The 55,312-nt window shown below is 36.5% G+C and overlaps 3 protein-coding genes across 5 annotated transcripts; 1 reads left to right on the plus strand and 2 right to left on the minus strand.

The window, feature by feature from the left end:
• Positions 1-11,433: 11,433 nt before the first annotated feature.
• Positions 11,434-17,596, plus strand: LOC125677328 (uncharacterized). The gene is made up of 4 exons (XM_048915337.2): positions 11,434-11,667; positions 15,363-15,550; positions 16,308-16,418; positions 16,576-17,596. Exons 1-4 carry the CDS (start codon positions 11,501-11,503, stop codon positions 17,136-17,138), a joined length of 1,029 nt encoding a protein of 342 aa, XP_048771294.2. The 5' UTR covers positions 11,434-11,500; the 3' UTR covers positions 17,139-17,596.
• A 6,611-nt stretch (positions 17,597-24,207) lies between these two features.
• On the minus strand, positions 24,208-26,524 carry LOC125677262 (kelch-like protein 24). The gene is made up of 2 exons (XM_048915268.2): positions 26,263-26,524; positions 24,208-25,867 (listed from the first exon to the last, which is right to left on the minus strand). The coding sequence occupies exon 2, from the start codon at positions 25,855-25,857 to the stop codon at positions 24,385-24,387; it is 1,473 nt and encodes a 490-aa protein (XP_048771225.1). The 5' UTR covers positions 25,858-25,867; positions 26,263-26,524; the 3' UTR covers positions 24,208-24,384.
• A 15,550-nt stretch (positions 26,525-42,074) lies between these two features.
• LOC125675321 (uncharacterized) lies at positions 42,075-50,292 on the minus strand. 3 transcript variants are annotated; one of them, XR_008800956.1, is made up of 8 exons: positions 49,922-50,263; positions 48,985-49,077; positions 47,946-48,111; positions 46,655-46,794; positions 46,187-46,303; positions 43,580-43,720; positions 43,004-43,411; positions 42,075-42,454 (listed from the first exon to the last, which is right to left on the minus strand). XR_008800956.1 is itself a non-coding variant. In XM_056158066.1 (7 exons), the coding sequence occupies exons 1-7, from the start codon at positions 49,992-49,994 to the stop codon at positions 43,392-43,394; spliced, it is 750 nt and encodes a 249-aa protein (XP_056014041.1). In that variant the 5' UTR covers positions 49,995-50,292; the 3' UTR covers positions 42,075-43,391. The 3 variants fall into 3 exon arrangements, 1 of the variants encoding a protein (XP_056014041.1); XR_008800955.1 differs by having other exon boundaries at positions 42,770-43,411; XM_056158066.1 differs by having other exon boundaries at positions 42,075-43,411; positions 49,922-50,292.
• Positions 50,293-55,312: the final 5,020 nt, after the last annotated feature.

The following is a 55,312-nucleotide window of genomic DNA, read 5'->3' on the forward strand; positions in this document are numbered from 1 at the left end:
AAGGATAAGTACAACAATATTTTGTTTTTACTTCAATTAGTCATAAAAATGCAGTTTTAGTAGAAAGTAATCAGAGAAAAAAAACCTGCTGGACTCGAAACAGCATTCTACAGATCAGCAGTTGACACAGATGTATAGTACACAAAGCTTGCAGACAAAAAAAAATCACAATTAAACATGTTAAATTTGCAAGAGAAGATTTATTTGATCAATGGTTGCGATATGATAGAATCATTGAGCATTTCAAAAACGTTCGGCAACTCATCCTGGAAGAAGATTTTAAAGCGTATGTTCAACAAGATTTGAGGATAGTTGAAAACTCTTGAGGACTCCGGAATTATATTAGTACATTCCCTCATAATAAGAATTTTTGGCATAATCTGAAACTAGAAGTATATCAAAAAGTTCAGACTCAGATAAAAAGAGTGCTTCAGTTGTCCCTTTACTCAGGTCCCCAGTTTCCACCTCACAGTGGTTCTACGTCCGGTCCAAGGTCCGGACGTTCTGAAGGTTCCTCTGGTGTAGGATCGCTTCCTACTTGTATATTGTAAAAAAAATATTACCTGCTTAGTGAATGTTTTAAGCTTAAGAGAAAAAATGACGACAGCCACACCCTTGTAGAGCATTTAGAAATGATAGGAAAGCCTTCGTGTCGTTTTGACACTCCTTATGTTCAGGGATCATCAAAGTCCTGCTCTATTAATTATATTGATGATTTCAAGCCATTTTATCTCGTAGAGTTGTCTCACTCAATGGCTCTATTGAAGTTAAACTTGTTCAGATTTTCAGAGATACTGGTGTTGCCCAGACCATGTTGTTGTGAATGTGTTGTCATTATGCAAACTTCTGCTGGCCATTCTGACCCATAACAATATCAGGGGAAGTTTTACACAAATTTTCTTCTTCAGAATCAAAATGGTACAGTTTGTCAAATCAATTATATATATAGGATGCAAACATCCTCATAAATTCAGGTTTGTTTAAACCAGGACCTCCAGGATCAGACCAGGAATGGGCCTCAATAGAGGTTTAAATATAGACATGGTAATAATATAAGAAATTTCTTTGAATAGGATTTTTGCCACTATTTTTATTGCTTGTAAATATGTATATAAATGTGGTGTTTTAAATCGTGCTGGTATTATTTTTCGATACAAAGCGTGCTTTAGTGATTAATTTGTATCGAAATTGCAAAAAGTCAGATATGCATATTCTCGTTGGAAATTTTCGCGCCATTAGTATGTGACGTCATACGTGTCAATCGTGGTGAAGCGAGAATTGTGAACAGCAGGCTATTAATGCAAATTCAACAATTACAAGTCCCATAATATTGTGTTCTACAACATATAACTGTAATAATCGGCACAAAAAAGAAGAGTTTCTTTACTTTTACCAATGAGGCAAGTCGGAGAAATTTTGGAAACTTAGAATTACTTCAAACCAACGGAACCTTCAATGACGAACCTACATATTGTATTTTAGCCCAATATAATTCATTATATCGACATTTCTGTTTACAAAATAGGCGCATTGTCCTTCAAATTGGACACAATAATAGAGACTGACTTCGAGAACTCTTATAGTCGACCAGGTATGGCATTGAGGCAATCAAAGTCGCCGCGGGTCTTACAATATATATGCACCTTTGAATTCATATGCAACGATATATTGGTTTATTTTCTTACAAGTTTCGTCTGCAGACGAGTAAACAAAAATGGCGGCCGGAGGAAGATTCCATATCGGGACGGACGATGAACTGGCCGCCATTCTTGGAGAAAAAGATGCAACCAACACAAAGAAGTTAACAAAAACGGCTGTTAATTGTTTTAATGATTAAACCTTGATTTCGCTAATCACTCGGAGAACTCGACGATGCCTTGGGAGAATTTTATATTTCTGCAAGAAACAAGAAAAGCGGATGGATCGAGGTTTAAAGAGTGCTCTGCAAAATATGCGGTATGGACTGAAAAGATACTTTAAGGAAAGAGAGATATTGACATTTTGTCTGATGTAGCTTTTGTGAAAAGTAATCAAGTGTTCGAAGGAGTTTCTGTTGATCTGAAACGCAAGGGTCTGGGCAAAATTGATCACCCTATATTTGCCATTCATCTACGAAAACCCTATAGTGGTGAAACACCAGTTTTCAACACACAGTCTATACCCAGATATGGGTTGCTAAGGAGAATTTGGTTCGAGCTACCCCTTTATTTGTGTTGGAGGGACAATGAGAATTTGCGGTCAAGTCAATGAGCAAAGAGAACTTTCGCCCTGGCAATAGATGACGCCGGGAGGCGGTATATTTACCAATGTAATGACACAAATCACGGAGTTGCATCAACTCAAGCAGTTACAGAGAGCAGAATCCAGGTATTGTAAATTAAATTACTCCGCGAATACAATCCAATATTGAAACTTTTGCGAATGTCTTATAGTTTTTTCACATTTATGGGGGAACTTTCTTTTTTCCGTTGCATATAAAAGTGGCAATTTCTTTGCAATGCATACAGTAAAATATCATAACGTGGTAAATGGATTAAAGCAAAACTATTGATATTTTCAGGGAATCCAAACTGTTCTGTGAATTTCCATGTATTGTACACCTCAAAACTTCAACCAGAGATATTATTTGACAATGCCCATGTGATTCCTACAATCTTGATGATGATTAACTGATTGTTTGACGTCACGTCGATAATTTTTCACCCATATTGAGATGTCACTAGTTGTAGGTAAACAATCACAAATTCGGACCTATGCAAGAAGCCAGTTTCTGAGATCCAACCTTCGCATTTCTATCGTTATGATGCAGATAATCCGAGATCATCTCCAGCTTTATGGAATTATAGTACATGTAATGAGTCTACAAAATACGCCTCTTTCGTATGGCCTAAACGTATCATTGCTGTTTCGACGTCTTTAGAAAATATCTCCTTGGAAATTTTATCGCTCTGCTTGTCAAATCTTCCACGTGTATAGTTATAAACTGGTTTTACTTTCTCTTGTTACGTCTAGCCAATTACGGCAGATTCGTTATAAATTATACATTGACTGTATTATCTAAAGATATAACCAGATCTTTTGTCATGGTCTTTGTAATACTAGCTTTTTCTTTCACTAAAGCTTTAAAATTTTGAAATGAACACTTAACCCACTTACTGGATAATTTTGATTTTTCTGTAAGACGGTGAATATTCTGTGAGTATCATCATTGTCTGAGTGTTAGCGGGTTCATTATTCCTGTCGCTTGTCTTGTCCATCCTGACTGACTGTAACGGTATCTTCTACTTCCTCATGGATGTCATCATCTGGGACTGGTGGCTCAATAATAAACAACGACTCGATAGAAACAATGGCATCACTATTACAGTGTATCTCTTCATGTATTGTCAATTGGTTAAGTTTTGAGTGATGCTAAAAATTCATCGTCCAACAATGATACTACTGTCAATGGTAAACAACAAAACACCATCAATATCATTATCAATATCTTTTTTTTTCTTCGAAGAATGTGCTTTGGTAAATCATAGTGCACTAGAGTTCTCAGAGTTTATTTGGAAGAGGATACTTTATCTCCACATCAAAGGAGATCCGTTTCTCTGCACTTTGCCTCGTATTGGGGCTGACTAAAAGAGTTGTAGATTTGTCCTTTTTTCTAATATATATATATATAGTAATCTTCATACAATTCTAAGTTTAGATGGAACGCTGGTAAAACAAAATTGAAACGAAAATAGACACTGCATTTATTTCGTTAAATGTCCCTTGTTTTAGCATATCCTGAAGTGTAGTCTATTCTTGTCCAAAAAGTTTCGTTGCTTCTTCAATGCCCCCAGACCCACTCTACGGTTGATGGTGTTTCCTGTTACCAAACATGTTTTTCCCAACTGATGTCACTTATCATTACGTTGTTTCCAAGACAGGCGGAAAAAAAATCGTAAACATTTCCTTTACAGTTACATACCTATTGGATTTACGATAGCAGAGGAATAGAAACAGTAATTATTATATTCCAGCAAATGATCCAAACAATTTTCTGCCCTGAAATTACTAGTTTTAAGACTGCTTATAACCATTGCAAACTGACTTGATCTCCTATCAGACGAACATTTTTCAAGAAGACTTCGTAAGAAAATTTCTTTTATGAGTTTTTGTTGTCTTAAATCTCGTATCATCTCGTTGAAATTTATCTTATCGTGACAGATGTTCTACATCTACGAAAAATGTCGATTTTTTTTTTTTTTTTACCTTTTTCATCACAATCTGTTGTTTTTATCCCCTAGATTGCCCAATTGTTCTAGTATGGATCCACTTTCCTCGAAAAATGTCCGGTCTTTCAACAAACTATCTTGTTTTCCCCTGTATGTTGGCTTCTCTTCATAGCCTCAGAAGTTGACCTCTCCAGTAGAACTAGGAATAATTTTCTTTCCATCTACGCATATTTTGAATGTTAGATTTTGTCCTGCATCAGCTTCAGATATCTTGTAATAATAATAATAATAAATTCTTTTATTTAGACAGGATAGCACAATTAGTACAAATGACTAGTTTACATTGTGGTCCTGTATAAAACATATTCACAGACAGATAAATGAGAGAATAGAAACATAGATAACATAATATAAAATATATACAGTCAACTCTCGATAAACCGCCACCTTTTGTTCTTATGAAATTATGGCATTATAACGAATTTGGCGATGAATTGAATTACCGCCATCTTGAAGAAATAGAGTTACCGTTCTTTTATATGTAAGAGTTATCTTTTGTCCTTACTTGCATAAACCACATAAACAATGATTTGCAATATCCTGATGGGTACATTTTGGATGATGTTCTTGGTACGTAATGATTTGCTTTTTTTCATCGAAATTTAACAGGACCCTCTTTCGTGGCGAAACCATAGCTAAATTGAAATGTGTTTATATGATGTATAAACAACTTGACTACAGTTCATCTCCAGTAATTTTCTTGTTTATTCAATACAGCAATTACTGGGATCCTTCTGTCCAGGTGTACGCCGGAGATCGATAAATTAAATGACCAATTTACTGCTTCACTGACCACGTGCACCTATGGCGGTTTATCGAGATAATTAACACGGTGAAATATACTTTTGTAATGAAAACACTGTGGCAAATGGCGATAGCGAATTTGGCGTTTTAACGAGAGTTTTAAGTAACAGGAAAAATGTTCCTAGGAAAATGCGGCGTTATAACGAAAATGGCGATGAATTGAGTGGCGATAATTCGAGAGTTACCTGTATATAAAATACTCACACGATATCACTGGGGGGAAAATAAACATATATATACATATACACAGTCATACATACATACATATACATACATATACATCACATCTATATATCACTTTGTCTATCATTTTGTTCAGTATACACAGTTTATTTCCACTGAAAAATTTAATATTGCCACAAAGAACTCTTCGATCTGGAGAGATGAAATTAACTTTGGAATTTCCGGATTCATATTTCCCGTACAATGATTCAACACATTTTTTGGCCCTCCTTCACCCATGTATCAATGAAATCGACTACCGAACAATCGTTGTCCTGTACGGCAAAATAATTTAATTTCATCACTATCTCATAGACGAGGTTTAATTCTCAAGACTTTAGCCAATGAACAAACATTATTAGCACAAACATTGTCCAGCGCATAGAAACTATAGGTAATTTTGCGTTTTATAAATGAATAAAATGATAAATAATAATAATAAAAACCCAGCAAAAATGCATTTGTTATCCATGGGAATTTTCTCTCTCAGAAAATAGTCTGTTAAATGAAAGGTGAAGATGACGAACACTGATCAATCTCGTATCTTCTTTAAGAAATAAAATGAACTCCGACGTCTTTCCACATTCTTTTAATGTATTAACTATACTTGGTAAGTGATATTCAATTGGTAGGTGTTTCGTGATCACTGTTACCTCAAATTCCATTTCATACCAGTTGCAGTAGCTCAGTGATAGAGCGTTTGCTTCGTAACCTTGGCCTCTTGACACAGCAGGTGCGGCACGATAAAGATCCCCCTTGTTCAAAGACCGTAAGCGTCATCATGAGTGAAGTATTCTCGAGAGGGACGTTCAACAATACAAAATCAATCAATCGTAACCGGGAGGTCATGCATGGCGTAAGACGTAAAATTAGGAAGTAATTGCTCCTTCGTCAAACGCTCGGCATTTAGAAGTGAGAATCACGGTTCTTTCGGATATGATCTTGAAACCGGAGGTCCCGTGTTGCGACAGGGATTGGCATGATAAAGAACCCTCACTGCTACGGCCCTGAGCGCTAAACATAGGTCATCTACAGCTGGTGACGTTTCAATATGAATGAAAAATTCTTGACGGGACGTTAAACAATTATTCAATTGAGGCCCACTTCTACCATGGCCGCGTCAAACCTAATACGTAAACATAGACATAGGTAGTAATTGTTCCTTCGCCAAACGTTAGATAGGTTGTATATTGTTTAATTTTTCACTTACATATGTATATGGAGACGTGACCATTGCCGGACTGCAAAAATTGGGGCAATACTCGGCACTTTTAAAGGCCTTTGAGCAGGGAGGGATCTTTTATCGTGCCACACCTGCTGTGACACGAGACCTCGGATTTTGCGGTACCATCTGAAGGACTGCCCCATTTATTCGCCTCTTCCGACAAGCAAATGATACTAAGGACCAATTCTTACCCGGATTTCTAAAGTAACCAAATGTTCGGTAATTAGAAGTGTGAATCACGGGTCTTTCAGATATGACCTTAAAAATAAGAGGTCGCTTATCACAGCAGGCGTTGACACGTTGAAGAACCCACACTGCTATAACCATGAGCGCTAATCGTATGTTTAAATTTGTGATACTTCACATATAGGTCTACATATTAAAATTATCGTTTTTGTTATAAGCTCTTGTAGTTTTAGTTTCCTTATTTATCTACAGACCTTGGACAAAAGTATTCGCACGGTAATGGTCGACGCGAACGTCAGTCTGTTTTTCTTTCCGGTCTTTTGTTGTTTTGTCACTTTTTTCAGTGTCCGCCGTTGAATGTAGGTAAGTAAATAGTCATAACTTACGGTATAATTTTTTCCGTCTGCTAGTCAATTGTATACAAAGATATTTGGAGATTTTTAACAAAGGGTTGCAAATCGTCCGAACTGAGCACTGGTTGTAAAGAAAACATCATCACATTGGTCCAAAGGGTATAAGTTATGGGGAAATTGGCAGAATGTTAAATATTCCAAAGTCAACAGTTTTCAGTGTCTGGAAATTTTGTCAGAAGGCAAGGGGACGTACATGTAGAAAATCAACTCCGAAGTGGTCGGAGGAAGCCATCGATGTTAGAAGTGGTCGAAGGAAGCCCATTGATGTTAGAAGTGGTCGGAGAAGTCCATTGATGTTAGAAGTAGTCGGAGGAAGCCCATTGATGTTAGAAGTGGTCGGAGAAGTCCATTGATGTTAGAAGTAGTCGGAGGAAGTCCATCGACGTAAGAAGTGGTCGGAGGAAGTCCATTGATGTTAGAAGTGGTCGGAAGAAGTCCATTGACGTAAGAAGTGTCGGAGGAAGTCCATTGATGTTAGAAGTGGTCGGAGGAAGTCCATTGATGTTAGAAGTGGTCGGAGGAGGTCCATTGATGTTAGAAGTGGTCAGAGGAAGTCCATTGATGTTAGAAGTGGTCGGAGGAAGTCCATTGATGTTAGAAGTGGTCGGAGGAAGTCCATTGATGTTAGAAGTGCGAGGAAGCTCACGCGACAGGTACGAGTTGATTGAAAGTTGATTTTATGTGATGTCACAGCAACATTTAATGAAAATAATGATGTGTATGTATCTAAGAAAACAGTTCGGCGTTGATTGAGGCAAAATGGTTACAAGAGATGCGTATGTAAGAAAAAAATCCGGATCCGAAGTGAGAACAGAGTTAAGCGGGTAAGATGGTGCATGGAGAAAAGGACATGGTCGGTAAACAGTGAATGGAAAAAGGTTATTTTTTCTGATGAAAGCCAAATCGTGATCATTGGAACTGATTGCCGAGTACATCTTTGGCGGAAAAGTGACGAAGCGTGGCTGCCTGAGTGTATTTCTCCTGGAATAAATAAGAAATTGAGTGTCGTGATTTGGGGCTGCATAACGTTTATTGGCGTCGGTACAATTTGCAGAGTGGACGGCAATATCAATTCTCAAAAATACATCGATATTCTAGAAAACAATTTATGGCCGGTTGTTGCTAGACATTTTCTGGGTAGTGATTATTTGTTTATGGATGACAATGCCCCTGTCCATCGGTCTCAAGCCACAAAAAAATATAAGAATACCAACCAATTCAATTCAATTCTTTTATTGTCCTTGAGTTATACAACTCATCGGAATACATCTAGTACATGTAAATGTATATACATAATATATCTAATTGTATAAGATAAACAACAGGTGAGTGAACAGGAGAAGATAGGAGGAGAAGAAATTACAAATAACAAGAGATGTTTGTAAAACACATATGCCCCCCATGGTGCAAAATTGAAAAGGGTTATACACACACACATCATTTAATTGAGAGTAGTATCATCAATTCAAAATATTGAACAGACAATATCTTCCTATGTCAAGAGTGGATTGACCATGTGACCTAAAAATCAATAGGGGTCGTCAACTCCTGAAGATGTACCAATGTACCAAGTTTGATGTCTGTCAAGCAAAGGATTCTCAAGATATTGAACGGACAGTATATTCCTATGTCCAATTTGACCCTTGACTTTTGACCGTGTGACCTTAAAATAATTAGTAGTCATCTTCTCCTGAAGATGTAACAGTGTACCAAGTTTGATGTCTGTCAAGCAAAGGGTTCTCAAGATATTGAGCGGACAGTATATTCCTATGTACAGTTTAACCCTTGACCTTTGACCACGCGACCTCAAAATCAATAGGTGTCATCTTCTCCTGAAGGTGTACCAAGTTGAATGTCTGTCAAGCAAAGGGTTCTCAAGATATGGAGCAGACAGTATATTCCAATGTCCAGTTTGACCCTTGACCATGTGATCTGAAAATCAATAGGGGTCGTCTTCTCCTGAAGACGTACCAGTGTACCACGTTTGATGTCTGTCAAGCAAAGGGTTCTCAAGATATTGAACGGACAGTATATTCCATTGTCCAGTTTGACACTTGAACTTTAAACATGTGACCTCAAAATAAATAGGGGTAATTTTCTCCTGAAGATGTACCAGTGTACCAAGTTTGATGTCTGTCAAGCGAAGGGTTCTCCAAATATTGAACGTACAGTATATTCCTGTCTAGTGTGACCCTTGACCTTTGACCATGTGACCTCAAAATCAATAGTGGTCGTCTTCTCCTGAAGACGTACCAGTGTACCACGTTTGATGTCTGTCAAGCAAAGGGTTCTCAAGATATTGAACGGACAGTATATTCCTATGTCCAGTTTGACCTTTGACCATGTGACCTCAAAATCAATGAGGGTCATCTTCTTCTGAAGATGTACTGGCGTACCAAGTTTGATGTCTGTCAAGTAAAGGGTTCTCTAGACATTGAATGGTCAGTATATTTCTATGCCCAGTTTGACCACATGACCTCAAAATCAATAGGGGTCATCTACTCTTTAGGATGTACCAGTGTGCCAAGTTTGATGTCTTTCAAGCAAAGGGTTCTCAAGATATTGAGCGGACATTATATTCCTATGTCCCGAGTAGATTGACCCTTGACCTTTTGACCTGAAAAACAATAGGGATCCTCTTCTACTCATAACTAACCCACATATGAAATATCATTATCATCAAGTGAATGGTTCTCAAGATACAACACATGGTCTACAGACCGACCGACCGACAGACAGACCGACAGGTGCAAAACAATATGCCCCCTCTTTTTCAAAGGGGGGCATACAAATAATATATGTAATCGCATTATGAGATGCACAACCAAATACATGTACCTGTACTGGATTGGCCGGCCCAATCCCCAGACTACCCCATCGAAAACGTATGGCTTGCCATTAAGAGAAAATTACAATCTCGTACACAAACAATAAATACTGTGCATCAGCTCTATCACAATATTTTTGACATTTGGACCTCATTTACCGTGGAATACATACAAAACTTTGTACATGTCGCTGCCGGAGAGAGTTAAACTGGTACAGTGGACCAGAGGTTACATTACAAAATATTAATGTAAGAACATTTTTATTTTTACAAAATACGAGAAAAATATTTTCTTCAATGGTTTGACATCTTTTTTCTCGATCCACGTGTATTTGTTTCCATTTCTATGCTTCAAAATGTACATTTTGATTACGTCAGCTGGTGTCTGTTGAAATAACGTCGACCATTATCGTGCGAATACTTTCTATGTAAATATTCTATTGTCCTGATATATTTATTATACCTCAGTATGAGAATTCTATGCAACGCGTAATCTGATTGGTCTAGACGGTCACATTCCAGGGATAACAAAACTTCATATCTCCCTCTCAAACATCATATCTCCCTATCATATTTACCGCTTGGGCAGCCTCGTGCATTTTCCATAAATTTAACGTCAAAGTAGACGAAGTGTATTACATGTATGACGTCACAATAAGTCCGAGTCATTCTACTTTCATAGTTCGTAAGGCACAAAATATGTGGGTCTCTGATATACAGTTTTAAAATCGGCTGATTTTGGTTGATATAAAAACATGCAAGTAAATCAGCATTCAAGGAGAATGGAAATACAAAAACTGGTTATCACATCACTGTATTTCGCTGTTTGTACCTTCTAATTCGTTGAGGCGCGGTGTTACCGTTAGGGCAATCTCAGCTACATACATGTACAATGTATAGTTGAGCGGACTCCAATTTGAAATGCAATTTTGTGGTCTTGCTTTGTTTCGGTATAATAAACGATTTATTGCATGATAGTGAGGGAGATATGAAGATTTATTCACCCAAGAAAAATCAACGCCCGAGGGGAATATGATTTTTCTTGGGTGAATAAATCTTCATATCTCCCTCACTATCATGCAATAAATGTATATTAATATACCCGTAACTATTTTACGAAGGCCTTTCATATTTTGTGTATAGATTTTTTATGGCAAGACAATGCTGTTTGATGTTTTGACCTTGGAGTTTATCCTACTTTTGGAAGAATTATATTTATGAGACAGTGATGCAAGAATATAACGATATAAGGCCTCAACCGTGCGCATTTTTCGTGCGCCATAAATTGAAAGTTTATATAAGGAGTCTGTCCCAATATTTTTTTCAGAGAACTGCAGCTAATATAAATCAGTTGAATGTGATGTGGTCAAGGGACAATAGAGGTGGAGGAGGACATGGGAGGAAGGGAAGAGGAAGAAAATAGAGGAAAGAGATTGAAAAAGACGGAAGGAGAGGTGGGCCCACATATTCACTAAAGCGTCCCCAAATGTGTCTCCTTAGACAAACATTCATTGAATGACCTATTTATTGTTACCGCCGAATCGACAAGGCAAAAATGGCATTTTCTTCCGATCTCCCCGATATTAAACAACTGGTGAAAGACGGATTAAGTGCGTTTGTGTTTGGATTTGGATATAAAACAGGGATCATTGATCACTTCATTAAAATACAACAACCATGTACTGCCGAAGAGCTTAGTAAGCAAGCCGGGATGAAATTAAGGTGAGGCGTTAGGGCATTTAAGTTTAAGGTTATTTCGCATTTTACAGTGTATTCTTATGCAGAAAGACCGAAGGCAAATTTTAAAAAAAGAGAAGATACATGTAATTCATATGATGAATATTATTTTCGTAGTTCTTTGCTTTTGTGATTTTTTTGTGGAACATGCCAAATTTCACCAATATCTTAGTCCCTATCCTTTTAGGATGTGTTTGACCCTATCCTTTTAGGATGTCACCGAATCTTTGATCCACTTCAGATTCCGTGGGGATCCGGGTTAGAATAGGTCCTCAGTACCCCTTGCTTGTCGTAAGAGGCGACTAATTGGGGCGGTCCTTCGGATGAGACCGCAAAAACCGAGGCCCCGTGTCACAACAGGTGTGGCACGATAAAGATCCTTCCGTGCTCAAAGGCCGTAAGCACAGGCCGATTTTACTGAGGGAAATCCGAGGGCTGATCGACCACAGATGAAGAATAGCAAGCTATCTTCAAGAAGCCCTTCCCCCGACTATACTTTGGGGGTCCGTGGGCGATCGACTCTAGGAAGAGGAGATGGACCCATCCACCACCTTCTGGAGGACCTAATCATCCCTGGATCTCAAGAAGACCCGCTCCCGTTTCCAGGGGATCCGAGGGTCGACCACCATCGTCGCAACAAACCTAGTGTAACAGGGCCCCTACTGGGCGTCTGCACTAAAAATCTACACCATCATCATACATGTAGGCCTAAATTTTGCAGCCCTTCATCGGCAATGGTGACGTCTCCATATGAGTGAAAGATTATCGGGAGGGACGTAACACAATATTTAATCAATCAATTGATCCACTTCGGTAATATGTCACTACACAAGGTAACTTGTTTTAGTACCGGAGCGGATCAAAGATCTGATTTTAATCAGATGTGGGATATGTGAGGCTTAGAATTCCACTTGCGTTTTGGGCTAAGTTAATATTAAAACATGTCCGATTGATATTGTATAATATCAATAGCACTTTAGGGGGATCAAATGGGGATGGAGTCTAACATGGGGAATAATTAAAATTCAACAGACACAATAACATGACAAATATGATAGATAAAATCCTAGGGTCCTCGAAAATGACAGGGCCTTCAAACTAGTATCAAAGTCAGGGAATTCCAGTAATCTTGACCACTGACCAAGAACATAAAACTGGTATTATTATTTCCGAGCCAGGTCCAGTTAGAGACATGGAATCTTCAGAAATGATGAAAGGATCTACCAAATAGTATCAAGGTCAAGTGATTCCAGTGACCTTGACTAAAACTGGTAAAACTTTAGAACTGGAATTGATAAACACATGGAATCTTCAGAAATGATAAGAGGATACAAATTAGTATTGGATTCAAATGACTTCTGTGACCTTGAGCTTCAGAAATATTCAGAAATGACAAAAGGATGTTGTATTATTTAGTGACATTGATCTCTTACATTGAAAATAAAAAAAAACCCATCTCTTTAGAACTAAATATGATAGGGACTTTGGATCTTCAGATTGACTGTATATTGTTTAACGTCCCTCTCGAGAATGTTTCACTTATATGGAGACGTCATCAGACTGCAAAATTTGGGCCTATGCTCGGCGCTTACGGCCTTATAGCATGGAGGGATCTTCATCGTGCCGCATTTGTTGTGACACGGGGCCTCGGTCTTTGCGGTTTCATCCGAAGAACCGCCCCATTTATTCGCCTCACAAAAAATAATCGCTGTATACTGAATTAACACGCGTACACGTGGGCATACTCCCAAACATTCAGTGATATTTATAAAGCCAAATGCCTGTAAATTTCCGTAATGTTAATGTGGGAGAAAAAAACTTAATAGGCTGGAGTGGAAGCAAATTGAGAGAAATGGGGGATCATGAGTGTCACTCACCCTCCTTTTCCCCCGCACAAGCGTCAGCAAAGGTATTCTCATGTCCATTATTATGTAATCAAGACAATTTCGTATTTGATAATGTATTCTCCTAGTCAAATAGTGAACGCCCCATTTCGAAATATTCATGATCAACATGACGTAGCACGCGGAATGTCGAAGGTCCTGCAGGCTGTTGGCGGAACACAGACAATCAGACGGAAACAGGGTAGAGAGGACCACTTTGTGCAATAGAAGGGGAGTTAAATTTCATGTTTTAACATGAAATCACCATTCAGTATGGTAAATGAAATCCTCAGCATCCATATTGTTTCTAATATTGCGCTTGCGCACATCCACCATAAACGTCATTCCTTCATAAATGTGCATTAGTGGTTGGATATTACTTCACAAATTTATTTGTTGAATAATTTGGTAAATGTTTAGCTGTCTTTTGAATTGCAAACGGGATGTATTGTTGTTTATAACGTTTGGTTTGAAAGCGAAATGTGACGTCACAATGCACTTGTCACGTCGACTGGCGTTATATTCCCCGCGTTAAATGTAAAGGCGGATCATATAGTTATCCTTTTATATCCCCCCCCTTCAACAACTGGGCGCTTAACGCACGGAAGGGGAATTTCATAATTAACATTTTTTCAAGTGAATGGTCATTTCTGTTTCTAATTTACCGAAGAACTGAATTATGATTATCACTTCAAATGGACACGCCAATGACCATTTCATGTTTCGCTCGGTCCAACGGTTACACCGTATATACATTAGTACATATTACTATAACCAAGTGCTTATAACTTGTCCATTGATTTTTCACCAATTATTTAGCCACAACTCAGTCGTTCAATCCCGTGGAGATCTAGGTTAGAATAGGTCCTCAGTACTCCTTGCTTGTCGTAAGAGGCGCTTATAATCCATCGGATGAGACCGCAAAAACCGAGGCCCCGTGTCACAGCAGGTGTGGCACAAGAAAGATCCCTCCCTGCTTAAAGGTCGTAAGTGCCGAGCATAGGCCTAAATTATACCGCCCTTCACCGGCAATGGTGACGTCTCCAAATGAGTGAAAAATTCTCAAGAGGGACGTTAAACAGTATCAAAACAAACCACATTCATTGATGTTGCACGATTTCTGTTAAGGGAAGCAAGTCAAACAGTCGCGGAAGCTCAGTGGTAGAGCGTTCGCTTCGTAACCGGGAGGTCGTGAGTTCGAGCCCCGCTCGTGCCATGGTCGCTTCAAACCTAAGACGTTAACTTAGGTAGTGAATGGTCCTTTGTCAAACGCTCGGCATTTAGAAGTGAGAATCACGGGTCTTTCGGATATAGCCTTTAAAACGAAGGCCCCTTGTCGAGGCAAGCGTTGGCACGTTATAAAACTCACTGCTACGGCCCTGACCGCCAAGCATAGGTCACATCACCTACGTAGCTGGTGACGTCTCATTCTCGACGGGACGTAAAAAAAGCAACCAATCAACAAACAATCAAAGACAATAAATTCAAAAACCACAAAGATCAGGGTTCATAATTCCGAATAAGTTCTCTACAGCCGGGTATTGGCGGCAGTGGTTATCCACCCACATTACTCAATCATACTTTATCAAGATACAGGGCTCACGGCGAATATGACAGGTCGACAGGGGATGCTTACTCTTCCTAGGCACCTGATTCCACCTCTCAGACTCTGGCATATCCAGGGGTCCGTGTTTGCCAAACTCTTTATTTTGTGTTACTTTTAGGAGGTATGAAATTGATCACTGTTCGTTATCTTCACCTTTCACATACGTAATACACGTTTTGTATACATAACAGGTACATCCAAGAATGGCTAAGCTGCTTGGCCGCAGCAGGAATTGTCAAAGTCCATGATGGCGACAGGTTTTCTCTTCCTTACGAGGAGTCTATTTTGAGATCACAGGGATATATGGCAACCGCCTTTCCAATTTTGAGTGAATCAATACCACTTCTGGAGAACGCAATACGTGTTGATGGTCCCAGAGGTTTGTCAAAAAGATGTTTTAATGTTTCGATAATCATGACTTTATTTTTCTGTTTATGAAAGGAAACCCACCATCGCAAACAAATTTTGATGAAAATAATCAAAATTCATTTGGCATCTATCATATTCTAGTATAATTTGATTTTATTTTAAAACGGAAATCCATACATGTAGGTTTATTTAATTTTAATAAACATGTTTATGTTTAAACTGAGATGACAAATGACATCGAAGTTGATTTGAAGAATTAAATGATAAGGAACTAAAGAAATTCATGCATATACTCTTACACTTTAAAGTAAGTTGGGACAGTTTTCGCATTATAAACCGTCATCCATTTTATACCATATGAAAATTAGTAAACCACTGCGATTAACAATGCGCAGAATGTCCTAATTTCATATCATATAAAATGAGTAAATAAAATTGAAAATATGATTATATTTTTTATGAGAAATGAACATATTTAAGGGCAAGCTCACTAGATGGAAACGAGTACCTTTATGTCGGTGTTTATTTGAAAATATGAACATCCAAATCACATTAGAGAGATCACTGTCTATTCTCATATGTTAGATAGACTTGTCCAGTGTGAGATTGATAGAAGTGTTCCTTAATATGAAATTCCACCTCAGGGACAAGAACCTCTGTCTAAGACTCGGTATAGGCTCGTCCTAGACAACGAATCTTGTCCGCGTATAGACTTCATTATACCACACTCGTTATATTGAATAATCATATTCTTATCTTCTGGCCAGGTTACGGTTATTCAGAGCCGTTCCTCCAGTTCGTTGATGGATTTCACTCACCTGCTGCTATTGAGAACTGGATAACGAACTCCTTGAATCCCGTCTTGGAGTTGAAACCAGGTAGGCAGACTGTACCAACATTATGTTAATACATTGTATCTACCACCAGGTGGCAGACTGTACCAACATTATTTTTATACATTGTATCTACCGTCGTATTTTTGTCTTCTTTCCAATCAGTTATTATTAAACTGTTCTCTAAAATATTCTCTTACAGGTAACGAGTTCACACTACTAGATTTAGGTTGTGGATATGGAAAACATGCTAGACAGATGGCACAACAGTATCCTAACAGTACAATTTATGGGGTGGACATGGATCAGATATCCATTGACCGAGCTAACGCACAACTTCACAATGAAGGGCTACAGAATGTCCAGTTTGTATGCACGTTAGGGGGACAACTTCCGCAGGACTGGACTGAAAAGTTCGATTTTGTCATATTAAAAGAGGTCCTCCACGATGCGCCAGGAGTGGATGAGATTCTTGCAGAAGTGAAGCGTGTTCTTAAATCGGACGGATATGGGGCTGCTTATGACCCGGCTGTATCATCGTACCCCAAAAACCAGGCCAATGATAAAGTGGCACAGCAATTTCTGCCCTTTAGTTTCTTTTCATGTCTTCCCATGAGTCTTTCTGGTCCTTGTGGTGAGGGTTATGGGGTTGGATGGGGTTATGAGCGCCGTAGAGAAAAAATTGAACAGTACGGATTCCATCTAGTACAGGTTGGTGACATGGACATCAGTACCGTACAAGAAAGGATTGTATTTCAAAAGTGACCTTTGTATATATATGCAGACAAGACTAACAGAAGGGACTTCATTATCAGAAAGAATACCCACTTCCGCCAGGGTCCGGCGTTGAACTAGCAGCGTTTGACCAGCGCTCGACCATCTACCGGATAGGCGCCTAAGTTGTGTATGGATATTTAAGATTAAGAAAATGAACGACTTTTGGTTGACAAACACCTGAAACTAATGCTAATTGCAACGATGATTGTTTTGGATATTCCTCAAATGTCTTCCCATTTAAAAAGTGGTGTCATTTGTTTTTAAAAAGTTCGTTCATTAGACTATACACATGCAGTGAAACTTTCACCTCATTTCTTTCATTTGTTGGATAGCTGCATACAACTAGAGCATTGTCTAATCAAAAGCAATCCAACGTGCATGATTCCCTGGTTAGTAACTTTCATCATGCCCATCCGTGAAGTGTCTCAGTAAATATATACAGTATATTATTTTTCAAGTAATTCATTGAGAAAGAAGAACTTTTTAAAAGTTTTAACTATTATCCAATCAAAAGTAAGCACACGTACATGCGCGACAGTTGTTATTTTAACAACGCCACAAAGTGAAGCGTTTCAATATATACCTACATCACAACTATCAGACAATTTTATCAAGAAACATGTCTTGAAAAAACAAAGGGCTTTGCTTGTTGACAATTTTGAATACTTCAGAAATTCAATTTGAATATTATCAAATCAAATTTGAACTCTCAAGCTTGCGCGTTACGTGTAAGTGAGTTTGACGACACTAATCAACATATTTCAAAAAAATATCTGAAACAAATGTCAAAACATTCCATTAAAATCTAAATGTTATATATGTACCTGATTAATTACAATTTACGCGCATGCAAATTTGATAGAGCAAATTTTGTTTACACGATTTATCAGGCATTGATATCATAAACCTCAGTGGGAAAAAAATCATTTTTATTTGCGTCTTTGATCAGAAAGTTATGGCCATTTTAGTACACCAAAAATTGAATGAAAAGGATGCACGTGCATACACGGCACATGAATATGACTCAACACAATTTGTTGATGTCCTTCAACAGACATTGGCATTATATCCGTAATTCAAAAGGATAAATTTCATACTGTTCGTTATCTTCACCTTTCATACTGTTTCTACCATTTATACGAATAGTGTGGTTATATTAAAACCATCCGATCAGAATTAGCATACTTGTAAGCACATGCTGACAAATTATTTTGGCCACAGCGGACAGTAATGAGAACCAAGGTACATTTAAAATGTATACAGTATATTTCAAACGATTTCGATGGTTATAGTCCTTCAAAGAATGACACATTCAGAAGACGATGCATGATCATCCGCGTCTGAATTATTTGGTATACCAATCTCTAGATAATTTTATTTTCTACACATACTATGAATATTACACGTAGTTCATTCCCTTCATTCATGAAAGGTGAAGATAACGAACAGTGACCAATCTCATAACGCCTATACGCAATACAAAATAGAGAGTTGGGCAAACACGGACCCCAGTACACACCAGATCAGGTGTCTAGGAGGAGTAAGCATACCCTGTCGACCGGTCACACCCGCTGTTAGCCCTATATCTTGATCAGGTAAACGGAGTTATCCGTAGTCAAAATCAGTGTGCCAAGAACGGAATAACAATCGGTATGAAACACGTCAGACAGCATTTGACCCAATGATAGGTTGTATTGACAAACTAGATCGTTATAACGACCATAGAATTTGCGAAATGCCGACTTTAATCGAGACTATTGAAACCCCTGTAACATCAACTTGTTTGTCAGTAGCTTTCCTCGATTCAAAAACTTGCTTATCGAATCGGTAGAGAGATATAAACACCATATGCAGGTGACAATGGAATATTGCTTCATAAATATGAGAAGTTGACGATGAAGAAACTCGTAACAGTACTAGTCATTAAGAGAACTTGCCGTAAGTTTAAATGGAACATTTAAACTTACGGCATAAATCTCAATTTCATTGAAAAACAAAATAAAATTATTGCCTTGTATGGAATGTAGAAAATTAAATTATGTATATCACTTAATTTACTATGAATTTGTCGAGTCAGCTTTATCTTTGCAAGCCATGATTCGCTTACTCTCAGGCTTCCTCCCAGGCTTACTTTTAGACTTACTGTCAGACTTACTCTCAGGCTTACTGTCAGACTTACTCTCAGGCTTGCTGTCAGACTTACTATCAGGCTTACTGTCAGACTTACTCTCAGGTTTACTGTCAGACTTACTATCAGACTTACTCTCAGGCTTACTGTCAGACTTACTCTCAGGCTTACTGTCAGACTTACTCTCAGGCTTGCTGTCAGACTTACTATCAGGCTTACTCTCAGACTTACTGTCAGACTAACTCTCAGGCTTACTGTCAGACTTACTATCAGGTTTACTCTCGGACTTACTGTCAGGCTTACTCTCAGACTTACTCTCGGGCTTACTGTCAGACTTACTCTCAGGCTTATGTCAGACTTACTTTCAGGCTTACTGTCAGACTTACTCTCAGGCTTACTGTCAGACTTACTCTCAGGCTTACTGTCAGACTTACTCTCAGGCTTACTGTCAGGTTTACTCTCGGACTTACTGTCAGGCTTACTCTTGGGCTTACTGTCAGACTTACTCTCAGACTTACTGTCAGGCTTACTGTCAGATACTACTCTCAGATTTACTGTCAGACTTACTCTCAGACTTACTGTCAGACACTACTCTCAGACTTACTGTCAGACACTACTCTCAGACTTACTGTCAGACACTACTCTCAGACTTACTGTCAGACACTACTCTCAGACTTACTGTCAGACTTACTCTCAGACATACTCTCGGGTTTACTCTCAGGCTTACTGTCAGATTTACTGTCAGGCTTACTGTCAGATACTACTCTCAGACTTACTGTCAGACACTACTCTCAGACTTACTGTCAGACACTACTCTCAGACTTACTGTCAGACACTACTCTCAGGCTCACTGTCGGGCGACACTTGGCTTGCGAAGATAGTGAGGCATTTACTCATTCCAAACTTGGTGTACCAATGCACGTGCACGCATGATCAGATCACGCAATCGACATCTAACTGGCTCTTCTGATTATGTCTCAAATGTTGTTAAGGTGTTTTTTTTTTTTAAAAAAAAACCCAAAGAGACAGGATATAAAGAGTTTATCTAAAACATTAATGATAGGTTTATGATCAATATCATTCACTGTTGTAAAATGATTCGTGAAGACGACTCATAAAGTTCATTTAGTAGAAGAAATGTAGTGTGTACAAGCAATGTTTTCATGTCGTATGGAATATTACAATATTTCGAAAGTCGTATTTTGATGTTCTCGAAGAAGGTAACTCTTTACACCGTGTCGTGAATACGAGTTGTCGGTCTTCTCTTTCTCTCATTAATAACAAGCTCAAAACCATCTACAATATGAAAGTCGACCACGAAATAAGAAAAGTTTCAATAATCTTCTGTGAAAATGCAGGCTGTGTATCAAACGATAAACTAACAAATATTGCGCGCTATATACAAGGGCGTCGGCAAAGGGGCGGCGACCCCCCGCCCCAACAAATAATGAATTTTAAAAAATACAATTTTTAACTGCGAGTTTATCGGCGATCTGTGGTAAACAATAATCGGGGCATTGCATATACATGTAAGTATGTTTAATTGCTGTGAGTGCGAGTTTGCTACGTAAACAATTGGTTGATCCATGTTTGGAAGCTTTGATGATTCAACGTCGTGGTGTAAGTCATTCATTAAACAATTATCGGAAAAGTTTTACAATGTATGAGCATATAAATTGAAAGAAAATACCGGTACTGAAAATTGGTTTAAATCAGTCTAAAACAACTTGTTGATATTTGTTTTTTACCTTTGTCACATATATTCCTGCATTTCAATTTCAAAAATTAAGGGATTAATAATTATCGATCAATCTAGGCCTGTTAATTTTGAATTTTCTAAGTGTTGTTTTGACAAGAAGAATCCAGAACTGCTTTCTCTCGACATCTCTTGGTTTAAACTATACGGATGGTTACATTATGACGAGATATTATAACGCGATATTTGTGAAAATAACATTATTTTTTAATTTTAAAAAATGTTTCTTATTTTCAGACAAAAGCATAACTTTGTTTTTTATTAGATGTGTCTGTAAGACATTGACAGAATAGAGAAAAATATCAAGATTCTGATGGAAATCTGTCAAAACACGTTAGTCAGATCCCCTTTTTCGATCTGATAAAAGAAAAAAATCTGAAAGACCCAAAGTTTTACTTAAGATTTATCTACATGTACGTGTATATTCTTTTCATATTTGCATTTTCATTGGATTTATAAATATTTCAATAGATCACGTAATAGAACTAGCAAGTTTTAAACTTTGCGAAACAAAGATATGTTGCGTTTGTGAATTTTTTGTGGTTGCGTGTGTGATTTTTTCTTTCTTTCTCAAATTGGGAGATTTTAAAGACTCGTTATATTTGGAAAGCATAAAAACTAGATCTATATCTAATTATTTAATAGATTGAATTTGAGTATTAAAGGTTAGAATAGCCCGGGAAATAACCCGGTTTTAACATTGCCACAGATATGACTTCCCTATTCACTCTAAAACATTTACCTGTACACGATATCACTCATAGCGGGTTTTTTTAAAACCTTTGTCATGTTTATATTTGTCATACATATAAATAATAGAAACATTGAATGAATATGTGTGTACAAGTCACATGAGTAAATATTCCACCTGTCAGGTCTCTTGACCGGGATCAATGTGTAATGGAAAATAAGTCTCTGGGCTTATCTAATACATAAGGTACATGTACATCTAGCAGGGTCCAAGGTTTAGCCCAAGTATTCGGGGAAGTATTTTAGGCCTACATGTACACAGGTGAAACAGCTCATTTTGTATCTCTCTCCTTTTACATTCATGGGTGACCTCTGTACAATCATGATGAGGCTAGTTTTTAGGAATTTTACCCGACTTCTTTTCGACTCTGACTAAAAAGATCTAAATATAGATTTTAAAATTCCAATTTACTGTCGTTCTATATTTATTTGAAAAAAAAAACCTTTATGACTGTGTACTGTTTTTAACGCACTCTCTCTCTCTCTCTCTCTCTCTCTCTATATATATATATATATATATACTGTATATAGGTAAAAAAAATAAATATGACAACACGTTGTAAAATGTTTTGCAACGTGTTGTCATATTTTACCTATTGATCACCGGACACTGAGGCAATTTTTCACAATTGGATACATATATATATATATATATATTCTATGGTCGTTTTAATGATCTAGTTTGCCGATACACCTATCATTGGATCAAATTCTGTCTGACATGTTACATACCGATTGTTGAGCCGTTCTTGGCACACTGATTTTGACTACGGATTACTCCGTTTACCTGTTCAAGATATAGGGCTAACAGCGGGTGTGACCGGTCGACAGGGTATGCTTACTCCTCCTAGGCACCTTATCCCACCTCTGATATGCCCAGGGGTCCGTGTTAGCACAACTCTTTATTTTATATTCCTTATGGGAGATGTGAGATCGATCACTGTTCCTTATCTTCGCTTTTCATTGATATCATGATATCGAAATATCAATCATATTAACATCATAATGCCGATTGATTGTATATTGTGTAACGTCCCTTTTGAAAACTTGTCACTCATTGCCGGTGAAGGGCGGTAAAATTTAGGCCTATGTTCAGCGCTTACAGCCTTTGAGCAAGGATGGATCTTTATCGTGCCACACCTGCTGTGACACGGGGCCTCGGTTTTTGCGGTCTCATCCGATTGACCGCCCCATTTAGTCGTCTCTTACAACAAGGAAGGAGGGGTACTGAAGACCTATTCTAACCCGGATCTCCACGGTATAATGCAGAAATATTAATCATATTGATAACATGATGTCTAAATATTAATCATCATGTTCGCATCACACAGTAATGGAAGTAAGCAACGATGGCTATTTCATGAGTTTTTCAACCTGTTTACTGACAAGCACGGAGAGTTGTTGATACCGCTTATCTATCAATTAATAAAAGCGATTGTAATAACGAAGAACTTATTATCCATATGCATGGTTTACACACGAAATAGCACATGTAATTCATATTTTCATACTATATCCATGTGTAAGTTATTTTGAAGGGAAAGCACGCAATGTCCTACAAAAAAAAAAAAAAAATTCCAAAGCACTGCCCCGAGCATTAAACTCTATTCGTATGTGGACTTTTAACAAAAACCTAAAGCTGATTTACATAATAAGTATACAGTTCAGGGTTACTCTTTGAAACAATACCTTCAGTGAATGGTATTGTAACGATCAAGTTTCTAATGGACCACAGTACGTTGTACGTTCGCTACCTTGATGTTTTGCGTTATGGGGAGACGATTAATAATTTGCGTTGTCAACATAAAATCTCGTAAATCCCTATTGAAAAGGATTAATTAACACGATCAGGTCAGCATATAAGTACAACTGACCGATGCAGAACATGATTTGTTTTTCTTGTAGACTTGGTACTAAATCTTAATACACAATAACATGCTATATACGCAAACAAGATCACGATAACAACAAACATGAAAAATGTCTACTGTACTTTTTTATAATGAAGTAGGAAACTCGTTACATTTGTAGAGTAACACAAGTATAAGGGATATTGTCTGTATTCTTAAAAAAAAAACTACACCGACGTTCTGTTCTGTACTGTATGTCTCCGAAAGGACGTGTATGTAAACTAGATTATGCACTCTCTTCTCGGAATTAATCGCCATCACACAAATATAGGGGATAAACGGGGTGAAATTTGCAAGTGTGTCAAACGAAAAACTATCTGTAGTGACCTGAATGATTACTTTTATGAATTTATAATATTTCAACTTTATAATAAAACTGTTGCACTCTTGCATTAATACTCCCCATAATCACTTTTAATCCCTGTCGTATTTGGGAACATATAAAACGATTGTTGCATTGAATCAAATGATAATCTGAGATATGAACAGCATTTGCTTGAACTCAACCAATCCTTTCGTTTTTAAAAATATTTTTATTTATTAAAACGTCCTTGTGACAAACGCATTGTAAATAAAATTTCAATAGATAAATTGAACACATAAATCTGTGAAACAAATGAAATACTGTTAAACATGAAAAGGCAGCTGCACCTATTGAATTGCACCATTAATGTATCATGTAAAAGAAATTCAGCTAAAAGGAATATATTGTATGTCATTGGGAATCTTCACAAGACACTGACCAAATATTTCTTGACCTTTGTCACTTCTGTGAGGAAACCGTGTCCAAGTTCCCTCGTGAACTGAGTATTTGAGATTGCAGTCGGGTGAATTCTGTTGTGAATCAAGTCCGCCAATTAAACAGATGTTGGTGCCACTCAAATACACGCCAAACCCTCGGCGAGAATCTGGCTGCGCATTTAGCAACACACTTTCATTTTCTCCGGTACAGTACTTGATGCAGTGACACTGTTCAGTAAATATGTAAATGTGATTGCCGATGGTTATACACCTGCCGCCTGAACACTCTACTGGAAGATACCCTACGGTTTCCACGGACTTTGTCTTGGAATCAAAAACTTGGATGACAGATACATTGTCCCTAGTCTCTAATTTCCCTCCAAACAGATATACACAGTCTCCACACACGGCGGAAACCGCAGAGTGAACATTCCATTTCAGGTTTCCAACAGTCGTCCAGGAGTTCTTCTTCCGGTCGAACTCTTCGATTTGGGAAACGTTCTTTTCTCCAGATTTTCCTCCAAACACGTATACTTTATCGTTGACAGTTTCCATGGTATGAAAATAGCGTGAATACTTCATATAGCTGCAGACTCTCCATTTGTTCATAATGACGTCAAATTCAAGCATTTTTCTACACGATTTTTGTATTCCGCCAGATAGAAAGATATATGGAGGTTCGGAGGCGTCTCGCTGCAGACAGCATGCGGCAAAACCTTTATCCACTTCCATAGTCTTCTTCGTGCTGCCGCTATATTCCTTTTCTTGCAGTACATCTATAACTTTTGCTTCCGGACAGAATTGGTTCTTATTATTTTTTTTACATAGCGACAATGTTACCAGGTACGATCTGCCATCAGACGATTTTTTTGAAGTCGGAAACAATTTGTTATTGACCTTGTGTTTCAGGTCATCATAAACATCACTGCGATTTTGTATGTCAAACTGCCACCACTGATACAAAGCGTCGCGAAAACAAAGTTTGGATTTGCACTGAGGGCTCTTTACGATAGCTTCCATTTGAGAATTTGACAGAGACATGAATTCTGGAAACATATTAACATGGTTGATGCTGTCTACAATTTCATCAGCACATCTGACGGTCACCTCAGACAAATCAAATTCGTCGGCCAGGTTAAATATTTCAAACATGGTTCTCTTGCTCAAGTTCTGAAAAAGTTTTTTCACACAAATATTCCTCAGGTCAAAGAGGCCGTGAATGGAGCTGCATATTGTCAAATATTCATGGATATGCTCATAGGCAATGGAATTTTCGTTAATGTTTCCTGTCCTAAAGTACTCCCCCACGGCTTTCTTGCACTGGGGACTGATTGAATGATAGACGTTCACAGCAGACATTGTAGTTGGTCTACACAGTTTGACATCCACGCTATTTTTACTGTCGTTGTGTTTGTCATGCATTTCTCGGGTTCTTTAAAATGAAAAAAAATATATGTCAAATTTCACCAGGCACAAGCAGGAAGCACGAATGTAGTAAAGTACCAGTTTCCGTTTAATTTCAAGTAGTTAAGTGCTCTTAAAATTTCCGACGTGACTATTTAGATAGTGAACTAAAATTTGTCAACAATGTATAAACACTGATAAAGGGATAACAAAATGATACAAGCTGTGTTCCACAGAATTTATGTATAAAATCTTTAAACAATTTGCATCGGCGAAACGATAATATTTCTTGCATGGCGTGCCAATTTTTTGAGTCAATTGAAAAAGAAATTAAAAAAGAATTTCTTCTATTGATCACCGAATGCATTATGATAAACAAGTTTTAAACACGCAGAATGGTTATCAGTATCGAACATAACTTACCTGTTCTGTCTAGATAGGTACTTTCCAATCAAAATAAAAAGCCAAAGCTAGAAAGTATCGCAAAGAAAGTTGGGTAAAAAATTGATGTTCCCTCTTTGAAAGCGAGACCGATAATAAAACACAATGCATGCAACCCTGGCTTTAATTAAACCCAAATTTGTTTTGATTTAAAAATAACCCATTGGAAAACCACACTTACTCAACGAGATGAAATACAGGTGAGATATTTTTAGCCACTCTATCCACTAAAGGTAGAGATATTAAATCGGCTGCTAAAGAAACACGGGGATTAGAATTTGACATCTTTTATTTTCATACATCAAAAATGAAAATGAGCAAATTAATGGAAAACGGCATAGAGCAGAAACAGATCGAATAATGAAATACTATAATTCATGAACAGTATACGCTCCTTTTATTTAATAATGAAAAACATTTACTATTATTAATTTTAAAACATTTATATGGTTTTCAAAAACTTATAAATGTATGAAATACCATTCAACATAGACATGTAAATACATTAATGCAATATGGAAGTTTTAAGTGCATTATGATAAACACATTATTTGAAGAAAAAATATCAAAATGACTTAGGAATGCAGGTATTCAGAAAAGTGTAAAATGTATATTCAATTTTACGTCATATTTTGTACTTAACTGAGGTCCGATTTAACGTGCTCGGGTCATTTAAATGTCGGTGCAAAGGAGAATTAGAATCATTTAATTGAAAATTAGTTTTTATCATTTACTGTGCCAGAAAGCTCGATCTTGAATATCACATCATGCGTGGAAAAGTTTTGTTGCCGAATAAAGTGAACTAATGCTTATAAATAGATAATCAGTTCTACGTCTCTCTCTCCTCCACGTGTCCTTGTTCATTTCACGGTAGCTATGACTGGGAGATAAACATAAACAATGAATTTCAAATCACTTGCGTAGATATCTTGTCATATTGTAAAACCCAAATAGACACTTTTGCATTAAACGTACGCATGGTAGTATGAAGCATTTCTATAAATAGACATAAACGAGAGGGGATATCATTTACATCAAAAGTGAAAATGAGTCAATTAAAGGAGAAGAGCGTAGAAGCAGATACGTGTACTCTTTTTGGTCAAAAGTGAAAAATTCCCGTATGTATTTCATATCAAACAAGTTCCTGAAACTATTTTAAAGCACCGACATCAGAAATATTCACAATATCTTCTGATATTTTTACTGTAATTCAACAAGCTTAGATTTAATAATACTTATTATCATTTTTCTTTTTACATAAGTATATTTAATTTTCGAGATAAAATCATTACTTTGAGATTGAATTGTATATTTATACATTAGTTCATTGGAATTTTTTTTTTATGACAGCAACTGCTGATAATTCTAAAATCAATGGTTCATCAGAATTGAAGAGAAATTCGTTTCAAAAGAATGCATGTACATGTAACGCAAATTCATAAAATGTTCATACGTCATTCCTTTGCTAGTCTCCAGTATAATAATGCTTTGATGACGTTGGGTGGGGAAATCAATATTCTATATATATATATATTATTCACCATTGCAACATTTTCCAACGTCATTTTTTTTGCTAGTCTCCAGTATAATAATGCTTTGATGACTTTGGGTGGGGAAATCAATATTATATATATATATATATATATATATATATATATATATATATATATTATTTAGCCTATATATATAGTTCGCCATTGCAACATTTTCCTACGTCATTCTTTGCTAGTCTCCGATATATAATACTTTGATGACGTTGGGTGGGGAAATCAATATTATATACATGTATATATCATTTATATATATAGTTCATCATTGCAACATTTTCCTACTTCATTCTTTGCTAGTCTCCGATATATAATACTTTGATGACGTTGGGTGGGGAAATAACATTAAATTTAAACAGTGTGGTGTATGGGATATTATACAGTTATTTTATATATCTCACGGAAACAGTCAAAACTATTGCTCTGAGGTGGTACTGGAGATATAATGAATCAGTGCCAGACAGTGTCCTCGGGATACATGAAATACAATATTGATTATCGGCCGCAGCCTAGGAGCGGCTGATCTATTAGGAGTTTTGTTAGAAATAGAGGTGTGCATGGGGAAATGAGACATAATTTGTTTTGATTGTGTCGGTAGAATAATTCCTTATTAGTAACATGTATATATAAAAGTTCTGAATTGATTTACAATTTCATACGAAGTTACTCCTTACAATGCTAATTGCAAGGAGTTACTTCGTATGAAATTACAAATCAATGATATTTGTTTAATCAGGAACAAAAGAGAAACAATAATTAAGATTTTGTAGAAATCTTTCATTCAGAACTTTTATTACATGTATGTCTCATTTCCCCATGCACACCTCTATTTCTAACAAAACTCCTAATAGATCAGCCGCTCCTAGGCTGCGGCCGATAATCAATATTGTATCTCATGTATCCCGAGGACACTGTCTGGCACTGATTCATTATATCTCCAGTACCACCTCAGAGCAATAGTTTTGACTGTTTCCGTGAGATATATAAAATAACTGTATAATATCCCATACACCACACTGTTTAAATTTAATGTTATTTCCCTACCCAACGTCATCAAAGTATTATATATCGGAGACTAGCAAAATGAAGTTGGAAAATGTTGCAATGATGAACTATATATATATAAATGATATATTTATATATAATATTGATTTCCCCACCCAACGTCATCAAAGTATTATATATCGGAGACTAGCAAAGAATGACGTAGGAAAATGTTGCAATGGTGGACTATATATTTAGGCTAAATAATATATATATATATATATATATATATATACAGAATATTGATTTCCCCACCCAAAGTCATCAAAGTATTATTGTACTGGAGACTAGCAAAAAAAAAAAAAAAAAAAAATGACGTTGGAAAATGTTGCAATGGTGAATAATATATATATATATAGAATATTGATTTCCCCACCCAACGTCATCAAAGCATTATTATACTGGAGACTAGCAAAGGAATGACGTATGAACATTTTATGAATTTGCGTTACATGTACATGCATTCTTTTGAAACGAATTTCTCTTCAATTCTGATGAACCATTGATTTTAGAATTATCAGCAGTTACTGTCATAAAAAAAATTCCAATGAACTAATGTATAAATATACAATTCAATCTCAAAGTAATGATTTTATCTCGAAAATTAAATATACTTATGTAAAAAGAAAAATGATAATAAGTATTATTAAATCTAAGCTCGTTGAATTACAGCATTAATAACGCATTACACTTAGTTATATGTGTAAAATATAAAAGCATTATGAGTTTTTCAGGTATTAATCTAATAAATACAAAAAAGAAAGGTTATTTTGGTTTGAATATACTATGGAAGGGAATAGTTATATATATATGTATATTTTGTTTATATTTACAGAAAATATCGCTATCATCACGTGACGTATGTATTGCCATTGCATTCTATTGATAAATTATATGACACTTTAACCACATAGTTCTCTGAAATATGTTTGGTTTCTGCAATCCATTGAAACTAAAATCACGTTTGCTTCATTTGCGTACCATCATGATGGTACTTCAACATATTATAAATAAATTTGGTTCTTAGTTAAAAACTTTCCTTATAAGCATCGGCGGATCTATGGTTTCAGTTTAGAGAGGTTTAGAAAAAAATCTGAAAGACAAAGGGTATGTGGACCGCTTTTAGTCCCAAGTGGGTCCTGGTAGGTCTCAAGGGCAAAGCCCCCGGAACGTCCCGAGTTTTGCTGTATTTTGATAATGGAATTTGACATATATAGAAATGCAAATGCTGCAATCTATTTTAGGAACGCTGCTAGCTCTTTTTCATAGACAAACTTGGATAATGTTCATATTTTCATACCAAATTTGGATTTATAAGGAAATACATGTACTTGATTTATACATCTCAACTTGATATCAAATAAATTGTTAACAGGGGATGGACGCATACATTTTTTGATCATTAATTTCATTAATTTATCCAGTCATGTACCGTGATTCAATTTCTTTATGAAAACTTGATATCTATATCAGTCCTCACGAAAACTTTTCTGAGACAATAGCCATACTGGCTAGCAAATTCCACAGATTTACTTACTCAATGTTCATTAGGCAATTTTCCATCCAGTGAATAGAATATACATGTGTTCATACCCATGTATAAAAGATTCAACAGGATGAATTTTTAAAACACATGAAGATGTCTTAAAAGAATTGTAACAGTTGACTGACAAACGCAAATGCCAAAAAATGGCTTGTTGTAGATATTAGTATGTTCATTTATAAATCAAGTGAACTGAACATCTTTTGTCAGTAATGATGTTTTCTCTGAACTCCCTCGACATACATGTTCTAGTGCTTGTAAGTATAAGATTTATTGGGGTACACATTTTGATTCTAAAATAATTCATTTTAAGATCCGTTGCATTTCTAACCGGACACATCAATATCCAATATAGTGAAACCAAAACCGGCATATAAGTGCTGAGATTAAAAAATCGATTTGAAGAAATAGTATTTTAATGAATTGATTGACATTATTCGTATTATGTATATGCATTTACTCCATAAAAGTTGTGAATCTAAATTGTATTCTGACAAAGGACATAAAAAAAGAGGGGAGGGGTGCCCCTATGCCCATCTTCAATCCGCCAATACTAAGCAAACGTAGTAGACTTTAATAAAAACCCATGAAAAGCACATGTATACAAAATCTTCTGATGATAATTTTTCATGTGTTTAGAAAATTCTACTTTCTTCCGCTTTTATCCAATGAGCAGACATATCAACCACCCTTGCATTGTTTTTTAAACTTTCATATTGTATTAGTGTATTTACATGTTTGAATGATATTCTATAGTACAAGTACTTGTATATTACACATTTATGATGAAGAAAACCACTTCAGTGTTCTTGCATACTTGATGGTATGAATGTTTGTTTTATAAAGCGAGTATCCAAATTAACGACACTTACTACAAACAAACTTTTAAAAAAAACTATGAAAATGAAAACGTTGTGTTTTTATAAGTAAAATGAGTTCAATTTATCGTATGGAATGTAACTTATTCCCATGAGTTATCATTTAACTCCAAAAACAATGGAAAAAATTTATATAGAGTTCTGTATAAAGGGAGGGTATTACATATTTAAACTTTTGAACAGCATAGAAAATTTACAGGTTCCGTACTTTTCAATCTAATCAAAATCTTCTTAGATCCGCGCCGTATACTTTGCATAGTGATTGTGGGCGTATCTTAGGATCTGATTTTAATTAGATTGCGTACTTTTGAAAGAATTTTATATGTGTACTTATTACAATCAAATTAAGCCCCTTATAAACATTGGAGGGGAATTTATAGATACATGTTTATTTTAACAGAATATGAGAAAGGTGATTGTTTACAATACACATTTTCCTCTACAATTCATACTTAGAGGGTATGAATACTAATTGTATTAAATCGGTGATTTTCATGGACTGCCACACCTGTGAGGTTGTAAAGTATCTTGCTGAACTTCCTGTATAATCGTATCTCCTAATAAACAGCTGAACTAGATTTAATATCATAGGATCGTCACATACAAAAACAAAAATTACATCCAAGGTGGACTTTGCAGTTGTCCTAGAAATGATATTCATAGCAATTCTTTTCTAAATCTAAACCACGTGTCTCCTCTCTACTTTCAGATGCGAACGTTAAATTTCTATTTATAACATTGCAGATCATTAATCTCTGTAGTTTTTATTAGCTCACCTGAGCTGAAAGCTCAAGTAAGCTTTTCTGATCGCCTTTTGTCCGTCAGTCCGTAAACTTTGGGGTTTTTTTTTGTGTGTGTGTGTTTTTTTGTTTGTTTTTTTTTTACATTTTGACTTCTTCCCCAGAACCACTGGGCCAATTTCAACCAAACTTATAAAAAAGTATCCTTGGGTGCAGGGCTTTTAAGTCTGTTCAAATGAATGATCAAAGGAGAGATAATTACAAAAATGCAAAAATAGTGTGGGGTCATTTAAAAATCTTCTTCTCGAGAACCAGTGGGCTAGAAGAGTTGCAATTTATATGAAAACTTCCTGACATAGTGCAGATTTAAGTTGTTAAAATCATTGCCCTTGGGAGTTGGTTGGGGCCACAATAGAGATCAAATTTTTACATGCGAATATATAGGGAAAATCTTTGAATATGGGCCAAGGTGACTCAGGTGAGCGATGTGGTCCATGGACCTCTTGTTCTAGAATGTGCAATTGACAGAAAAGTCACACCTGTTTCATTCCGGCCTTAAAGAGTAGGAATCCCCCTTAAAACTTCTCCCGGTGTTGTAATATAGATTTTTCCTCCATATAGAATTTCCCCTCTGAATAAAGGGCCCTGTTTAGGCTTTTCCTCCGAAGGAAAAGCGCCCCGGTATATAATTTCGCCAATGAACAAAGTCAGTATCGAGTTCTTCCCTGTGCGGAAACATGCCTTGGGATAGAATTTACGCTTCTAGTTTCCGGTTTGTATCTATTTTAGCGCATCATTCGATAACACAAATTATCAAGTTTGTAATCATAAGTTTCGTGTTAGGAAATGCTGAGGCCATTTTTTTTTTCGTGCCAAAAGTCTAACCCGGGCCCGATTTTCCAAGGTGTGTGTGTCTATACTCTAACAACCAGAAAAATGGTTCCAGTTACCTGTTACCTAACGATCTGTTCCGTGCCCTTTAGCCCATTTCACGAAAAGTCTCCAACCATCTCTGTCCACAGCCTCAGCCTTAGAAAACTTCTGTTCTTTACCCTCTCCCTCGCCTCAGCCTTAGAAAACTTCTGTTCTTTGCCCTCTCCCTCGCCTCAGCCTTAGAAAACTTCTGTTCTTTACCCTCTCCCTCGCCTCAGCCTTAGAAAACTTCTGTTCTTTGCCCTTTCCCTCGCCACAGCCTTAGAAAACTTCTGTTCTTTACCCTCTCCCTCGCCTCAGCCTTAGAAAACTTCTGTTCTTTACCCTCTCCCTCGCCTCAGCCTTAGAAAACTTCTGTTCGTTGCCCTCTCCCTCGCCTCAGCCTTAGAAAACTTCTGTTCTTTGCCCTCTCCCTCGCGTCAGCCTTAGAAAACTTCTGTTCTTTACCCTCTCCCTCGCCTCAGCCTTAGAAAACTTCTGTTCTTTGCCCTCTCCCTCGCGTCAGCCTTAGAAAACTTCTGTTCTTTACCCTCTCCCTCGCCTCAGCCTTAGAAAACTTCTGTTCGTTGCCCTCTCCCTCGCCTCAGCCTTAGAAAACTTGTTCTTTGCCCTCTCCCTCGCCTCAGCCTTAGAAAACTTCTGTTCTTTGCCCTATCCCTCGCCTCAGCCTTAGAAAACTTCTGTTCTTTGCCCTCTCCCTCGCCTCAGCCTTAGAAAACTTCTGTTCTTTGCCCTCTCCCTCGCGTCAGCCTTAGAAAACTTCTGTTCTTTACCCTCTCCCTCGCCTCAGCCTTAGAAAACTTCTGTTCTTTGCCCTCTCCCTCGCCTCAGCCTTAGAAAACTTCTGTTCTTTGCCCTCTCCCTCTCCTCTTTTCTTCTCCAGGTGGTGTTTGGTCTTCCTGTTTTCCTTTTACCTTCTAGTGTCTAAGAAAAAGCTATATTCAACTCATTGTCATGGTCTTCTCTGGGGATGTGCCCAATGAATTTTCACCTTCTGTAAATAATTTCTTGGCTGAATGGCTTATGTCTGATCCTTCTAGTAATTCTGTTTTTCTGTCATCTGATATTAAGAATTCTCCTCAAGCTGTTATTTTGGAACCAATCAATCATTTTAATCATCCCTTTTATTCGTTTTCCGAGTTACACGTCCATACATTAATACTGGTATAAAGCCTCAGTTTTGTTTTCTTGCTGATGAAGTTTGAGATTCATATCCTTTTGAAACTGGTTTCAGAATAGGACTTTTGCCCCAGGAAAACAGGCTCAAGAACAGACTTTCTCTCATGGAAAGCCCACCCCAGTGTCAGTTTTTCATGGGATAAAGTCTACTGTAGTTTACCGTCATAGTTCTTGAAATCCCAGTTTGTGCCTGCCATTCAGCTCAAATCTATTCCGTCATCTACCCGTCTGTCGGCGTGTTGATTTGTGAAAATAAGAAAATTGTGAAAAGAAGGTAGGGTATGTAAAGAATCTTCCCAGGAAGAAATGACCAATGTCAAATGATTATTCAATATTTTATTTTTTAAATTTTCAATGTTTTTGCCTTTGGTGTGTTTACAAATTGTAATGATAGCCAATTCTTCATGAATACGTTGCATTTGTAAACAATTTCAATGCACGTATGAATGTTGATGAATATACATGTTGTAGTATGTCTATTTTAACGACCGAAAAATAAAAAGCGAAATAAAAATCAAAGGCCTCAGGGTCCTCAGAGTCGACTCGTCCACGATTCCCAACAAGGGAGGGTATATGCTCCACCATCTTATGAGCATCATTCTTTGCTTTTCTTAATCTTTAAAGTATGGTTAAATCAAAATGTACATGCATAACTAGATATCTATAGAATTTAAAGATCGCAAACTAGGAACACGGTAAATCGATTTCAGTAATTTACCAAGAAAAGCTTCAAAACTTATGGAACATAAAGCACAAGATCAAAGGCCACTATCCATGGTACTCAACACATCTGCATGAGATGATGATGTTATTCTCACTATCCATGGTACTCAACACATCTGCATGAGATGATGATGTTATTCTCACTATCCATGGTACTCAACACATCTGCATGAGATGATAATGTTATTCTCACTATCCATGGTATTCAACACATCTGCATGAGATGATGATGTTATTCTCACTATCCATGGTACTCAACACATCTGCATGAGATGATAATGTTATTCTCACTATCCATGGTATTCAACACATCTGCATGAGATGATGATGTTATTCTCACTATCCATGGTACTCAACACATCTGCATGAGATGATGATGTTATTCTCACTATCCATGGTACTCAACACATCTGCATGAGATGATGATGTTATTCTCACTATCCATGGTACTCAACACATCTGCATGAGATGATGATGTTATTCTCACTATCCATGGTACTCAACACATCTGCATGAGATGATGATGTTATTCTCACTATCCATGGTACTGAACACATCTGCATGAGATGATGATGTTATTCTCACTATTCATGGTACTCAACACATCTGCATGAGATGATGATGTTATGGATACATGTCACACCGTAAAAAAAAAAGTAACAACCCGGACACCTGTAGCAGGTATTGATACAAATTGTTCTCTTAAAGAGGTTTGCACCAATGGGATCCTAAGCTTTAGAGCACAACTGCGCAGGATGCTACAACTAAGTATTTACGGATTCAATACTGATCCCATTGGTGCAAACATATTACACATCCATCACTGAGCCCTATCTAAAAATTTGGTCTCTAAACCCACTTTTTAAAGTTCCATTTTAAATTTTAAGACAAAACCTTAAACATTATGTGAAATTTTAGAAATTGACATTACTCCTAATATGTCCTTTCGAACTCTTAAATTTGATATCATGAATTATTTTTTGTATATCAAGTGCAAAAAGGTCATTATTCATTTCCAGTACTAGTATTAAACTTTTTGCTATCTGTAGTGTTAGAAGACATTATTATGTATCTATTTTATGAAATGCTTGATTTGTGTTGCTTATGTTGTGTTGACACCAACAGACAAATCAATTTTAATTCAATAACTCTTAAGTGCAAAAAGGTCATGTTTAGAACACTGAAGCTCAATAACAAGCATTGCTACCCCAGTTTTACTCTTTTATTTCCCAATTCTCCTTCAATGTAGAAATCAAAAATTCACTTGCCAAAAAAATTGACATTACTCCAAATGTCAGGTGCGAACCTCTTTAAAGTCTTCAAATACTTCCTTCGTCTTGTTTACATGAAGTATTTCCGCATTAATGTACCACGTATAAGTGTGTAAATTATGCTAACCCCTTCGTTGTTTATTTAGTTACACAAAGCAAACATAAAATTCGTTAATTCATTTCAGATATATTTTTGTCAGAATTCTGATGGAATATTAGTTCGAGAATCGCCATGTCATTTATCTTCACGGGAAGTAAATGCAATATATCAAGTAATACGAAGTCCTTATTCTCCTAACTCTCCCCCTCATATTCATGCGCGATTAAAAATATTCATTATTTCGATAGACTTCATAATTCTAAATTTTGTTTGGCTGAAATTTGAATATATCGTACATAAATTTATTAACAAATCTTAAACTTAATGAAATTTGTACCTTCTCCAAACTGTATTAAGAAATGAAACTTATAATTCTTTGTTTGATGCATGTATCAAACGAAATATTGGACGGAAAACTTAAGTTTTCCGTCCAATGTTTCGTTTGATACATGCATCAAACAAAGAATTATAAGTTTTATTTCTTATCATTTAATTATGTTTTTAATATAGAAAAACAGATGGTTGCTCCAATCAAAAAGCTTGAATTAACGTTTTTGAAATGGCGCGTAGGAATACATTTATGTAAGAATGAAAACAACAACAAAACGGCATGGCTGTGCGTTCAGGTCAGGAATAGTTACTGTGCAGATTTAAATGGATTATACGCCAAATTAAAGGTGCAATGGTTAAAAGCTGAATTGAATATAAACTAAAGGAAGATAACAAGTGGTAACTGGATTTATGCTGCATTGTGTTGGAGGAGACGTTGAACACTGGTTGCGTCGTTGGAACAGTGGAATGCAACTCGGCTTCATTTCAATATCGAGTAAAAAGTTCAACACCTCTTCATCTAAAACGCACTCGTTGACTGAGCCCCATATAACGCAGTTCAATTTCATTAATATTTACCAATCTCTCACCAGAGGGCGTATTACGCTGCGCTACAACACCTCTGTCAACGTCTAAATGACAAGATTCTTGGCAAAACTTACATTTATACATAATGAATCATGAATAAATCAATTATCAGTTTTATTTTTAAGCTTTAAAACTTACAAAATAGTTTATATGTGAAAATTAAAAAAAGAGTATATTTTTTTCACCGTATTTTACAAGGGATTATATCTCGGCAGAATATTGCATTACTAATGTAAACAAATATAGAGGACGCGGAAAAATTAAAAAGAATCGCCGATAGATATCAACAGGGTTTGGTTCTTAAAGAAAAACAAGTTGCAGCTTTGACCCACATAGAGAAACATAAAGGTGATCTGCTTATAAAACTTCCTGTGGGGTATGGTAAAAGCATTTTGAACAACATGTGACAAAGGTCACGTGCCTCTGTTTTCTGGACTATTTTTTAGACGTTGACAGAGGTATTAGTGGAGCGTAGCGGGCACGATAACTCTGGGTAAAGATTGAATATTTACCAGATCAGAAGTCGTCACTTGCTCCGTCATGTTATCGATCTCGTAAAGCAGATGATTCTTACCGGGAACTCGTGTAATCTGTCTACTTCTACCAGTAAGTGGTCTACGTCATCAAGTTTACTATTCTGCCACGTCATCGCCTATGTATGTTGTTTCTTTAAATGAAATTGTATTTTATTCATATCTTTAGTTGTACTTATTTTTAATAGCAATAAAAAACAAAAATCAAACGAATGCATTTCGTTATATATGATGCTTGTTCTATAAATATCGCTAAAATTAGAACGGGGAAGACGCATTCCAGAGAAAAGTATCCTCGCGTGCTTAGTGCAGATGAACTCCGAACGAAATTTTGACAGAGAAATCAAACGAATTTTTCAACCAATCAGCATCGTTGTTAAGTCATAACTTTATTAAGTTATTAAATGATTTCAGTTTCAGACCTGCTATCGATGCCTGATTCTAAAATATTTTCACACTATTTCACAAACAATGTGTGTGTTCCATTGGCATTATTAAAAATTTTATATGCACGGCAATGATTTCGCTTAACAAAACAATTATCTTCCACTGCCAGTCAAACTATATTCAGTTGCGTATGAGGGTGGTAGTGAAGAGGTAAATCCGCGGGACTGGTCCGATGCCAAGGAGTAGCTCGCTACGTGAGTCAACTAAATAATAAGAACAGCAATGCTTCTTACTGGCATACTTTTAATGAAGCGCTAACACGGCCATGAAGTATGCTGACGTGAAACGTAAAAACATGGCGTCGTTTAGATCGAAATTCGGAAACGCATTCGTCTTCCAAGGAAGACAGTATTATATAGTTGAAGTATTTTACAGTCTTCGGACAATACACTTCCTCTCCATTGTGATTGGTAGAAAATGTATGATGTAAAAATTCTGATTTCTTTCATTGGTTGAAATTTCGTTCAATGCAAGGGAGATAATTTCGTGATGATCTAATTTACGTACGACTTATCAATTTTATAGGATTTCTAATCCTTAAAAAGAGAGAAAACTAAGAGAAAAAAAGAAAGAAAAATAGCAATATTATGAAACTGACATTTTAATCTTATTCATAACAATTATCAAGAACGTTTTTATAATTCAACAAATAACAGAAATGGTTTATTTTTGCACGCAAACCTTAAAATTCTTCTTAATAAAATTTGGGCAATTTTTAGCAATTTAGTCGTTTTTGTTTCTTGCTGTGTGAAAAATTAAACAAGCTGAACATCTGCTTTTCACTGTTTTCTTGAGGTTGAGAAGAAACAATGCTTTTTATTTTTAGTACAAATATCATATCTACTTCAAGGTCATACTACAGTAGTTTTTAGTAGGTGTTTTTTAAAACTTGATTTTATATAAGATTTGCCATTTTAGAAAAGTTTGATTATGTGGTCATTTAATAGAAATATAAATATTTAAAGCATGTCATACATTTATATCAGTTTACTGTGTAAGGTTGTTGCTAAAGACAGCAAATTTTGTTAAAAAACTATACTTGTCTCTGATACTTTAAATAATAGTTCATTAGGTCAGACATTTACCACGTAATTAGTTATTGATGTATTATGTTGTCTGTTTACTTACTTACGGATTGAGAAACAATCATAGGGCGAAAAGGTAAAGAATTAAGTAAATCATTGTCATTAAGTTTAGAAGAGAAACATTCGATTTTATTCCTTAGAAAAGGCAAGTTCGACATTACAGGAAATATCGGATATTATTAGAAGACCATTGTTAACCATCCATACCTTTTTGAAGCGTCAGGGAACAACTGGATATGTCGAAAACAAACAAAGAAGTGGCCGACCCCAAAAATGCAGTGAACAAGGAGAACGGCAAATTTTCCGGATGGTGAAATTACAGAAAACGAATCGCAGACAAGTTTGACGGAAATAACAAATGTAAGGAATGAAGTTGGTCCAGGAACTGCATGTATCTCAGAGAGTACCGTAAAAAGAATATTTTAACTCGAGATGGATACCAGAGGAGGCTTGTTTAGAAGAAAATGAGAGTGCGTAAAATGAAAAAAAAGGTGTGAAATGGTGAGGAAGAGAAGGGTGGATGACTGCTGTTACAGATGAATGCTTACGGAGAACGACGTGTTTTTGTTTGGAGAAAAGCCGGCGAAGAATGGGACCCTCCTTTTATTGCGCCACCGACCGGGCGACATTTGGATCTAATGATCTGGGACATCATTACTTACAGTGGTGTAGGCACAATTTGTGTTGTGACTGGCAATATAAACGCCCCAAAATATATAGAAATAATGACAATCATTTATGGCCTATTTTAGCACATTTTTCATCCAACGATTACATTTTTCAAGACGACAACGCTCCCGTGCATAGGACCAGGTCTGTAAAAGAATTTTGGAACAAGAAAATATTCCAACAATGGAATGGCCTGTTCAATGTTCTGACTTATATATGGCAAAAACTCAAACAAGAATCGTGTAAAAGAGTTCAGAATTTAAGAACCGCAAATGGTATGGAAACTGTTGTTCATCAGAAATGGGAAAATATCCATCTCTTCTTTCAGAAACGTATAAATCGGTGTTTGAGGACAGATTTGACGTGGCATTTCTTTGCAAAATTTTGAATCGAACATAAACCATTTTTTTGATTTAGTAACGAAATCTGTATACTGACCAAATAAAACAACCAACTCATAGTACAATTCCATGGGAAATAATTGATTTAATGGTAACTCTGGTGATTTGGATGGCCAAGGAAAAACCTGGATATTGTGTCTGCAGGACGTCACGCGTTAGACGAGCAGTATGAGGTCTGGCGTTGTCTTATTGGAATACTGGTCCGGGATGCTACATTATTGGAACCGCGTGTGGCTGTATGACTTCATCAATCCAATGGATCAATATACCGTTGAGCCGTCAAACCAATGCTGTGCTGTCTGTATAGGATATTGCTGCCCATAGCATAACACTACCCCTCCAAACCAGTCAGCTTCCTGTATAGGACACTGATGCCCATATCATAACACTGCCCCTCCAAACCAGTCAGCTTCCTGTATAGGACACTGCTGCCCATATCATAACACTGCCCCTCCAAACCAGTCAGCTTCCTGTATAGGACACTGCTGCCCATATCATAACACTGCCCCTCCAAACCAGTCAGCTTCCTGAGTGCAATTTTGCGCAAAACGGTTATTTTGGCGCCTACACACTCCGAGTCCGAAAATCAGGCCTCTGCAGTAAAAATCGAGATTATTCACTGAACCAAACTGTCCACCAGCGTTGCCGCGGCTATATTCTATGAGTCCGAGACCAATAAAGTCGGTTCCGGCGATGTTGCAGAGTCAAAACAATGCCATGTACAGGGCTGAAGGTTATAAAAGTTTTTGAGCAGGTTTTCATACTCAAACTCAAACTTCGTGCTCTAAATCGTACTCATACTCAAACGTGAAGGTTATAAAACTTTTATAGAATTATTCTCATACTCAAATAGAGTATATGCGCAAGATTTTTCGAGTATGCTTGGAGCTTGCTCAGAGTTGTACTCAAAACAAACATGGCTGAGTATGAGTACGGTGAAAGTTTTATAACTTTCAGGCCAGGTCTGTGTGCTATAACCCCTGCATCCCGTAGTTGATTGCAAACAGTCTGATCTGGTACTCTGCAAATCCCAGGAATGGCAGATGCTGTGGATGACGCTGTCGAAGATGATGCAATCGGATGATGTGATCCTGTGCTGCTGACGTCACACCTGCTCATGACCATCATTGCAAGTGCAAATTGTGCCAACTTCCAGTCGTCCAATAGCAACGAGTGTCATTTCAGTCCGTGCATTTGATAGACTACTGGTGCCTGAATCACGTGCATTTGCTAGACTACTGGTGCCTGAATCACGTGCATTAGGATCTTACAACACGTGAGAGTTAAAGAGACCAATTTTAGGATTTTATAAAAACACGTTTTACTGTCCTCAAATTCGATAGAATATCTATCCAGCAAACAATAGCATTGATGTAACAAGGAGTAATTAGGCTCTTCATTCTAGATAAATATATGTATGAAAAAATCATTTTAAAAGACTCAGCAATCCAACCCCCAACCCCCCAAACAAAAACCCACTATGCCTTTCTTTTTTTATCAGTATACTAAGATTCGTCTGATGTCCGTCGCCCACATTTTCAAACATATTCCCAGAAACCTGGGCCAAACTCCCTGTATTCTAGAATTTTCCATAGGGACTTAAAAAGATTTTGATTGTATTTTTGAAAACTATATTTAATGACTGTTCCATGTAATTAAGATTACCAACATCACTACGAATGGAAAATTTGGCTTGCAGAAGGTTGTTACACTTATTAATGTCAGTGATAGTGAAAGGGGAATAATCCTCGCTTTAAATTCAATCACCTCAATAAACACAATATGCATTTCTTGTACTGTATTTATTACAAATGAGTGAATCATATCATATAAAAAAAGTATCTAAAAGACTGATATTTAGGGTGCAATAAATACATGTGTTAAACAAGATCAGGCTTGCAATGCACTCTGACAATCACCGACACCATTCACAAACACTCCCCATTCACTCTTAACATAAAGTTATTTCATATACATATTTAGTTTGACTATTCTCACATCTCAGTTCATACCATTACACTTTATACAAATTTAGCATCTTACGATCTACCAGCTGGGATACAACAGTTTACATAGTAATGTTGAACAAAATATATCACGATGAAAAAACAAAAAGCACAACAGGAGCAAGTTCACATGTTGAACTATTACAATAATATCTACCTTACTTTGTTACTGATTATTCACATGTTGAACCATTACAATAATATCTACCTTACTTTGTTATTCACATGTTGAACCATTACAATAATATCTACCTTACTTTGTTATTCACATGTTGAACCATTACAGTAATATCTACCTTACTTTGTTATTCACATGTTGAACCATTACAATAATATCTACCTTACTTTATTATTCACATGTTGAACCATTACAATAATATCTACCTTACTTTGTTATTCACATGTTGAACCATTACAATAATATCTACCTTACTTTATTATTCACATGTTGAACCATTACAGTAATATCTACATTACTTTGTTACTGATTATTCACATGTTGAACCATTACAATAATATCTACCTTACTTTGTTATTCACATGTTGAACCATTACAGTAATATCTACCTTACTTTGTTATTCACATGTTGAACCATTACAATAATATCTACCTTACTTTGTTACTGATTATTCACATGTTGAACCATTACAATAATATCTACCTTACTTTATTATTCACATGTTGAACCATTACAGTAATATCTACATTACTTTGTTACTGATTATTCACATGTTGAACCATTACAGTAATAACTACCTTACTTTGTTACTGATTATTCACATGTTGAACCATTACAGTAATATCTACATTACTTTGTTACCGATTATATTAGTGCACTGCTTTCCTATTAGTTTATTATCTCAACTTAGTCGATGAGACAATCCATCCAATGACTGGATATACATGTATATTTGGCATTAAACGGAGCAAATGGACACTGTTTAACTTGTAAAATTACTGTTTAAAGAAGAACATGCGGAATACGATGCCCGTTTTGCTTGTCTATTTACTACAGATCAATTGTAAAATAAAAATAGATGTCTCTTGCATAATTCTGTATTCTGTGTTGTTACTCGTGGATCTGACCTCTGAATCAGTTGTCCTCCTCTTCACCTGGATAGATTATACAATATGGTTTTATAGAGTACCGCAAACGGTACAACATACATGTACGCCCGTTGGGCCTGCAAGCACATTATTCACTCTGAATTACAGATTTTGTTAGATAATAGAATGACAACTAATGGGAGATACAGATGAAGAACAGAATTAATGACACACCTGGCGTGCTTGCTTTACGTATTGTAATGAGGGGAATGTTTAGATCCCTATCATGTTTCTCCCCTCCGCCCTTTTCATCCTGTCCGTCCGGCAGTACCCTTTTCTGCTGGGTGGGGGTATCCACGTCTATCCGTTTTTCGACTGATAAAAAAAAACAAAGGTTCCAATTACAGCACTGAATTATACATACATATATGTTATTTCACCTCACACATTCACAAACGGGCCAAAATTTAAAGATTTCTTTTAGTATTTCCTCTTATATAATAAAAATAAACTAATTACTGTCATATCTTTCAAGATTTTTATATTCGTTTTAAAGCATGAAACTCCATGATGTGTAATTACGAAGACGTAGCTACAGCAAACTAGATGATAACATCGGCACCTGGGATCTGGATACTGCATCCCCCCCCCACCCCCAATATTCAGAATTTTAGCGTACCTTTGTTTTACAGCAAACGCCATCTAGTTTACTACTTCTGTGTAGTTTCATATAATTGATACTGCGAGCAATGTGTTTCTCTACCATATAACTTTGCGACTATTCAAATGACCTAAGTTACGGCCAAGGCACGCCAAAATGTCAGTAGCATTTAACTTCATCAAAGAACGAATCATTTTGATAATACTGAATACACAGACTTACATGATATACATGCACAACATCATTACAAAATATTCGAAAAATAACATGAATCATTAAAGTTGTATGGTTTAAATTTTAACAAATTTTGTCCCCCGTGTAGAAACACTGTTAAATCATCGCTCGTATTTATGAGGCTGTATGACATGTCGTACATTATTTCACCTGTTTTAAACAATTATTTTGTTTTAAATCGCTGTTAGCAAACAACTAACAACTGTCACTCGGCCATTTCTAAAGGCATATTCAGAAGATAAATCATGAGTCCAGTTCAGACTTTCAGAGGTAAGATCATCATCGGTGGTCTTATCTGTGTAAAGCTGTTTATTGTGTTATTACAGTACCGTGCCATAGGTTTAAGAGAAAAAAATAGCAAATACCTCTTAATAATTCGATGTTTTACACTCTTTCAAATCTAAATTTAGACAGTTGCGTATGAGTTGTATACGTCATATTGGTATTCCCCTCGTGCGTGGGGCTATTTATAGACGCCGAAAACGAGCCGCAAATATCTACTTATTAAATAATCTTCCCACAGTTTTCTTTTACATACGAATGTTTTCAAGCATGTTAGTAATGGAAAGTTAATAACTTAAAAAAATAATTCATATGCTTTAAATTAATTCTGTATACAGGAAACAATTGATAAACATCGGCCCAAACAGCTTAAAGATATTCATCTAAAGAGAGACGGACGCACAGGGTAATTCCGATATACTCCGTCCCTAAAACTTTGTTTGCAGGGATACGAAAACAATTATATATAATTTGAGGGGAATATATGCAGTATACAGACCTCATTGTGCTTGTGGGTGATAACTTGTGACTATTCACATTAAATTGACAACAGAAACATTGCACCAGACTTGTAGCTCTCTGGTTAAATAATGGGACAGACCAGAGAGCTACAGATCCACTCCTTATAAAAGCCTGTAATTTACGGCGCAGAAAAATCTTTGCGCAGTGGATACTTTATATCTCTGTATTCTTGCATCGCTGTCTCAAACTTTTATTATAAAAAATTCCTATCGTCTTTTTACACTATACCTGTGGCCAAACAAACCTTCAAACATTCAGCAAAGCCTGTCGCCAACCGAAAACTCACAGCGTTAAATGGCGTCATTTGTTGACGTAGCCATTCTGAGTAGCCATTCAAATTGAACCCCTTTAACCTTATTTTTATCCATAATAATCTATCAGAGGTATGTTTTCGGTCGTCATTTATCATAAACACGAATAATGGATATACAATGAAAAAACATATAATTCCTCTAGACGTAAAATAAGCCCTTGAGTATTGAAAAGTAATCCTGGTATATTATGAAAGCCTAGTCTAGTTTCGCCAACTCCACTTAATTTCAATAGTGAGGTGTATATAAAAAAAAAAAAACCAGTGGCAGATATGGGGACCAGACTAATGGGGCTTTAATGAATGTTTGATTGATTGATTGTATATTGTTTAATGTCTCTCTCGACAATATTTCACTCATATGGAGACGTTACCATTGCCGGTGAAGGGCTACAAAATTTAGGCCTATGCTGGGCGCTTAGATTAATATGGCCTTTGAGAAGGGAGGGGTCTTTAATTGTGCTACACCTGCTGTGACACGGGGCCTCGGATTTTGCGGTCTCATCCGAAGGACCGCCCCATTTACTCGTCTCTTACAAAAAGCAAAGGGTTCTGAGGACCTATCAATGTTTGAAGGTATGTTTAGACAAGTATGGTAGGATTTTCTATATCAAATGTTTGAGACGGTGATGCAAGAATACAGATATTTAAGGTCTCAAACGTGTGCAGATCTTTCTGTGCCGGAATATAAGGGTTGAATCTGTAGCTCTCTGTTCTGTCCAAATATTTTTCCAGAGAGCTACAGTTCGTTCTGCAGCTAATAGATGCAATGTTCTGACTAGATCATGCTTTTTTTTTTTTACGTTTCTAAATATTATACGAGAAAACTCACGAGAGTGATCTGTGTGACCTTTTTCGTCTGGCGGATACACAAATCCCAGCAGTTCTTCGTCACCATTATCGTCTGCGGGACTTCCCGCCACCGGGGACACGCCTCCTTCCTCGTATACTGAAATTTACCGAAATACATGTGTGAAGAACTCAAAGTAGTAGTTTATGAATTCAATATCAAGAGTAATTCAGATCTAGATTTATGAATTAGATGCTACATGTACTTAACACGTTCATCAGTATGATTGTGTCCATGTCTCTCTTACTCTCAAAGACTTCTGTTTATTCAGATGATCTTGACTCACCATTATATTTCATCAGTGTGATTCATCAGACAACAACATACGATGACACCATCAGAAGATGGAAGTCTTCCTCGTCAATAAGTTTGACAATACATACAACGTACACTGTATTTGTAAAACACAAACATTCAATATTGTACTAAATCATTATCCTATGAACGTACCAATCTTGTCCTTTTTCTTTTTGATCCAGATGAGTTTTCCCCCGTGAATTCCTGGTCTTTTCTGACAACAACAGCAGTAGAGGACCATACACAGAGTAACGGACACACCTCCTACCACAACGATCGTCACCGCCACAGTACTGACAACGAATTCAAATAAACATCAACTTCCCTCCCAGTCCTACATTCGTCACCGCCACAGTACTGACAACGAATTCAAATAAACATCAACTTCCCTCCCAGTCCTACATTCGTCACCGCCACAGTACTGACAACGAATTCAAATAAACATCAACTTCCCTCCCAGTCCTATATTCATATAGTGTACCCAAAATCTTATTTCATTTAGAAAGAAGAAGTCTATGGGTCTTAACTTTCATCTGAATATAATAGAAATAGATATATCTATTTAACTATGGTCATGCAGCAACAATTCCGGTCCGAGAGTTTAATGTTGAGGGGAAGTCAATGAATAAATCTAACTTTATCATAGATCTACAGGTATTTGCAAAATGACCTTGGTCGAGGATTATGATACACTGTCTGCTCATAAAGAGGCTTTGTGCCAAGGATGATCTTCTAATGTCTGTACATCACACAAAAGTTTCTAGCTGCCTCATGAACTTAAACTTGGAAAAATAACTTTGGTTTAGTGTCATAACATAATAACTGGTTTTATGCAATCTTCGGATTGTGAAGTAGTCAATACTCGTAATAAAGAACTTTTTTCTACAATAGAATTTAGGGAGTCAAGTCAACTCGTACCCTGACCGACTCGCACCAAGGTCAACTCGTACCCAATAGGTCAACTCGTACCCAAAAAGTAAAAGTCCCAAGAATCTGGTTACGAGTTGACTCCTCCTCTTCAATTAATGACAACTCGTACCTAAGCGATATGTCACTTATAAGCGCATAGATATATTGCATTATGGGCAGATTCTTTGGTACGAGTTGACCTGGGTACGAGTCGGTCAGGGTACGAGTTGACTAGAAATCTTAGGGTTTGGTTTGGTAGGGTTTAGTGGCATACAGATTAGACAGATTCTGCTGTACTTGTAGATCGTTTTCGCATCACAGGAAATATGGTCCCTGGTTGAAATCCCACTACAGTACGTGGAGACCGTATTGGTAGAGCGTATAAACCGTATGCATCGTGACATGGGTAAATCTCCTGTGCTTCTACCTAACTATACAGGTCTAAATTATTCTGAGCCGTGAAATACTATTGACAGGTTACCCTATGAATCAAACAATTAATTAACTAAACATTTGGAGCATCTGTTATACGTACACAGAAGTGTCGCCTCCACCTCCCCCTCTCACTGCGTTTGGCATACAGCACGTGGTATTGCAGCAGTGTGTTAGCCTCGTGTCCAGGTTAGGAAGGGGACACGTGAAATTAGTAAACATTGTTCCATTTACTTCAACGCCTATCTCATCATAACATAACGTCGGTTCTACAAACATGAAGCAAAAAGGATAAAGTAGGTAAAAAAAAAAGTACCTCTTTCAATTGCCAGTGAACCATTGTAGCCAGTGTAGAATACTTAACTAAAATTTAATTCTTTACAGTATGTACAACAATTCAAATTGCACTCTAGAACTGTTCTTGGGTTTTGTATATTTGAAGGAACAAACTTGCATTTTCACAAGACCTTTTAAATATTTAATTGCAGAATACACGTGTATCGTGTTTTACTCTTAACATAGCTATGTGTCTATTCTAGCTGTAGTATTCTGTTCAAATTATGGTTCAGGGCACTTGAAACCTCTACACAATTCATTACAGCTGCAAGGTTTTAGGATAATGTCGGTTTATCTGCAGCTATATGCCAATTTACCGAGATGATTTCTTTGGAAAGATTCTGCTTGATATAATAAAGTATACCTCTCCGGACCCAACATTCATATATCACCGTCCTACATTGTTAAGTTTAATAGCCATGTCCATGGATACGTATGGTTCAAGACCGTTCATCAGCTAATATATCTACGTCACAGTAACAGTTTTCCGTAATAACTGTACATAATCATTATCAAATACAATGTACTAACAACTGGAAACTGGACAGTTTCCATTGTCAGCGTTATATAATGCACATTTTTATTTGTATGCGCATGATTAACAAAAAGATATTTTAACTACCAAAACTCGGAAGTATTTAAAGAAAACAGTTTGAGAAACAAAATTCTATCGTCATGATCAGTGGGGTATAAATTGGTGAGATAGGTGGGTACTGCAGTCTCCGAAACTTCTCCCATCTCACAAGAAGCCATTTTGTAAATTGAATCATTATCAAAGTGACAAAGTCTCCAGTGATAATACCCACCTTTGTTTGGATTCAGCCTTTTGTATTCGTTGTATCCGAGCACTGTGTTGTGCATTCCATCGCCTTCCGATACTACCTTTGCTATCAAAATACCTTCAAAACGTACAAGTGCAATGTTAAGTAAAATATTTAATTACCAGACTTCACGAAAGTTCCAAAAACCTACCAGACATTTTTGTTATTTTGCTGAAAGTTAGGGAGAAGTTGACATATTTTACCAGACGAAAGCAAATTTTACCAGAATTGTCTAGTGATCTGATGACTTTTCGACTGTCTGAATTACTACACTATTTGCAAAAATCGATATTTCACAACCACCTCATCTAAAACAAATGTAGAAATTTATTCAATCAGGATCAATATTTTCACTTGTGGCATGATGTGTAATTTGATTGCTGTTCATCTTTTTTCAACATGTCCATTAATTTGTCTCTAATCTTAAAAATTATAACTCTCATGTCTCATGAAATATTCAGCCAAGAGACCCGCGTTTGGGAATTATGTTAATGGAAGGCTGTAGTGTAGTGCAGTGATACCATCTGGGTTTGTTAATCGATAGGCTGTGATATTCCTGTTGTATCATCTATAACACGGATCCAGCAAATTTTATCACCAAAACAATAGACGGAAATCTAGGTCATCGTTTGGTGTCAAACGTGTCATGGATATCAACAGCACATGGGATTCAAGAATACAGAGATGTATACGGGTCTTACAATGCCCCCTCCCCAAATATAAATAGAAAAATAATAATAAACGACGAAACAAAATTAGAAATATCAGTGATGCACAATGAAGCCACGCGTACTGTACTGTTTGATTATCAATGACTAATTCTTTTCATTGTTATTGTTTTTAGATAATATTTATGCCTGAAATTTTGTAGCGCCAAAATAGTCTTTATGCAGCATTATGAAAGGCAATTAACATACTTTACCTATTAAGTAAAACACACTTAAAATTCCTGCTCGATTCATTGCCGCTGTACATTTCACAAACGCAAGGCACATTTCCTCTTCAGTGCCATCACACTCGTTCTATACGTGTATTGTTCTGCTGATCAATAACTGTATGCAGTATATGATGCGTAATATGTTGTTTGCCGAGCTCCGGACGGGCCGGTAACATGAAACAGCGGCTAAACAAATCGTCTGTCAACTTCCGAGTCCTCGTGTAATTTATGCTTTAATCATCACATATGTCATGTGTAAAACAAATCCTTGACATTGAAGACAGAATTATTGCATGCAGATTAAGCAGGGAGAATGACACTTGTTCCGTAACGTGGGTTCCTGTGTTTTCGTCTTGTTGGAACTTGTAAAGAAATCACAAACGAACGAAACAATAGCCTAAGGCGCGATCAGTGGTCATTATCATTTTATCAATTTGTACAACGTACTATTATATTTAATTTTTCCATTACTCTACATCAATATATATCCGAACAAAATTGTAATTTATGATTAATTATTGCATCCAAAAAGAAAGAGTTGATATCACACAGTCAAAATAATTAAAATAAGAAAGCAGGAAACTATATGCAGTTCCAAAATATATTCAAGTCATCAGCGCTTTCTGGATTTTAACATCCGTCCTCGGGTGAATACAAATTGAATATGAAGTTGTCTAGACGTCTCTAAGATAAACAACTTCATATTAAATTTGTATTCACCTGAGGATGGATGTTAAAATTCAGAAAGCGCTAATGATTTGAATATATTTTGGAACTGCATAATTTCCTGCTTTTATATTATATATGATCCAGTATATATATGATCCATTAATTAGTATAGAAAAAATTTATACAAGTATGATAAAAACATCACACATCCGATCGAATATACTCGATTAGTTTTTGTAATTCATAATCCTGAAGAAGTACATGTACACATAACTTCATCGTCTTTGTGATATATATATATATCACAACGCCTATTGAAATCATTTTTCATTTCATTCGATAACACAAATTATGAGATTCGTCATGATAATCTTCACTTATTTACATTTCTTGTGTGTATTCTGGTTCATTTCTATTAAAATCCATTACTTGTCAATTGCAACTATGAAGACACATTTTGTTTCAATCTAGTTGGCCATGGATCCGGATTTTTAGAGCCGTCTGTCAGCCTGTGCATATACGTATATATTTCACGCATCTCGCGACCTTCAGCTTCAGTATTCTGTTTTAACTATCATATTTTATAAGACATGTACTCATTGAAAATCACCCAACCACGCTTTTTCATCATTATTATTATGGTGTTTATTTATTTATTTGGTAACATCAAGCACCTGTACTTACAATGTAACATGAAAGGTGAAGATAACGAACAGTGATCAATCTCATAACTCCTATAAGCAATACAAAATAGATAGTTTGGCAAACACAGACCCCTGATCACACCAGATGTGGGATCAGGTGCCTAGGAGTAATAAGCATCCCCTGTCAACGGTCACATCCGCTGTGAGCCTTACATTTTGATCAGGCAAACGGAGTTATCCGCAGTCAAAACCAGTGTGCCAAGAACGGTCTAACAAACTTTATGAAACACGTCAGACAGCATTGGACTCAATGCGAGGTTGTATTGGCAAACTAGATCGTTATAACGACCATAGAATTTGCGAAATGCTGACTTTAAATATGTTAAAAACTATACAACGCTTCATCATGCTAGATACATGAATAAATCGATGTTATATAATAATGTTTGTAATTCTGTAATAATAAACTTTTAACCATAGGTGCAAGTTTTAGAATCGAGAAATCTTTTGAATAAGTAATCAGGGGCCCGTTTTACAAAACAACTTACGACAAAGTCGCAAGTCTTAAATTCCATTACACTGTTATTACTTTAAATGAATGAAGTAAAACTGTTCTGAGGCTAAATTTTCAACAATTTAAAAATAATATTTTGCATTTGGAGTGAATGATCTAACAATAATCTGGAAAATTCCAGTATGTAAAGTTGATCGTAAGTCGTAAGTTCTTTTATAAAACGCGCCCCAGAACTCCAACTTTTGTTTTCTAAAAAAGTGGAAAGAAATGCTAAACGTGCAATAAGATTACGATCACAGCAATTATTCTAATCAATTATTCTAATTAATTATTTTCAATGTTTTTGAATTTCATTTTTCTGTGTTAGCCAAAATGTTAATTATGCACTTCCTCACACACAGTACTGACATCTAAAATGCAAATATTATGATATTGCTATTCATTACTTTTAACGGGCCATGCTGCCATGGAAGATAACTGATGACAGAAAACTAGAGTCTCGGGTTATCCCTCTTGGTACAATGTGTCCTGCTGCGGAGTGTGAATGGATCTTGTCAGACAAAAGCAACATGCACGGAATTACATTTACATTCCACAGCTATCATTTACGTATATTAGACCTACATTTCCAATGTCTTTGCCTTTGATATCCTTACAAATTGTAATGACAACCGTTTTCTCATGAACATGCTGCAGTTGTAACAATGTGCGTATGAATGCAGAACTACTTAATAGGATTTAACTCGTCGAGGTTAATCGGTTTATCAAAGCAACATTAATCATTACTCTGTATCATCGGGTTAATTTCCCGCTGCCAGCTATTCTCTTTTCGAGTATTAGTGAGGTCATAAATTACGTCACGACCACTGTGCAAGATTCCCCAGCAGTTCGCATTTAAGCCTCGAAGCAAAAAATAAAATGTAGTTATAACCAAGACTATATATATATAGGCTCCTAGCGTTAATTTTGCTAATGTCTGCCTGTTTTAATTTTGGATTCATGTATCCTGGTTAATTTTGACACCCCCCCCCCCAAAAAAAAAATTGCATACTACCTCAATTTCCTTTTCACAGTTCTTGATTTAATTTACTTTAAATATTGTTGGGGGAAATAAAATGCCAAGAAGAAAGGGAGGAGCGCAACCTTCGACAGGTGTTAACGACGCCCCTTCTCTACGCGTTACTGACGAACAGATGCAGCAGATCACAGATGCTATCTCTGCGGGCATGGCGGCCAGCGTAACCAAGGCTCCCATCCCAGTCCGGGCCCCGGACGCAAGTTTGAATTGAGCTGGGCTACAATGTACCCAATAAAATCAAAGTTCAAATTGCGAATGGCCAATATGTCAATCTAGCCAAATTGAAGCATAATTACTCGGACCCCAATGATGAAACCCAATATACATGTATATCACTTCAGGATGGTAACCAAGCAATGACCAATTTTTAAAATCTAAGCTAAAATCCATCACAGATATCCAAGTCTGGACAGATTTATCCCTTGTTTACTCATCAATCTTTGCCACTGTGCATCCAGAATGCACTTCTTTATTTAAGTATATGCACACAATTCGCTTGGGTATAGCAGGTCACCTGGTTTGGGCTGGCGTGACTATATTAATGATATTCAATTTTGTTTAAAGAAAGAGCAAAACTCCAGTACGTTATTTGCTAGCGTCGATCAGGAACTGTGGTTGTTGTATATGCAAACCCCTTCAGTAACCCCCCTCCGCAGTGATTAATGATGAGATGGCAGGTGGAAGTCAAAATGCATGGACAAATACATCAGATATCAAAGCCGCATAGACCCCCCCCCACCCCTCGAAAAACGGGCCCGGGATAGACATTCCCCCCGAAAAGATGGGCCTGGCATAGAATTTCCCCCTAGGAAGGATTAACCCGGGCCCAATTCCCTCCCCCCTCCCCGAAAAACGGGTCGGGGATAGACATTTCCCCCCGGAAAGATGGACCTGGCATAGAATTTCCCCCTAGGAAGACTTAACCCGGGCCCAATTCCCCTAGGAAAAACCGCCCCAGTATAGAATTTCCCCCTAAATGACAGTACATCCCCCCTTCTTACATTTTAGCTATGTATCCGTTTCCAGTTCTATTACTAGAATTCTTTTGCTTATCTAGACCCGGCAATTCTTATTATTTTTTTTAATTATTTTGAGCAGGGTCTTGTGTATCACAATCATCATCTTAGGTTGTTTTGTTTTTTGTTTTTTTAAAAAAAGAAGGAAATTATTCAAATCGTGTAATGGTATATCAAAATTCATTCATACATCTCAAGTCTTTACTGTTATCTACCACTATCTAACATCTGAAATAGTGAAGTTGAGAAGAAGTTAATGTCTTTTTAATATAAAATTTCGAATTTAAATAAACGGTTACTTTTATTTATACAGTGCATCTAATTTACTTTTTAGATATTTTAATTGTATATCTTTTAGTCGACTTTTTACGAAAACTCCTGATGATATTGACCATCGTTAAAGTCTTTTGGGAAGCATATCGTATTTACTCTACGCAATTCAAAGTTCTCAGCGTGTAAACATCTAAAAAAAAAAATTACTTTATTTTATGAATATCGTAATATTAATGAGCGTATATCTATTTCATTAAACTATAACAATACGCCAGTTTTCGAGATTAGAGCTCTCCTGTGTAGGAGGTGCATTTAGTGGAACTTTGAATGCTTAGGTGGGACAGAGTGGTACCACAGTCAGTGAGAAAGACGATAAAATGTATAAAAACCGACTTCTTATTAAATACTTGTTGTAGGAAATGTAAAATACTGTCAAAAGAAATGTTTTACTAAAGTGGAAACATAAATACAATGTTATATTTCCAAGCAATGTCCTGGATATGGTAGCTAGGAGCAACAAAATAACGTGATATAAAAAAAATTCTAAGTATTTAATTACTTCTTGAATACTTATCATTTACTTAGATTGTGTATCAGTCGAAATTGGGTGATGAAACTGTGTATGATAAACTTACTGAGCAGATTCACTTTATATGTAGTGATGAATATCTGTCCCACTCCCGCGTGTAAACAAGTTGTTTTGCACCTTGCTAAGTACGAGAGTTCTCCAAAGGGAAATAACTCGGACGTATCTTGAAACCGGCGTATTTAACAGCACATATTTGTTTCTTTTTATAACTTTTTTTTTTGATAACATGTACCTCTTTATAGCACTAATAACAAATTTCATTGATTATTATCTTCAGTTGTATGGGTTTGCTTCATTCTATATTTATTCAAAAATTTGAAATATAAGATAGATTAATATTGATTTAATTGTTAAGCAAGGATTTCTGTTGTTGAAGACTGTCATTTAAGATATTAGTAAGTAATACGTTATTCATAAAGGCAACTATGTGGTTAGGGTTGCCTTTCCCTTTAATTGTTGTATGGCTTATTCAATATTTACCCTTTTATTAGTATTTTGCATTTCATTTGTAAGCAATTCAATTATTTTATATATTATTGTAGATCACGTTGTTGTATCATCACTAAGTGAACATGTTTTTTGTTTTTGTTTTG

This window comes from Ostrea edulis, chromosome 3, assembly GCF_947568905.1.
Source record: "Ostrea edulis chromosome 3, xbOstEdul1.1, whole genome shotgun sequence".
NCBI lineage: Eukaryota > Metazoa > Mollusca > Bivalvia > Ostreida > Ostreidae > Ostrea > Ostrea edulis.

Coding starts and splice junctions, on each gene's coding strand:
- LOC125677328 (XM_048915337.2), top strand. CDS start 11,501: ATGGCATTTTCTTCCGATCTCCCCGATATTAAACAACTGGTGAAAGAC. Junction 11,668..15,362: donor CAAGCCGGGATGAAATTAAG/GTGAGGCGTTAG, acceptor TATACATAACAG/GTACATCCAAGAATGGCTAA. Junction 15,551..16,307: donor ACGTGTTGATGGTCCCAGAG/GTTTGTCAAAAA, acceptor TCTTCTGGCCAG/GTTACGGTTATTCAGAGCCG.
- LOC125677262 (XM_048915268.2), bottom strand. CDS start 25,857: ATGCATGACAAACACAACGACAGTAAAAATAGCGTGGATGTCAAACTG.
- LOC125675321 (XM_056158066.1), bottom strand. CDS start 49,994: ATGTGCCTTGCGTTTGTGAAATGTACAGCGGCAATGAATCGAGCAGGA. Junction 46,795..47,945: donor GGTGGAGGCGACACTTCTGT/GTACGTATAACA, acceptor ATTCGTTGTCAG/TACTGTGGCGGTGACGATCG. Junction 43,721..46,186: donor AGGTCACACAGATCACTCTC/GTGAGTTTTCTC, acceptor TTTTTTTATCAG/TCGAAAAACGGATAGACGTG.